The sequence below is a fragment of the Mesoplodon densirostris genome, chromosome 12, assembly GCF_025265405.1.
Source record: "Mesoplodon densirostris isolate mMesDen1 chromosome 12, mMesDen1 primary haplotype, whole genome shotgun sequence".
Classification (NCBI taxonomy): domain Eukaryota; kingdom Metazoa; phylum Chordata; class Mammalia; order Artiodactyla; family Ziphiidae; genus Mesoplodon; species Mesoplodon densirostris.
The window spans coordinates 101,263,822-101,335,910 of record NC_082672.1 but is presented as its reverse complement, the minus strand read 5'-3'; positions in this window follow the sequence as shown (position 1 = coordinate 101,335,910).

Genomic DNA, 72,089 nt, shown 5'->3' with positions numbered 1-72,089 from the left:
TCCATGGTTAAAACAGTACAAGCTGTCTTCCAAAATATAGCAGAGGGAGGAACACTCCCAAACTCATTCTACGAGGCCACCATCACCTTGATACGAAAACCAGACAAGAATGTCACAAAGAAAGAAAACTACAGGCCAATATCACTGATGAACATAGATGCAAAAATCCTCAACAAAATACTAGCAAACAGAATCCAACAGCACATTAAAAGGATCATACACCATGATCTAGTGGGGTTTATTCCAGGAATGCAAGGATTCTTCAATATACGCAAATCAATCAACGTGATACACCATATTAACAAACTGAAGGAGAAAAACCATATGATCATCTCAATAGATGCAGAGAAAGCTTTTGACAAAATTCAACACCCATTTATGATAAAAACCCTGCAGAAAGTAGGCATAGAGGGAACTTTCCTCAACATAATAAAGGCCATATATGACAAACCCACAGCCAGCATCGTCCTCAATGGTGAAAAATTGAAACCATTTCCACTAAGATCAGGAATAAGACAAGGTTGCCCACTCTCACCACTCTTACTCAACTTAGTTTTGGAAGTTTTAGCCACAGCAGTCAGAGAAGAAAAGGAAATAAAAGGAATCCAGATGGGAAAAGAAGAAGTAAAGCTGTCACTCTTTGCAGATGACATGATACTATACATAGAGAATCCTAAAGATGCTACCAGAAAACTACTAGAGCTAATCAATGAATTTGGTAAAGTTGCAGGATACAAAATTAATGCACAGAAATCTCTGGCATTCCTATATACTAATGATGAAAAATCTGAAAGTGAAATCAAGGAAACACTCCCATTTACCATTGCAACAAAAAGAATAAAATATCTAGGAATAAACCTACCTAAGGAGACAAAAGACCTGTATGCAGAAAATTATAAGACACTGATGAAAGAAATTAAAGATGATACAAATAGATGCAGAGATGTACCATGTTCTTGGATTGGAAGAATCAACATTGTGAAAATGACTCTACTACCCAAAGCAATCTACAGATTCAATGCAATCCCTATCAAACTACCAATGGCATTTTTCACAGAGCTAGAACAAAAAATTTCACAATTTGTATGGAAACACAAAAGACCCCGAATAGCCAAAGCAATCTTGAGAACGAAAAATGGAGCTGGAGGAATCAGGCTCCCTGACTTCAGACTATACTACAAAGCTACAGTAATCAAGACAGTATGGTACTGGAACAAAAACAGAAAGATAGATCAATGGAACAGGATAGAAAGCCCAGAGATAAACCCACGGACATGTGGTCACCTTATCTTTGATAAAGGAGGCAGGAATGTACAGTGGAGAAAGGACAGTCTCTTCAATAAGTGGTGCTGGGAAAACTGGACAGGGACATGTAAAAGTATGAGATTAGATCACTCCCTAACACCATACACAAAAATAAGCTCAAAATGGATTAAAGACTTTAATGTCAGGCCAGACACTATCAAACTCTTAGAGGAAAACATAGGCAGAACACTCTATGACATAAATCACAGCAAGATCCTTTTGGACCCAACTCCTAGAGAAATGGAAATAAAAACAAAGATAAACACATGGGACCTAATGAAACTTCAAAGCTTTTGCACAGCAAAGGAAACCATAAACAAGACCAAAAGACAACCCTCAGAATGGGAGAAAATATTTGCAAATGAAGCAACTGACAAAGGATTAATCTCCAAAATTTATAAACAGCTCATGCAGCTCAATAGCAAAAAAACAAACAACCCAATCCAAAAATGGGCAGAAGACTTAAATAGGCATTTCTCCAAAGAAGATATACAGACTGCCAACAAACACATGAAAGAATGCTCAACATCATTAATCATTAGAGAAATGCAAATCAAAACTACAATGAGATATCATCTCACACCAGTCAGAATGGCCATCATCAACAAATCTAGAAACAATAAATGCTGGAGAGGGTGTGGAGAAAAGGGAACACTCTTGCACTGCTGGTGGGAATGTGAATTGGTACAGCCACTATGGAGAACAGTATGGAGGTTCCTTAAAAAACTAAAAATAGAACTACCATATGATCCAGCAATCCCACTACTAGGCATATACCCTTAGAAAACCATAATTCAAAAAGAGACATGTACCAAAATGTTCATTGCAGCTCTATTCACAATAGCCCGGAGCTGGAAACAACCTAAGTGTCCATCATCGGATGAATGGATAAAGAAGATGTGGCACATATATACAATGGAATATTACTCAGCCATAAAAAGAAACAAAACTGAGCTATTTGTAATGAGGTGGATAGACCTAGAGTCTGTCATACAGAGTGAAGTAAGTCAGAAAGAGAAAGACAAATACCGTATACTAACACATATATATGCAATATAAGAAAAAAAATGTCATGAAGAACCTAGGGGTAAAACGGGAATAAAGACACAGACCTACTTGAGAATGGACTTGAGGATATGGGGAGGGGGAAGGGTAAGCTGTGACAAAGCGATAGAGAGGCATGGACATATATACACTACCAAACGTAGGGTAGATAGATAGTGGGAAGCAGCCGTAGAGCACAGGGAGATCAGCTCGGTGCTTTGTGACTGCCTGGAGGGGAGGGATGGGGAGGGTGGGAGGGAGGGAGATGCATGAGGGAGGGGATGTGGGAACAGATGTATATGTATGACTGATTCACTTTGTTATAAAGCAGAAACTAATAAAAAAATGGAAAAAAAAAGAATAAAATATCTAGGAATAAACCTACCTAAGGAGACAAAAGACCTGTATGCAGAAAATTATAAGACACTGATGAAAGAAATTAAAGATGATACAAATAGATGCAGAGATGTACCATGTTCTTGGATTGGAAGAATCAACATTGTGAAAATGACTCTACTACCCAAAGCAATCTACAGATTCAATGCAATCCCTATCAAACTACCACTGGCATTTTTCACAGAGCTAGAACAAAAAATTTCACAATTTGTATGGAAACACAAAAGACCCCGAATAGCCAAAGCAATCTTGAGAACGAAAAATGGAGCTGGAGGAATCAGGCTCCCTGACTTCAGACTATACTACAAAGCTACAGTAATCAAGACAGTATGGTACTGGAACAAAAACAGAAAGATAGATCAATGGAACAGGATAGAAAGCCCAGAGATAAACCCACGGACATGTGGTCACCTTATCTTTGATAAAGGAGGCAGGAATGTACAGTGGAGAAAGGACAGTCTCTTCAATAAGTGGTGCTGGGAAAACTGGACAGGGACATGTAAAAGTATGAGATTAGATCACTCCCTAACACCATACACAAAAATAAGCTCAAAATGGATTAAAGACCTAAATGTAAGGCCAGACACTATCAAACTCCTAGAGGAAAACATAGGCAGAACACTCTATGACATAAATCACAGCAAGATCCTTTTTGACCCACCTCCTAGAGAAATGGAAATAAAGACAAAAATAAACACATGGGACCTAATGAAACTTAAAAGCTTTTGCACAGCAAAGGAAACCATAAACAAGACCAAAAGACAACCCTCAGAATGGGTGAAAATATTTGCAAATGAAGCAACTAACAAAGGATTAATCTCCAAAATTTATAAGCAGGTCATGCAGCTCAATAGCAAAAAAACAAACAACCCAATCCAAAAATGGGCAGAAGACCTAAATAGACATTTCTCCACAGAAGATATACAGACAGCCAACAAACACATGAAAGGATGCTCAACATCTTTACTCATTAGAGAAATGCAAATCAAAACTACAATGAGATATCATCTCACACCAGTCAGAATGGCCATCATCAAAAAATCTAGAAACAATAAATGCTGGAGAGGGTGTGGAAAAAAGGGAACACTCTTGCACTGCTGGTGGGAATGTGAATTGGTACAGCCACTATGGAGAACGGTATGGAGGTTCCTTAAAAAACTACAAATAGAACTACCATATGACCCAGCAATCCCACTACTGGGCATATACCCTGAGAAAACCATAATTTAAAAAGAGACATGTACCAAAATGTTCATAGCAGCCCTATTTACAATAGCCCAGAGATGGAAACAACCTAAGTGTCCATCATCGGATGAATGGGTAAAGAAGATGTGGCACATATATACAATGGAATATTACTCAGCCATAAAAAGAAACGAAATTGAGCTATTTGTAATGAGGTGGATGGACCTAGAGTCTGTCATACAGAGTGAAGTAAGTCAGAAAGAGAAAGACAAATACTGTATGCTGACACATATATATGGAATTTAAGAAAAAAAATGTCATCAAGAACCTAGGAGTAAGACAGGAATAAAGACACAGACCTACTAGAGCATGGACTTGAGGATATGGGGAGGGGGAAGTGTAAGCTGTGACAAAGTGAAAGAGCGGCATGGACATATATACACTACCAAACGTAAGGTAGATAGCTAGTGGGAAGCAGCCCCATAGCACAGGGAGATCAGCTCGGTTCTTTGTGACTGCCTGGAGGGGTAGGATAGGGAGAGTGGGAGGGAGACGAAAAAGGGAGGGGATATGGGAACATATGTATATGTATAACTGATTAAATTTGTAAAATAAAAAAAAACAGTACCAGCTGGCTTAGTGAGTTTCAATTTGAACACATGAAATAAAAGAAGAATACTGCTTAATATTTCATAGCTTTTTCTTAAATATGAGGCACTGAACAAACTAGAATAATTATTCTTGAGTGAACCTAATGAGAAATTTTCCACAGTACCTTCAGCTGGGTCATTTTCAGGGTCCACTCTAAAACGTGGCCAGATGTGGATCCTTCTCATCCAGCCTGGGATTGGTATCCTTGACCTCCAATGAGTGATTCTTCTTCTCGCATTCTGGGAGCAGCCTCCTGGGAAATGCATTACAATAGAGACAACTATTGACATCTTGCTGGCAGAAGACCATGGGGAAATTAGCAATAATTTATTCACAGTTCAATCCTTTGGTCCCTTTCCTCACCAGCGGCCCAGAAGAGCCTCCTGAATCAAAGTTGGACTTAGGAAGATCTTGCAGTTTGGTGTGAAACAAACTGAAAACACCCAACAGACAGGTTTTGTGGGCAAATATCTTTATTTAACTGAGAATGTCTAGAAACTCAGCAAACCATTGGGACCATGACTGATGGACTGGATTCAAATCCCGTTTAGAAGAAGCATGTACTTGGGAAAGATATGTAGATCCCTCTTTGCCTCAGTTCCCTGTTCTGAGATGTAGGAATGTTAATATGGCCTACTTTTAGCATTATGTCATGTGGCCAAAAATGATTGAATACAGGTAAAATGTTTGAAAAATAAAGGACCGGTGCTTCACAAATGCTCTATAAGTGTTCAATCCTGAATGATGGCAAGAATAAGCTGGACATTTGGTAGCAGTTGAAAGCAGAGAAGGGATTTGACGGCTCCAAGTAAAATTGATCTGAGCACGCATTCGAGCAGCCTGGACCAAGAGCTTGCTAAGAATGGGCAAGCATTCAAGTCTTTCCTCACTAAAATTTTGGCTCTATAAACTCATCATTCTCTAGACCCTGTAGTGGAAGACGTTCTTTATGAAAGTCATCTCCATACTCAGAGGCTGGAGACCCCACCCCAGGATGCTCCTTGAGAATCACCAGACAGACCCTCCTTCCCTCAGTGACCAAATGTTCATTCCAGTAATGTGATGGCACTGGCCCTTCTCACCAAACTCCCTGGCAGCCGCCAAACAGCCAGTGATCTTGTCCACAGCAACCCATGGAAATCCAACCAGCGAATCCCAGGTTCTTTCCTTTATAAAACTTTCTGGATTTAGACCTTGAATATTTGGTTTCTGATTTTTTTGTGTGTGGTACACGGGCCTCTCACTGTTGTGGCCTCTCCCGTTGAGGAGCACGGGCTCCGGACACGCAGGCTCAACGGCCATGGCTCACGGGTGCAGCCGCTCCACGGCATGTGGGATCTTCCCAGACCGGGGCACGAACCCCTGTCCCCTGCATCGGCTGGCGGACTCTCAACCACTCTGCCACCAGGGAAGCCCTGGTTTCAGATTTTGACAGTTACATTTAGAAAGGCTGAGCTGTAATTCCCCTTTCCTCCTATAATGACCATTGCTGAGGAGATATGAAAATTCTCCTGCTTCAGTAAAAGCATAATGACTGAGTTCCCTTTATCTGTTCTCTGGTAGAGTGTGTACAAAATTGGCATTTGGAGATAGTATGTTTTCCTAAATTTAGGAAAATATTTAAGGCAGCTGGCTTGACAGAAGAATCAAAAATATAAATTAAGTAATACAACAAACTATAAAATATATTTATAACTGTAGATAAATGTGGTAGAAATGAGAAAAGAAAAAAAATGAGGAACATATATCAGTAAAAGTTAACCAGCCCATTTGAAGGAACAGCCTTCAGAGGATGAATATGAACCTACCTCCAGAACAATTCAGATTGCCCATTTTCAAACTCGCAAGGGCTGACAGTGAGAGCTTCTCACCTGCCACTGTATGTGAACGTTTCAGTTAACAGAGTGGCAGTTGGCAGTTGGCAGTTGGCAGTTGGCACAGAATGCCAAGATGGCTGTCATCATATTACCATAGTGACAGGTCACCATACTGGACTCTGCACAGGATGGGTCCAGCTGCTGCTGTATAGAAAGTGTGTTTCCAAGGACAAGTTTGGCTCTTCAGAGTAAACAGTTTATTTCCAAAATTGAATCCCAGGCGCACAATTTACTCTCTCATTAAGAAAATAATTTATATGGAAGAAAATGATCAGCCCCCCAAATACAGTTGATAGTGTGCATTTCAGGGTGAAGTTGGACAAAGGTAACACGTTGAGAATAAAAAGAGGTTCTATTCTTGACGGAAATATCATCCTGTTGCTGAACGCAAGTCCATGTGCCTGACAAACAGTGAGGCCAAACAATACCAACATGTCGTGTTTGGAGCATTGGATCAGAGAAAGGCTTACTGCAGGGCCATGTGAGGAGACGGGCGGCTCATGCCTTAGAAAACCCTGAACTCCCCAAAAGCTTTCAGCAAAGCCCTTTCATGGGAAAGGTAAGAGAGAGGTGTGGTTAGTTGCTTCAAACTTCTAAGGTCAGATCCTTTTTTCTTGAGGTCAGGTCATGGTCAGGTCACGATGTTCCTGTAAGCCTCCATCAAAACAAATGTTACTCTCTGTACTGACAAGAAAGGGCAAGGTCCCAAGGCTCAACTCTTGCTCTCCAGGGTCCAGGTCCTGGCCAAGAGGAAGGGGTCTGTGTGCAGGCTAGTTACCCTGCCCGGGAGTGTCCGTCCATCAACCAGTCTGGGTCCGCCCACCAGTGCCCAGGCCTGCTTGAAGAAGCAGATCTCAGGTGGTGGTGCCTTCCAGGCCAGGTCCCCAGACCCTGCCCAGCCTTCATCACTGAGGGAGCCAGGCGCCCAGGACCCTGCCGGCCCTCAGGCTTTTCCTTTAAAATGGAGAGAATCATTTGTGGCAAATACCAGTCAGGTGAATTCCCAGCTGCCAACAACTGCCCTTTTTCGAGAACAGACAAACCACAGAGGCGGACCTGAAGTAATGATGTGCAAAGTCCTTGCAACTGAACCCTGAACTCTGGCTTCCTCCTGGGGTGGACAACTGATCAAAGCTGGACCAAGGTTTTGGGGTTATTTTTGCATTTTTTTATTTTTTTTAATTTTTATTAGTTTCTGCTTTATAACAAAGTGAATCAGTCATACATATACAGCTGTTCCCACATCCCTTCCCTCTTGCGTTTCCCTCCCTCCCACCCTCCCCATCCCATGCCTCCAGGCGGTCACAAAGCACCGAGCTGATTTCCCTGTGCTCTGCGGCTGCTTCCCTCTAGCTATCTACCCTAAGTTTGGTAGTGTATATATGTCCATGCCTCTCTTTCCTTTTGTCACAGCTTACCCTTCCCCCTCCCCATATCCTCAAGTCCATTCTCAAGTAGGTCTGTGTCTTTATTCCTGTTTTACCCCTAGGTCCTTCATGACATTTTTTTTCTTAAATTCCATATATATGTGTTAGCATACGGTATTTGTCTTTCTCCTTCTGACTTACTTCACTCTGTATGACAGACTCTAGGTCTATCCACCTCATTACAAATAGCTTAGTTTTCTCTCTTTTTATGGCTGAATAATATTCCATTGAATATACGTGCCACATCTTCTTTATCCATTCATCCGATGATGGACACTTAGGTTGTTTCCATCTCCCGGCTATTGTAAAAAGGGCTGCTAGGAACATTTTGTTACATGTCTCTTTTTGAATTATGGTTTTCTCAGGGAATATGCCTAGTAGTGGGATTGCTGGATCATACGGTAGTTCTATTTTTAGTTTTTTAAGGAACCTCCGTAATGTGCTCCATAGTGGCTGTACCAATTCACATTCCCACCAGCAGTGCAAGAGTGTTCCCTTTTCTCCACACCCTCTCCAGCATTTATTGTTTCTATATTTCTTGATGATGGCCATTCTGACTGGTGTGAGATGATATCTCATTGTAGTTTTGATTTGCATTTCTCTAATGATTAATGATGTTGAGCATTCTTTCATTTGTTTGTTGGCAGTCTGTATATCTTCTTTGGAGAAATGCCTATTTAAGTCTTCTGCCCATTTTTGGATTGGGTTGTTTGTTTTTTTGCTATTGAGCTGCATGAGCTGCTTATAAATTTTGGAGATTAATCCTTTGTCAGTTGCTTCATTTGCAAATATTTTCTCCCATTCTGAGGGTTGTCTTTTGGTCTTGTTTATGGTTTCCTTTGCTGTGCAAAAGCTTTGAAGTTTCATTAGGTCCCATTTGTTTACTTTTTATTTATTTATTTATTTATTTATTTATTTATTTATTTATTTTTTATTAGTTTCTCCTCTATAACAAAGTGAATCAGTCATGCATATACATCTGTTCCCACATCCCTTCCCTCATGCATCTCCCTCCCTCCCACCCTCCGCATCCCACCCCTCCAGGCGGTCACAAAACACCGAGCTGATCTCCGGATGCTCTGCGGCTGCTTCCCAGTAGCTATCTGCCTTACGTTTGGTGCGGTATATATGTCCATGCCTCTCTTTTGCTTTGTCACAGCTTACCCTTCCCCCTGCCCATATCCTCAAGTCCATTCTCAAGTAGGTCTGTGTCGTTATTCCCGTTTTACACCTAGGTTTTTCATGACATTTTTTTTAAAATTCCATATATATCTGTTAGCATACGGTATTTGTCTTTCTCTTTCTGACTTACTTCACTCTGTATGACAGACTCTAGGTCTATCCACCTCATTACAAATAGCTCAGTTTCGTTTCTTTTTATGGCTCAGTAATATTCCACTGTATATATGTGCCACATCTTCTTTATCCATTCATCCGATGATGGACACTTAGGTTGTTTCCATCTCTGGGCTACTGTGAATAGACCTGCAATGAACATTTTGGTACATGTCTCTTTTTGAATTATGGTTTTCTCAGGGTATGTGCCTAGTAGTGGGATTGCTGGATCATATGGTAGTTATATTTGTAGTTTTTTTTATAATAAATTTAATCAGTTATACATATACATATGTTCCCATATCCCCTCCCTTTTGCATCTCCCTCCCACCCTCCCTATCCCACCCCTCCAGGCGGTCACAAAGCACCGAGCTGATCTCCCTGTGCTCTGCGGCTGCTTCCCACTAGCTATCTACCTTACGTTTGGTACTGTGTATATGTCCATGCCTCTCTTTCGCTTTGTCACAGCTTACCCTTCCCACTACCCATAACCTCAAGTCCATTCTCAAGTAGGTCTGTGTCTTTATTCCCGTTTTACCCATAGGTTCTTCATGACATTTTTTTTTAAGTTCCATATATATCTGTTAGCATAGGGTATTTGTCTTTCTCTTTCTGAGTTACTTCACTCTGTATGACAGACTCTAGGTCTATCCACCTCATTACAAATAGCTCAGTTTCGTTTCTTTTTATGGCTCAGTAATATTCCACTGTATATATGTGCCACATTATCTTTATCCACTCATCCGATGATGGACACTTACGTTGTTTCCATCTCCAGGCTATTGTGAATAGAGCTGCAAAGAACATTTTGGTACATGTCTCTTTTTGAATTATGGTTTTCTCAGGGTATATGCCTAGTAGTGGGATTGCTGGATCATATGTAGTTCTATTTTTAGTTTTTTTTTTTAATAACTAATTTAATCAGTTATACATATACATAAGTTCCCATATCCCCTCCCTTTTCCGTCTCCCTCCCACCCTCCCTATCCCAACAATCCAGGCGGTTACAAAGCACCGAGCTGATCTCCCTGTGCTATGCGGCTGCTTCCCTCTAGCTATCTACCTTACGTTTGGTAGTGTATATATGTCCATGCCGCTCTTTCACTTTGTCACAGCTTACCCTTCCCCCTCCCCATATCCTCAAGTCCAATCTCTAGTAGGTCTGTGTCTTTATTCCTGTCTTACCCCTAGGTTCTTCATGACATTTTTTTTCTTAAATTCCATATATATGTGTCAGAATACAGTATTTCTCTTTCTCTTTCTGACTTACTTCACTCTGTATGACAGACTCTAGGTCCATCCACCTCATTACAAAGAGCTCAATTTTGTTTCTTTTTATGCCTGAGTAATATTCCATTGTATATATGTGCCACATCTTCTTTATCCATTCATCCAATGATGGACACTTAGGTTGTTTCCATCTCCCGGCTATTGTAAAAAGGGCTGCTAGGAACATTTTGTTACATGTCTCTTTTTGAATTATGGTTTTCTCAGGGAATATGCCTAGTAGTGGGATTGCAGGATCATACGGTAGTTCCATTTTTAGTTTTGTAAGGAACTTCCGTACTGTTCTCCATAGTGGCTGTACCAATTCACATTCCCACCAGCAGTACAAGAGTGTTCCCTTTTCTCCACACCCTCTCCAGCATTTATTGTTTCTAGATTTCTTGATGATGGCCATTCTGACTGGTGTGAGATGATATCTCATTGTAGTTTTGATTTGCATTTCTCTAATGATTAATGATGTTGAGCATTCTTTCATGTGTTTGTTGGCAGTCTGTATATCTTCTTTGGAGAAATGCCTATTTAAGTCTTCTGCCCATTTTTGGATTGGGTTGTTTGGTTTTTTGCTATTGAGCTGCATGACCTGCTATAAATTTTGGAGATTAATCCTTTGTCAGTTGCTTCATTTGCAAATATTTTCTCCCATTCTGAGGGTAGTCTTTTCGTCTTGTTTATGGTTTCCTTTGCTGTGCAAAAGCTTTTTTTTTTTTTTTTTTTATTAGTTTCTGCTTTATAACAAAGTGAATCAGTCATACATATACATCTGTTCCCACATCCCCTCCCTCATGCATATCCCTCCCTCCCACCCTCCCCATTCCACACCTCCAGGCGGTCACAAAGCACCGAGTTGATCTCCCGATGCTCTGCGGCTGCTTCCCAATATCTATCTACCTTACGTTTGGTACTGTGTATATGTCCATGCCTCTCTTTCGCTTTGTCACAGCTTACCCTTCCCCCTCCCCATATCCTCTAGTCCATTCTCAAGTAGGTCTGTGTCTTTTTTATTTTTATTTTTTAATTTTTTTATTAGTTTCTGTTTATAACAAAGTGAATCAGTCATACATATACATCTCTTCCCACATCCCTTCCCTCATGCATCTCCCTCCCTCCCACCCTCCCCATCCCACCCTTCCAGGCGGTCACAAAGCACCGAGCTGATCTCCCTGTGCTCTGCGGCTGCTTCTCACTAGCTATCTACCTTACGTTTGGTACTGTGTATATGTCCATGCCTCTCTTTCGCTTTTTCACAGCTTACCCTTCCCCCTGCCCATATCCTCAAGTCCGTTCTCAAGTAGGGCTGTTTCTTTATTCCCGTTTTACCCCTAGGTTCTTCATGACTTTTTTTAAAAATTCCATATATATGTGTTAGCATACAGTATTTGTCTTTCTCTTTCTGACATACTTCACTCTGTATGACAGACTCTAGGTCCATCCACCTCATTACAAAGAGCTCAATTTCGTTTCTTTTTATGGCTGAGTAATATTCCACTGTATTTATGTGCCACATCTTCTTTATCCATTCATCCGATGATGGACACTTAGGTTGTTTCCATCTCCGGGCTATTGTGAATAGAGCTGCAATGAACATTTTGGTACATGTCTCTTTTTGAATTATGGTTTTCTTAGGGTATATGCCTAGTAGTGGGATTGCTGGATCATATGGTAGTTCTATTTTTAGTTTTTTAAGGAACCTCCGTAATGTGCTCCATAGTGGCTGTACCAATTCACATTCCCACCAGCAGTGCAAGAGTGTTCCCTTTTCTCCACACCCTCTCCAGCATTTATTGTTTCTAGATTTCTTGATGATGGCCATTCTGACTGGTGTGAGATGATATCTCATTGTAGTTTTGATTTGCATTTCTCTAATGATTAATGATGTTGAGCATTCTTTCATGAGTTTGTTGGCAGTCTGTATATCTTCTTTGGAGAAATGCCTATTTAAGTCTTCTGCCCATTTTTGGATTGGGTTGTTTGTTTTTTTGCTATTGAGCTGCATGAGCTGCGTATAAATTTTGGACACTAATCCTTTGTCACTTGCTTCATTTGCAAATATTTTCTCCCATTCTGAGGGTTGTCTTTTGGCCTTGTTTATGGTTTCCTTTGCTGTGCAAAAGCTTTGAAGTTTCATTAGGTCCCGTTTGTTTATTTATTTTGTTATTTTGTTATTTTGTTATTTATTTATTTATTTATTTATTTTTAGTTTCTGTTTATAACAAAGTGAATCACTCATACATATACATCTGTTCCCAAATCCCTTCCCTCATGCATCTCCCTCCCTCCCACCCTCCCCATCCCACCCCTCCAGGCGGTCACAGAGCACCGAGCTGATCTCCCTGTGCTCTGCGGCTGCTTCCCACTAGCTATCTACCTTACGTTTGGTACTGTGTATATGTCCATGCCTCTCTTTCGCTTTGTCACAGCTTAACCTTCTCCCTGCCCATATTCTCAAGTCCATTCTCAAGTAGGTCTGTGTGTTTTTTTTTTTTGCTTTATAAGAAATTTAATGAGTTACACATATACATATGTTCCCATATCCCCTCCCTTTTGCGTCTCCCTCCCACCCTCCCTATCCCACCCCTCCAGGCGGTCACAAAGCACCGAGCTGATCTCCCTGTGCTCTGCGGCTGCTTCCCACTAGCTATCTACCTTACGTTTGGTAGTGTATATATGTCCATGCCGCTCTTTCACTTTGTCACAGCTTACCCTTTCCCCTCCCCATATCCTCAAGTCCATTCTCTAGTAGGTCTGTGTCTTTATTCCTGTCTTACCCCTATGTTCTTTTTTTTTTTTTTTCTTTTTACGGTATGTGGGCCTCTCACTGTTGTGGCCTCTCCCGTTGCGGAGCACAGGCTCCGGATGTGCAGGCCCAGCGGCCATGGCTCACGGGCCCAGCCGCTCCGCGGCATATGGGATCCTCCCAGACCGGGGCACGAACCCGTATCCCCTGCATCGGCAGGCGGACTCTTAACCACTGCGCCACCAGGGAGGCCCACCCCTATGTTCTTCATGACATTTTTTTCCCTTAAATTCCATATATATGTGTCAGCACACAGTATTTGTCTTTCTCTTTCTGACTTACTTCACTCTGTATGACAGACTCTAGGTCTATCCACCTCATTACAAATAGCTCAGTTTCGTTTCTTTTTATGGCTCAGTAATATTCCACTGTATATATGTGCCACATCTTCTTTATCCGTTCATCCGATGATGGACACTTAGGTTGTTTCCATCTCCGGGCTATTGTGAATAGAGCTGCAATGAACATTTTGGTACATGTCTCTTTTTGAATTATGGTTTTCTCAGGGTATATTCCTAGTAGTGGGATTGCTGGATCAAATGGTAGTTCTATTATTAGTTTTTTTTATAACAAATTTAATCAGTTATACATATACATATGTTCCCATATCCCCTCCCTTTTGCGACTCCCTCCCACCCTCCCTATACCACCCCTCCACGCAGTCACAAAGCACCGAGTTGATCTCCCTGTGCTATGCGGCTGCTTCCCTCTAGCTATCTACCCTAAGTTTGGTAGTGTATATATGTCCATGCCCCTCTTTCACTTTGTCACAGCTTACCCTTCCCCCTGCCCATATCCTCAAGTCGATTCTCTAGTAAGTCTGTGTCTTTATTCATGTCTTACCCCTAGGTTCTTCATGACATTTTTTTTTCTAAAATTCCATATATATGTGTCATAATACAGTATTTGTCTTTCTCTTTCTGACTTACTTCACTCTGTATGACAGACTCTAGGTCCATCCACCTCATTACAAATAGCTCAATTTCGTTTCTTTTTATGGCTGAATAATATTCCATTGTATATATATGCCACATCTTCTTTATCCATTCATCCGATGATGGACACTTGGGTTGTTTCCATCTCTGGGCTATTGTGAATAGAGCTGCAATGAACATTTTGGTACATGTCTCTTTTTGAATTATGGTTTTCTCAGGGGATATGCGTAGTAGTGGGATTGCTGGATCATATGTTTGTTCTATTTTTGTTTTTTAAGGAACCTCCATACTGTTCTCCATAGTGGCTGTACCAATTCACATTCCCACCAGCAGTGCAAGAGTGTTCCCTTTTCTCCACACCCTCTCCAGCATTTATTGTTTCTATATTTCTTGATGATGGCCATTCTGACTGGTGTGAGATGATATTTCAGTGTAGTTTTGATTTGCATTTCTCTAATGATTAATGATGTTGAGCATTCTTTCATTTGTTTGTTGGCAGTCTGTATATCTTCTTTGGAGAAATGCCTGTTTAAGTCTTCTGTCCATTTTTGGATTGGGTTGTTTGTTTTTTTGCTATTGAGCTGCATGTGCTGCTTATAAATTTTGGAGATTAATCCTTTGTCAGGTGCTTCATTTGCAAATATTTTCTCCCATTCTGAGCGTTGTCTTTTGGTCTTGTTTATGGTTTCCTTTGCTGTGCAAAAGCTTTGAAGTTTCATTAGGTCCCATTTGTTTATTTATTTATTTATTTATTTATTTATTTAATTTTTTTATTAGTTCCTGCTCTATAACAAAGTGAATCAGTCATACATATACATCTGTTCCCACATCCCTTCCCTCATGCCTCTCCCTCCCTCCCACCCTCCCCATCCCACCCCTCCAGGCGGTCACAAAGCACCGAGCTCATTTCCCTGTGCTCTGCGGCTGCTTCCCACTATCTATCTACCTTACGTTTGGTAGTGTATATATGTCCATGCCTCTCTTTCGTTTTGTCACAGCTTACCCTTCCCCCTCCCCATATCCTCAAGTCCATTCTCAAGTAGGTCTGTGTCTTGTTTTTTTTTAGTTTCTGCTTTATAACAAAGTGAATCAGTCATACATATACATCTGTTCCCACATCCCTTCGCTCATACATCTCCCTCCCTCACACCCGCCCCATCCCACCCCTCCAGGCGGTCACAAAGCACTAAGCTGATCTCTCTGTGCTCTGCGGCTGCTTCCCACTATCTATCTACCTTATGTTTGGTACTGTATATAAGTCCAGGCCTGTCTTTCACTTTGTCACTGCTTACCCTTCCCCCTCCCCATATCCTCAAGTCCATTCTCAAGTAGGTCTGTTTTTTTTTTATTAGTTTCTGCTTTATAACAAAGTGAATCAGTCATACATATACATCTGTTCCCACATACCTTCCTTCATGAATCTCCCTCCCTCCCACCCTCCCCATCCCACCCCTCCAGGCGCTCACAAAGCACTAAGCTGATCTCCCTGTCCTCTGCGGCTGCTTCCCACTAGCTATCTACCTTACGTTTGGTACTGTATATATGTCCATCCGTCTCTTTCACTTTGTCACAGCTTACCCTTCCCCCTCCGCATATCCTCAAGTCCATTCTCAAGTAGGTCTGTGTCTTTATTCCCATTTTACCGCTAGGTTCTTCATGACATTTTTTTTTAATTCCATATATATGTGTTAGCATACTGTATTTGTCTTTCGCTTTCTGACTTACTTCACTCTGTATGACAGACTCTAGGTCTATCCACCTCCTTACAAATAGCTCAGTTTCGTTTCTTTTTATGGCTGAGTAATATTCCACTGTATATATGTGCCACATCTTCTCTATCCATTCATCCGATGATGGACACTTAGGTTGTTTCCATCTCCGGGCTGTTGTGAATAGAGCTGTAATGAACATTTTGGTACATGTCTCTTTTTGAATTATGATTTTCTCAGGGTATATGCCTAGTAGTGGGATTGCTGGATCATACGGTAGTTCTATTTTTAGTTTTTTAAGGAACCTCCATAATGTTCTCCATAGTGGCTGTACCAATTCACATTCCCACCAGCAGTGCAAGAGTGTTCCCTTTTCTCCACACCCTCCTGAGCATTCATTGTTTCTAGATTTCTTGATGATGGCCATTCTGACTGGTGTGATATGATATCTCATTGTCTTTTTTTTTCTTAGTTTCTGCTCTATAACAAAGTGAATCAGTCATACATATACATCTGTTCCCACATCCCTTCCCTCATGCCTCTCCCTCCCTCCCACCCTCCCCATCCCACCCCTCCAGGCGGTCACAAAGCACTGAGCTGATTTCCCTGTGCTTTGCGGCTGCTTCCCACTATCTATCTACCTTACGTGTTAGTGTATATATGTCCATGCCTCTCTTTCGTTTTGTCACAGCTTACCCTTCCCCCTCCCCATATCCTCAAGTCCATTCTCAAGTAGGTCTGTGTCTTTTTTTGTTTTAGTTTCTGCTTTATAACAAAGTGAATCAGTCATACATATACATCTGTTCCCACATCCCTTCCCTCATGCCTCTCCCTCCCTCCCACCCTCCCCATCCCACCCCTCCAGGCGGTCACAAAGCACTAAGCTGATCTCTGTGCTCTGCGGCTGCTTCCCACTATCTATCTACCTTATGTTTGGTACTGTATATAAGTCCATGCCTGTCTTTCACTTTTCACAGCTTACCCTTCCCCCTCCCCATATCCTCAAGTCCATTCTCAAGTAGGTCTGTGTCTTTTTTTTTATTAGTTTCTGCTTTATAACAAAGTGAATCAGTCATACATATTCATCTGTTCCCACATACCTTCCCTCATGAATCTCCCTCCCTCCCACCCTCCCCATCCCACCCCTCCAGGCGGTCACAAAGCACTAAGCTGATCTCTCTGTGCTCTGCGGCTGCTTCCCACTAGCTATCTACCTTACGTTTGGTACTGTATATATGTCCATGCCTCTCTTTCACTTTGTCACAGCTTACCCTTCCCCCTCCGCATATCCTCAAGTCCATTCTCAAGTAGGTCTGTGTCTTTATTCCCGTTTTACCGCTAGGTTCTTCATGACATTTTTTTTTAATTCCATATATATGTGTTAGCATACTGTATTTGTCTTTCGCTTTCTGACTTACTTCACTCTCTATGACAGACTCTAGGTCTATCCACCTCCTTACAAATAGCTCAGTTTCGTTTCTTTTTATGGCTGAGTAATATTCCACTGTATACATGTGCCACATCTTCTCTATCCATTCATCTGATGATGGACACTTAGGTTGTTTCCATCTCCGGGCTATTGTGAATAGAGCTGCAATGAACATTTTGATACATGTCTCTTTTTGAATTATGATTTTCTCAGGGTATATGCCTAGTAGTGGGATTGCTGGATCATACAGTAGTTCTACTTTTAGTTTTTTAAGGAACCTCCATAATGTTCTCCATAGTGGCTGTACCAATTCACATTCCCACCAGCAGTGCAAGAGTGTTCCCTTTTCTCCACACCCTCTCCAGCATTTATTGTTTCTAGATTTCTTGATGATGGCCATTCTGACTGGTGTGATATGATATCTCATTGTCTTTTTTTTTCTTAGTTTCTGCTCTATAACAAAGTGAATCAGTCATACATATACATCTGTTCCCACATCCCTTCCCTCATGCATCTCCCTCCCTCCCACACTCCCCATCCCACCCCTCCAGGCGGTCACAAAGCACCGAGCTGATTTCCTTGTGCTCTGCGGCTGCTTCCCACTATCTATCTACCTTATGTTTGGTAGTGTATATATGTCCATGCCTCTCTTTCGTTTTGTCACAGCTTACCCTTCCCCCTCCCCATATCCTCAAGTCCATTCTCAAGTAGGTCTGTGTCTTTTTTTTTTAGTTTCTGCTTTATAACAAAGTGAATCAGTCATACATATACATCTGTTCCCACATACCTTCGCTCATACATCTCCCTCCCTCCCACCCTCCCCATCCCACCCCTCCAGGTGGTCACAAAGCACTAAGCTGATCTCTCTGTGCTCTGCGGCTGCTTCCCACTATCTATCTACCTTATGTTTTGTACTGTATATATGTCCATGCCTCTCTTTCACTTTGTCACAGCTTACCCTTCCCCCTCCCCATATCCTCAACTCCGTTCTCAAGTAGGTCTGTGTCTTTATTCCCGTTTTACCGCTAGGTTCTTCATGACATTTTTTTTAATTCCATATATATGTGTTAGCATACAGTATTTGTCTTTCTCTTTCTGACTTACTTCACTCTGTATGACAGACTCTAGGTCTATCCACCTCATTATAAATAGCTCAGTTTCGTTTCTTTTTATGGCTGAGTAATATTTCACTGTATATATGTGCCACATCTTCTTTATCCATTCATCCGATGATGGACACTTAGGTTGTTTCCATCTCCGGGCTATTGTGAATAGAGCTGCAATGAACATTTTAGTGCATGTCTCTTTTGGAATTATGGTTTTCTCAGGGTATATGCCTAGTAGTGGGATTGCTGGATCATATGGTAGTTCTATTTTTAGTTTTTTAAGGAACCTCCATACTGTTCTCCATAGTGGCTGTACCAATTCACATTCCCACCAGCAGTACAAGAGTGTTCCCTTTTCTCCACACCCTCTCCAGCATTTATTGTTTCTAGATTTCTTGATGATGGCCATTCTGACTGGTGTGAGATGTTATCTCATTGTAGTTTTGATTTGCATTTCTCTAATGATTAATGATGTTGAGCATTCTTTCACGTGTTTGTTGGCAGTCTGTATATCTTCTTTGGAGAAATGCCTATTTAAGTCTTCTGCCCATTTTTGGATTGGGTTGTTTGTGTTTTTGCTATTGAGCTCCATGAGCTGCTTATAAATTTTGGAGATTAATCCTTTGTCAGTTGCTTCATTTGCAAATATTTTCACCCATTCTAAGGGTTGTCTTTTGGTCTTGTTTATGGTTTCCTTTGCTGCGCAAAAGTTTTAAGTTTCATTAGGTCCCATTTGTTTATCTTTGTTTTTGTTTCCATTTCTCTATGAGGTGGGTCCAAAGGGATCTTGCTGTGATTTATGTCATAGAGTGTTCCGCCTATGTTTTCCTCTAAGTGTTTGATAGTTTCTGGCCTTACATTTAGGTCTTTAATCCATTTGGAGCTTATTTTTGTGTATGCTGTTAGGGAATGATCTAATCTCATACTTTTACATGTCCCTGTCCAGTTATCCCTGCACCACTTATTGAGGAGGCTGTCCTTTCTCCACTGTACATTCCTGCCTCCTTTATCAAAGATAAGTTGACCATATGTGCATGGGTTTATCTCTGGGCTTTCTATCCTGTTCCATTGATCTATCTTTCTGTTTTTGTGCCAGTACCACACTGTCTTGATTACTGTAGCTTTGTAGTATAGTCTCGAGTCAGGGAGCCTGATTCCTCCAGCTCCGTTTTTCGTTCTCAAGATTGCTTTGGCTATTCGGCGTCTTTTGTTTCTCCAAACAAATTGTGAAATTTTTTGTTCTAGCTCTGTGAAAAATGCCAGTGGTAGTTTGATAGGGATTGCATTGAATCTGTAGATTGCTTTGGGTAGTAGAGTCATTTTCACAATATTGATTCTTCCAATCCAGGAGCATGGTATATCTCTCCATCTATTTGTATCATCTTTAATTTCTTTCATCAGTGTCTTATAATTTTCTGCATACAGGTCTTTTGTCTCCTTAGGTAGGTTTATTCCTAGATATTTTATTCTTTTTGTTGCAATGGTAAATGGGAGTGTTTTCTTGATTTCATTTTCAGATTTTTCATCATTAGTGTACAGGAATGCCAGAGATTTCTGTGCATTTATTTTGTATCCTGCTACTTTACCACATTCATTGATTAGCTCTACTAGTTGTCTGGTAGCATCTTTAGGATTCTCTAGGTATTTTATCATGTCATCTGCAAACAGTGACTGCTTTACTTCTTCTTTTCCAATTTGGATTCCTTTTATTTCCTTTTCTTCTCTGATTATTCTGGCTAAAACTTCCAAAACTAAGTTGAGTAAGAGTGGTGAGAGTGGGCAGCCTTGTCTTGTTCCTGATCTTAGTGGAAATGGTTTCAGTTTTTCACCATTGAGGACGATGTTGGCTGTGGGTTTGTCATATATGGCCTTTATTATGTTGAGGAAAGTTCCCTCTATGCCTACTTTCTGCAGGGTTTTTATCATAAATGGGTGTTGAATTTTTCGAACGCTTTCTCTGCATCTATTGAGATGATCGTATGGTTTTTCTTCTTCAGTTTGTTAATATGGCGTATCACATTGATTGATTTGCGTATATGGAAGAATCCTTGCATTCCTGGAATAAACCCCACTTGATCATGGTGTATGATCCTTTTAATGTGCTGTTGGATTCTGTTGGCTAGTATTTTGTTGAGGATTTTTGCATCTATGTTCATCAGTGAGATTGGCCTGTAGTTTTCTTTCTTTGTGACATCCTTGCCTGGTTTTGGTATCAAGGTGATAGTGGCCTCGTAGAATGAGTTTGGGAGTGTTCCTCCCTCTGCTATATTTTGGAAGAGTTTGAGAAGGATAGGTGTTAGCTCTTCTCTAAATGTTTGATAGAATTCGCCTGTGAAGCCATCTGGTCCTGGGCTTTTGTTTGTTGGAAGATTTTAATCACAGTTTCAATTTCAGTGCTTGTGATTGGTCTATTCATATTTTCTATTTCTTCCTGATTCAGTCTTGGCAGGTTGTGCATTTCTAAGAATTTGTCCATTTTGGACCAAGTTTTGAAACTTGAGCAGAGAGTCTGAAGCCGGTTGAAGCTCTTACCTGGTCCGTGTACTCCAGGTGCTGAGGCCTCTGTGCACCACGACCCATGGGGACCTCTGCTGCCATTAGGTCACCGAGGCAGGGACAGGGGTAGGTTCACGCCTCCCCCGCCCCTATTACAATCTCCACCCATTTCTACTCTTCCTCCCCACACTTTTCTAGATAAAATAATTTAAAATGTAGGATTTAATCTTGTTATAAACAAAGTTAAGTTTTCATGTCTAATGTCCAGTTGTATTCTTAGTGTCCTATAAATTCGGTTTTTCTCCTCACAGAAATTAATATTTTTGCTATGTATTGCAAGTATATTTCCAATTTGTCACTGTCTTTTTATCAGTTACTTTTACTTATATCATGAAGACATTTATTTTGTTTTCAGAAATCAGTAATTCAAATATTTTTATTTGTTATTTTTGGCTGTGAGAAAGGTACGGAGGAAGAATATTATGACTAATATTCATATTAAGGGCTAAATACTCCTGTAAGAAAATATTCTACTAATTAAGAAAATAACTACAGGTGCTTCAAGACAAAACTTTTCTATTGAACACTTTTGAATACTTCTAAAGGTATATGTCAAAATGGGCTAATTAATTTTTTAGGATAATGATACAGCTTTTTCCCCAGAAATAATACATAGTCATAATTATCCTGATATATTCATAAAGTGAGCTGAGTGTTTTGTAAAACACATGTGGTAATTTATATCTCAAATAAAAAGCTCAGATCATTTTGGAAATGATAATGATGGTACATCAATGATTCATTCATTTGAACAGATTAGATTCAGGATGTGTCTATTTATCCAATAATGAACTTGTAGGTGTTTGCTGAGAAAAAGGAGGCATATTCAATAAACGTTAGTTAAAGAGCATTAAATGAAGTTGTGATTAAAATAAATTTGTAATGTCCTATTCATGATTTCAATGGTGGAAAGTTAACTGAGTTTTAACATAGCTCCAATTTGCTAAGTAGATTTGTATTTCTTTGACCAAGCAACATATTGGTTTTTTGAAATTTTTCCTATAGCGGATTCAACAACTGTTTATAAAAGTTGGTGAATATTTATAAATATTAAATACATGTAAAAACAATGAAATAATGTATTAAGCTTACATTACATATAGTGTAATTTCAACCTCTAAAGTGTTAAGTGATTGACTTAATTGCTATGTTTATTTTATATCTTCTTTCTGTTTCCTCTAGAATGTAAGCTTCATAAGGTATAAGATTTTCCTCTCTTTAGTTCACTAATGTATTCCCAAAGCATGGAAAAATATAGCATACATAGTAGGCACCCAGTAATATTTTTCTTGAATGAATAATTGAGGAAAAACATTTAAAGAATATCACAATAAGTTAAAGATGCTGAGATCCTAAATCATATGAAAATGAATTGTAACTTTCAGCTCAAGGTGACACATCAAAACTTCTTGTGCTTTTATTATTATTATTTTTTTTTTTTTTTTTTTTTTTTTGCGGTATGCGGGCCTCTCACTGCTGTGGCCTCTCCCGCTGCGGAGCACAGGCTCCGGACGCGCAGGCCCAGCGGCCATGGCTCACGGGCCCAGCCGCTCCGCGGCACATGGGATCCTCCCAGACCGGGGCACGAACCCGCATCCCCTGCATCGGCAGGCGGACTCTCAACCACTGCGCCACCAGGAAGGCCCTGCTTTTATTATTTTAATATCTGTTCTATGCTAGCTAAAGGCTCAAACTTCATTTATAGGACCACAGAATTGGCAATAATTTATAGATATGCTGCTATATTCTTCTGTTTATCAGGCAGGATAATAGCTTTCTATTTACATAAGTTCTCAATGAGTCTCCACAAACATCTATCCCCTTGGGTAGGGGCAGAATTGCCAGGGACTGAGTTTCTGCATCAAGGTTGATCTTAAAACTACTGCAGGGCCTCCCTGGTGGTGCAGTGGTTGAGAGTCTGCCTGCCGATGCAGGGGACACGGGTTCGTGCCCCGGTCTGGGAGGATCCCGCACGCCGCAGAGCGGCTGGGCCCGTGAGCCTTGGCCGCTGAGCCTGTGCTCCGCAATGGGAGAGGCCACAACAGTGAGAGGCCCGCGTAACGCAAAGAAAAAAAAAAAAAAACTACTGCAGAGCCTGTCAGGTAATTCCCTAAAGAGGTAGAAACTCACATTGAATGGATGTAAAGAAATTTTAAAAAGTTTGAACATTTTCCAAATAAGATGGATAACACATGGAGAGAGGCAAATTTCTTTTGCAGACTACTTATTTAAGATCTTCCCTTATCTATTTTTTTAACATCTTTATTGGAGTATAATTGCTTTACAATGGTGTGTTAGTTTCTGCTTTATAACAAAGTGAATCAGCTATACATATAGAGAGGAATTTCCTATTTCCTTAGGCAGAGAGGCTGAAATAGTGAAAGCGTAAACCACTTCACATTTTTTAAAATTTATTTTTTGAAGTATAGGTGTTTTACAATGTTGCGTTAATTTCTGCTGTATAGCAAAGTGATTCGGTTATACATATATATGCATTTTTTTCATATTCTTTTCCATTATGGTTTATCACAGGATACTGAATATAGTTCCCTGTGCTATACAGTAGGATCTTGTTGTTTATCCATTCTATATATACTAGTTTGCATCTGCTAACCCCAAACTCCCAATCCATCACTCCCCCAACCCCCTCCCCCTTGTCAATCACAAGTCTGTTTTCTATGTCTGTGAGTCTGCTTTTGTTTTGTAAATAAGTTGATTTGTATTATTTTTTAGATTCCACATATAAGTGATATCATATGATATTTGTCTGAAAGAGTAAATCACTTTAGATAAAAACAATTTGCACTATGTTACAAAATGTGAAGCTTTACAAAAGAAATTCAGAGTGAGCCTGGGAAGGCCCATGCTCTAAAGTGAAGTAGAGTGGAATAAGCACTAGCAATCTTCAGAAAAGCAAGAATCAGTGCAGGATGCTGAGGCTACAGAACTTCAGTGATTGTCAAGTGGTAGACAAGCAACCCAGGGAACATGCTAGTGAAAGAGAACGTCCCAACCATTTGAATACTGAGGCCAGACAACAGGCAACTTTCAATACCTTTAGCTAATATCCATACTTCCTTGATTGCCTTTTCCAGTGTTATTGAAAACTAATCTTTCCATCTGATTCCAAAGTGCTTTGGTTTTGTCATCTGTGACACATTTTTCCCTTGTGTGCTTTAGATATGCATTTCAACAATAAGTAGGAATAAAGGGAATTTGTGTTCTACTTTTTTTTAAGGGGATGTATTTATTCAAATTAGAATTAACATTGTTAACAGGTTTTGAATATTCTTTTAAGAAGATGTGAGAAATTTATCACACAATTCTATTTCCAAAAGGTGTGTTTTAACTTACATATGTAGAATTTAATGATTAAAAAAGGTATCCTCAGGGAATGTTATGGATCACAGAATCCCAGAAGTAATAAACCACAGAACACTGGTAGTAAAAGAGGGGGGGGAAAGACTTAAAATGTGAAAAGACTTTAGTTCCAACTAATTTAAGAAATTTAAATAACCAGCCAGAAATAAAAGAAACTTGGAGACAAGTCCACAATAGATAATACGATATCTACCTAATTATGCAACACTAAAGACTAAAGAAATGGCAAGGTGGCATGTGGCATGATCATGGGAGAAATGTCTATTTGAAACAAATTATTTTAAGTATAATTGTACAGAATATTAATTCTACAAAGCATAATTACCAGATCATTGGTACAATCTAGAATTTGGGTAGGAAAGAAAAATAATAATTCAGATAAAGTGTTAATAAATCTGATGGATTTTATGCATTTGTTTTTACAACTAAAGGATGGTAAGTGTTTTATTTAGTATCATATGCTAAACTGCATTCATTCAGGGGTGCAGTCATTGAGTGAGGCTCCATAAATATAAACATGAGTGAAAACAATCCCTGTCCTAAGCTGCTCAGGGTTTTGTAGAAAAAAGGTACATGGATTGACCAACATCAGAATAAAATTCAAATTAAGAAAATCATGTTGACACATTGTTTTGGTCTTAGCTGTTTTATATAGTCGTGATTGATTTTGCTAATTCTCAAAAGTTTTTTGTTTTTTTAAACTTCCTTTATGTTAAAAAATAATCCTGTCCCACAAGGATGAGTGTTCTGCAAAAAGGCATCATTCCAGGCATAGGAATCAAACTATGGAAAGAAAAGCACAGGTGGAAATAGGGTTCAGAAGAAATTATTGCAGTAATCCAGGAAGGCAGTGAAGAGAACACAAAGTTGTATGTAGAAGCAATGAATCAATAGAAGTATTAAAGGAAGGATCACCAACCCTATCATATAATGCAGGGTCTATTTTGGTTCCAAGTACTGCGTGTGATACAGGATTCGTATGTTTGGAATGCAGAGTGGTAGGTGAATCTTAAACAAAATCCATATCTTTCAGGGTAAAATATGGACACGGAAGAGGGAAGACCCAGCTGCAGTCCAGAGAAGACCAGTTTTGAGATGTGGGGCATAGTACCCCCAGAATACAGGAGCAGGTAATAGGTTGCACACCAGGCAATGTGTGATAACAAAATTCACTAAGGAATTACAGTGACATATCCTATCAGACCTGTGAAAAACTGTGATGAAGTGTCTTGAAATAATGAATACATAAGGGTTTGAATTCAGCTAATAAAGAATATTAGAATAGATCATTAGTTAGAAAAAAACAATGAGTTATATTGAACTACAGTCGTGAGATTAGGGATTGCCACTTCTCCCAAAAAAGAATAAAAACAATAAGCCAGGAACTTGGTTACTGGGGGGTAAATCAAGGACCTACTTGAAAGAATTTGGATATAAGATATAGACCCAGTCAGAGGAATAATGTTGAATTTTCCACCTTGGTCAAAGAGTGTCCAAGGATTTTTCTAATGATACATAAAAATAGTCATTAGCCATGGACTTCTTACATTTCCACAAATTAGGTCTATCACTAGTCTCTATATTTTGATAGGCAGGCGATATCTGGACCAAATTATTGGAGCAGTTGTTTTTTTTAATTTTTATTATGCATAAGTACCACCAGAATGTTTATTTAAAATTCAGATTCCTGGCTCCATTTTTCAGAGCTCTAATTCACTACATTTGGAATAGGCTCCAGGAAATATCATTCTGGGCAAAAATTACAGGTGACTCTGATAAATGTTATCAAGGTGGACACACCTTGAGAAACAATTAGATTAAAGAAGAGTCAAGAAATAAAACTAATATTAGATTGTCTTGGTTTCCAGGACTGGAAAATTTCCAGGAGTGCACTACTTGGGAATATACAATATATTGGTGACCAACATCTGCTGATGTGCTTTTTTCTCCCAGTGACCAGATGGGGCGGCTTTCAAAGTTCATCCATGTAACCTAACCCACCATTTCCCCTCCTGGACCCACCTCTCTCTTTCCCCACTGAGCCCAGATATTGTCTGAGACGTGATCTATGTAGCCCCTACATGTCAGTCTCAGCAGCTAAAATGATTGTTGTTCTAATGCTAGATGATAAAATGGATCTCTACTCTGTTGGTAGGGGAAATAATGAATCAAATTGAATCACCACTTTACTTTTGCATAGTTCTTTTTAATCACAGACTCAAGTGTCCAGTAAATTATCTAGTCTAAATATGATTGTTAAAATGCTTTGAAACCACTTGACAACCACACGGATGAATGACATGACCAATAACCACACCGTGTCATTTGCCGATCTACCAAGTAATGCAGGCCAGAGTTGCCGTGGAATTTCATGCTTATAAGTGATATGAAATAATACTATGTTCTTAGTAAGTAATTTGGTGGTAAAAAATTGCATTTCTAATATTTCAGAGTTCTGAAGAAATCTTCAAGTGACCCTAAGAAATAGAAATAATAATTATGATACTCTACTACAGTCACAGTTAATAAATAATACACAATTTCAAACTTCTATACACAGTGGGGATCTAGGTAGGCACATGAGATGCAAGGAAAATTTTATACTTGAAAAGGTAATTTTAAACATAGCAATTTGCTTTCAAGAGGTACACCTTTAATATCATTGATATTTTTAACACAAATCAGATGCAAGTACTTTAAAGCTCATTTTTCTTAAATCATCATCTACCAAAAAAGCATGTGAAGTAAATGACAAGGAAAGGAATATGAAGTCAATGTCTAATTTGTATCCAAGACAATGAAGAAAGTAAAATCAAGTAATGATTCATACTTCAGAATAAGTATTACTTTCAGTACAATTATCCTTGAGCTGTTTTAGAGAATTAAATAAGAGATTTACATTCGATGTTTCTTTAGGGTTGCATACGAATGGGTTTCATCAGTGAGGATTAGTACAATACAGACAGGCATACCTCAGAGATATTGCAGATTTGGTTCCAGATCACCACAACAGCAAATATCAAAATAAAGTGAGTCACATTGTTTTTTTGTTTTCACAGTGCATATAAAAATTATGTTTACCCCATACTGTAGTCTATTAAGTGTGCAACAGTATTATGTCTAAAAAAATGTGCATGCCTTAATTTTAAAATACTCTATTGCTAAAAACACTAACCATCACTGTAGTCTTCAGTGAGTAGTAATCTTTTTTGCTGTTGGAGGGTTTGCTTCCATGTTGATGGCTGCTGACTGGTCAGGGAGGTGACTGCTGAAGACTGGGATGGCCGTGGCAGTTTCTTAAAATAAGACTACAATGAGGTTTGCCATATCGATTAACTCTTTGTTTTGTGAACAATTTCTCTGTAGTCAGCTGTGTTGTTTTTATCCACATTTTATCCACATTTATCCAGCATTTTATCCACAGTAGTACTTCTTCCAAAATTGGAATCAATCCTCTCAAACCCTGCTGCTGCTTTATCAACCAAGTATATGTAATATTCTAAATCCTTTGTTGTTATTTCAACAATCTTTATAGCATTTTCACTTACATTTTCACAGTAGATTCCATCTCAAGAAACCACTTTCTTTGCTCGTTATAAGAAGAAACTCCTCATCCTTCAAGTTTTATCATGAGATGGCAGCAATTCAGTCACATCTTCAGGCTCCACTTCCAAGTCTAGGTCTCTTGCTATTTCTACCACACCTGCAGTTTCTTCCTTCACTGAAGTCTTGAACACTTCAAAGACATCCATGAGGGCTGGAATCAACTTCTTCCAAACTCCTATTAATATTTTGACCACTTCCTCTGAATAACAGATATTCTTATTGTTCTTAATGGCATAGAGAATATTGAATCCTTTTCAGAACGTTTCCAATTGACTTTGCCCAGATCCATCAGAGGAATCACTATCTGTGACAGCTATGGCCTTATGAAATGTAGTTCTTAAATGATAAGACCTGAAAGTCAAAATTAAAATTAATCCTTGATCCATGGACTGCAGAATAGATGTAGTGTTTGCAGAAATGAAGATAACATGAATCTCATTGTCCATCTCCATAGACTGGATGTGACCAGGTACATTGTCAATGAGCAGTAATATTTTGAAAGGAATCTTTTTTCTGAGCAGTAAGTCTCAGCAATGGACTTAGAATAGTAAACAATGTTATAAACAGATGTGCTGTCATCCAGGCTTTTGCTCTTCCATTTATAGAGCACAGGCAGAGTAGATTTAGCATACTTCTTAAGGGCCCTAGGATTTCCAGAATGATAAATGAGAACTGGCTTCAACTTAAAGTCACCAACTACATTAGCCCCTAAGGGGAGAGTTGGCCTGTCCTTTAAAGCTTTGAAGCCAGGCACTGACTTCTCCCTTTTAGCTATGAAAGCTATGGCATCTTCTTTCAATATAAGCCTGTTTTGACTACAATGAAAAATGCTGTTTAGTGCAGCCACCTTCATTAATTATCTTAGCTAGATCCTCTGGATAAAACTTTGCAGCTTCTACATCAGCCCTTGCTGTTTCACCTTGCACTTTTATGTTGTGGGGAGAGCTTCTTTCCTTAAACCTCATGACCCACCTCTGCTGACTTCAAACTCTTCTTCTGCACCTTCCTCACCTCTATCAGCCTTCATAGAATTAAAGAGAGGTAGAGCCTTACTCTGGATGAAATTTTGACTTAAGGGAATGTTGTAGCTGCTTTGAGGTTCTATACAGACCTCTAAGACATTCTCCATATCAGTAATAAAGCTGTTTCAATTTGTTATCATTCCTTTCCTTCAAGAATTTTTCTTTTGTAATCACAACCTGGTTAACTGTTCGGTGCTAGAGGCCTATGTTTTGGCCTATTTCAGCTTCCGACATGCCTTCCTCACTAAGCTTAATCACGTCTAGTTTTTGATTTAGAGTGAGAGACATGTGAATCTTCTTTTTACTTGAACACTTATAGGTCATTGTAGGGTTATTAACTGGCCTAATTTCAATATTCTTGTGTCTCAGGGAATAGGAAGGCCCAAAGAGAGGGAGAGAGACAGGGGAATGAGTGGTCAGTGGAGCAATCAAAACACACAGAACACCTTTTGATTATGTTCACCATCTGATATGCCTGTGGTACTTTGTGGCACCCCACAACAATTACAGCAGTAACTTCAAAGGTCACTGATCACAGATCACCATAACAAATATAATAATAATGAAACATTTGAAATATTACAAGAATTACCAAAATATGACACAGAGACATGAAATGAGCAAATGCTGTTGGAAAAATGGGGCCAATAGACTTTCTTGATGCAGGGTTGCCATGACATTTCAATTTGTAAAAAAATGCAATATCTGCAAAGCACAGTAAATCAAGCACAATAAAATGAGCTAGCCTACAGATGAATGTTTCTGTCAACTCAAAATTTCACTGCCCTCGTATCTTAATATGCAGCCACAATCTAAATCCAGATGGGCCAAAGTATGCAATTTTTTTAAAGAGCTTGTGGGAAGTTTATAAAAGGCCTTGAATCTATCTAAAACATATTTACTCACATACCTGTTTCTGGCACATGATTTTTTTCACATAACCATGCTTAATGTAAAATGGGTGCCTAATTTATATTTGGATGTTGCTGTCTTCACCAAAAGAAGACAGATTCCCATCATTTTAGTTAGTATTATTTCTATATCTCAGGCAAATAAAAAAATAATAATGTTGAAGTCTATAAGAAGTCAGATGCAGTCTGAAGAGTCAGAGGCTGCACTTCATCTGATAGAGAGTAAATGCTTCCAGAACAAATGATATCCTCTAATGAAATTGGAGTTAATTTTTTAAACATGAATTTTTAAAATACTATTTAGGAGATGTCTTATTTAAATAATATTTATGCCTCATAAAAAATTGGTATTTAAGTTGAAACATTATCAGGCTGACCCATCACATTCTACAGCTTTTGGAAGAGTAGCTGGATAGAAGGTCCTAGTGAGAAAATAAAGAATGCAATTAGATAATGAGATTTAAAAGTCAACAAAGATCATAAAAAAGTATTGTCCCAAAAATGAGTGTTGCAGAGTTTCTTCTGCTAGTCAGATCTGAAGACCATGCATGTTTCACCTCATGCGCTAAGAAAAACCATGGCATCTGGCTGAGCATTATTGTGTAATGCAGATTAAATCAACTTGGATTTTTTAAATCACATTAAGCCAAAAAGCCATAAGTCGTAAGATGAAGATCCATAGCCTGCCGTGTTGCTTAAAGGAAATATACTAAGAAGATTTCAGTTTACAGCAATGAAAAGCTATATAGCAGAGGAATCCTTCCTCAGCCTCAAATTTCCCTAATGAGAAATTGCAATATACATGCATTTGCCCATGTATATATTTTCACAAATGAAAGAGTTTCTAATCAAGAACCTATTGGTTGCTACTTATTCTGAATCCTTCTAAGAGTGATTCTGAAATAAATATTTTTAAAACTTCAACATTAAAAATTAATTCAGGGGATACCGATGCAGGGGATACGGGTTCGTGCCCCGGTCTGGGAGGATCCCATATGCCGCGGAGCGGCTGGGCCCGTGAGCCATGGCCGCTGAGCCTGCGCGTCCGGAGCCTGCGCGTCCGGAGCCTGTGCTCCGCAACGGGGGAGGCCACAACAGTGAGAGGCCCGCATACCGCAAAAAAAAAAAAAAAAAAAAAAAAAAAAAAAATTAATTCAGAATTAAAACACCCTAGAAAAGAAAACATAAAAGAAGTTTAGCTGAATTGAAATGAGATGAAGTTCCTAAAGATTACATAGTCAAAATGAGACTATGGGGGCTTCCCTGGTGGTGCAGTGGTTGAGAGTCTGCCTGCCGATGCAGGGGACACGGGTTCGTGCCCCAGTCCGGGAAGATCCCACATGCCGTGGAGCGGCTGGGCCCGTGAGCCATGGCCGCTGAGCCTGCGCGTCCGGAGCCTGTGCTCCGCAACGGAAGAGGCCACAACAGTGAGAGGCCCACGTACCGCAAAAAAAAAAAAAAAAAAATTAGACTATGACAAATGAAAAATAATGGTATATTTCCACGAACTGTAATTCATAAGCCATAAACACAACTAATTATGCTTTTATTTGATATGTGATTTCATGGGTATATTTGATAAGCATTAAAAAGTTACTAAGGATTTTCATAGGTTTGCACTCATACTTAACCCCCCAATAGATTATCCACCATAATTATTTAATTACTTAATGTATTTTTCTAAAAAGAGGAACTTTAGTAAATGCAATCTTGCTATTAGCCGCCTCAAACCCTCTTTAGAGCCCAATGGGTTACAAGGAAATATTTAATGGCAGAAAAAAAGAATACCAGGAAGAAAGAAAGGAGGGAAGGAGGAAAAAGAAGAGGGAAGGAGAAAAAGAGGAAAAAGTCTCAAGATTGAGGAAGTTAAAACCTTATGTAATATGGTACAGAGGAAATCTCAGAAAATGAGGAAAATCACCAAAAACCAAACTTCATACTTCACATTTTAATTAAGGAATAACCTTGACTATATATATCATTCTAGATACACATACATTTTCTCTGTATGTTGGTATTTTTTATATTTTACATTTTTCCTGTGTGTATATTTTCATTTTTTAAACATAATTTTAGGTGCAATAGTTAATTTTCTATTTATGTCACCACATAAAAAGATAAAGATTCATAATGTTGGGGTAGAAATGGTTATACATTATAGACATTAATTAATAATAACTGATGGGATGAGTAATCATATTTCTGAAATGAGGTTGGAAGTGGCAAAATGAGAATTAGTTAAATAAATCATTCACTAATAAAATAAACTGATTCTCCCAACACATCACAGTTTGGACCCCAACTAATAAAGTATGTAGGAAGTAAAAATGAAAATTAGCATTTTAATGATAAGCATAAGAAAAACTGAATGAGTTCAAACCAAGAGCAGTCTACAAATATTTGAAAAATTATAAAATATATTAAGTAGGAGTTTATATTGCAGTTCACAGATTATCCAAATTATAGCTATATTTATTCCATTGTTCCCATCCTTAGATCCTTTTGGCAGTTCTACTTCTCTGGAGATATTATCTACATATTTAAATATATGTCTTAAATACAATTTATAAAGTCATTTAGGAATACCAGTTGCAAACCTATTATTAACATTAAATATGTTTTAATGTGATCCATTGCCAAAGCTCATGTGCCATATATCAAGTTATGAGTTATTAATATAACAGGAAAACTATCACTCCTTATTTCTCTCTTCAGAGCAATTATTCTTACAAAGTTGCCTTTATCTGTTGAAATAAGCTGAAAATATTAGATACAAAAAAGAAACTAATCCAAGCAAAATGGCAAGACACACTTATTAATTATAAATAAAATTGAAAGCTATTCTGTTTCATATTAAGAAATATCAGGCAAGACAGCATGACATTTATGTGGGGAGATAATGTTTGTAGAGAAAATAATTTATATGTATATTTATGTCAAGACAGAGAGTACGTTTCATTCACCAGAACTCCTCTTAGAAAAAGCACTGTATTATTGGAAGAAAGAGTGTGATAAGCTGCAATGATAAAGTTAGTGAGAAATTCATCACCAAGGGCCTACTATTAAAATGTTACATAAAACAAAAAAGAGGAATTATTATCTTTCTCCTGTGAGAAGTGAAGGGAAGGGAGGAGGCTGATGGGGGAAGCAGCCCAAATTACTGATACTAAATTTTTCATTGACCTTGAAACAAATTCAAGATATGTTGAATTTAAGAAAATAAATAAATATAATATTTCTAGGACATGGAGAGTCATGAACCTGACCATGCTTCTTATATTTATATAAGAAACTTTAGGTGATTCATTGCTTCTTTTCATTAATTATAAAAATGGTAAATGCCACTGTCTTTTCTATTTATTGTTTATTCATTCATTCATTTATATTCATCCTCTCAAGGACTTTTCTCTTAAAAAAATCAAGTATACTATAAAAATACTGCTTAATATTAAATATAAAGGAACCTTATTAAAAATATGTGTATGGAAACACTAGAAGACAAATACCATACTTACATTATCTCATAATATCGCTGAGCAATATTACAAAGAAGAAGACTTCAAATTCATTGACAACGCTCCCATTCAAAGGCAGGGTCTGTATGCATTGCTTTGATTCTGAGAAGACTGAAGAGCTTCAACCTAGAGCGTACAGAGGAAAGAAAGCTATGTGCCTTGCAAAGCTAGATCATAAAAACCACACATCTTCCACGTGGTTCTCCTGGAAAATTTGCTCTTTGGAACTCCCACCCCCCAATTTGTACACTCCTACTTAGAACCCAAATGACATGTTCAGAGAAACCCAAACTACGTGGAGAGGTCAGAGGCAGATACTCATATCAATACACTCAACTGAGCCAGTCCATCAGCCCAGCCCAGAGACTTGTGAGTAAAGAAGCTATCTTGGAAGTCTTTCCAGCCAAGGACCCAGATACTGTGGAGCAAAACAGAGCCATCCTCCCTATGTCATATCCTGACCATGACTCACAGACTCTATGAGCAAATAAACTGATTCTTTTTTAAACCTTAATTCTGCAGTGGTATATAACATAGCAGCATTCACTACTAAGGATAGGAATAAAAGAAATGGAACCAGTTCAAACCAAGAACAGGCTACAGATATTTGCAAAATAATAAAATATACTGATAGGCTTTTATATTGTAATTCATAAATTATCCAAATTATAGCCATATTTAACCCACTGTTCCCATATTCATCAACTGGGTAAACCCAGAGAGGCATGGAAATAAGGGCTACAAGTGAGAGCAAATTGAACAGCCCCTGTAAAGTTGAAAAACAGACAGTGTTTAGGGACCTTTCTTGTGACACGGTTCCAACATCATTTACGTTGCACCACATACAGTAATTCAATGAGCCTTTCCACCATCTGTACCTACTATCAGATATCAAACATGTATACAGAAAGACTTCAAAAATAGCACAATGTCTTAAGAATCTACATATTTAAACATCCATTTACTTACTACACTCAGGGTCATCTATAGATCAGTAAATCAGCAATTTATTTTCCCATTTTTCATACAGGTAACTCACTAGCAATACAAGCTGAACCAATTATATTTAAAAGTTATTCTGAATTTGGACTAAAAACATTTAGATTGTAAACCAAACATTAAAATGGACTTTACAAATAAAACTGTAAATGAAATAGATTCTAGCTACCTTCTCAGTAAAGTGGATCGATACAAGTTTAGTCTCTAAAAGTATCTTTTTAAAAATTATTCTTCTTTGTTATTCTTAATCTATTTACATAAACTCTGTCAAGGGACATTTATGATTTAATTGAAATCAAATTTTTTCAGCATATTTACATAAAACATATTTTTTCAACTGCTTCAACTGCATCTTAGAAACAAAAAATACAAAATATTTGTTAAATAATAATTTAACATCATTAACATCTAATAAGAGACTGCCTGGTTGTTTTCAAATGATAAGTCATTTGCACTTGATTGATTTTTCCATCATGGATTATGATTTCTTATATATACCACATTCAGAGATATAACACAGATACTTTGAAATATTGAGTTTCAAATTAGGAACTCTCAATACTTTCCTTAAAATATAATTTAATGTGGAATAAAAGTTTTAAAATTAAAACGTTATTAAATCATTAATAGTTATGCTTTTTCCCAGTGCCTCTGTCCTCAAAAATACCCTCCAATTATTTGTAGTTCTGTGATTGATGAAAGAAACAATGGGAAAGCAAGGTGAAAACTTTATAAGTTCTCTAAATGAAGTCATTATTCAACCATGAGGAATAGTAAATCTTGGTAAAGAGATCAATTACAAGTAGCTCTGTATGTTCACACAGAATTGTATGTTTCCAGTAGTGAACTCATATCACCATTAGAAAGGTTGGGTATAAATCACTGAGATTTGATCAAATAAAATCCAAGGAACAAATTATTATTATTATTTACTTTAGGTGTGCAAATAATGATTTCAATTTGTTCCAAGACACAATCATGAGTTTAAAGGAAGTTACTTTTTTGCTCATTTTTACCTTTAAATTTGGAGGCTTTTCTAGAAGCAGAAGACAATACAGTCCCATACAAATGGCACTATATTCTCTGACAAGTGAATCTAAATGTCTATCAATGTTTATTTTCATCAGGATGAAAGTACCCACCTTTCACAAAGAAGCCATCTAATATTTTAATCTAATTATTCTGTTTTATTCGATTATATGAAGATAAAACACTATGTGCTAAAGAAATATATTCAATCTGACATTTCTGCAAGTTAATTTCCCCCACCAAGGTTAGTGAATCGCCTCCCATTGACTTTCAATAACCTATACTCAGGCAATCTCCTGCAGAAATCTTCTTAACTCACAAGCCTTGGATTCATGGAGTCAAGTCATGTCAAATCATTGAGGGCATTGTGATTGGAGCCTTATAGAATACTGCTTCCTTTCAAAAAATAAGCAATCTACTTTTTTCTTTTTCTTTCTTTTTTTACTTCAATCCAAAATATCTTTTTATAGGAAAGTTTAGAATATTTTCAGGGGATTGCATGATACAATAGCTTGGCAGTGAGAAAACAGCTTAGAGAACAGGACATAAGAGTGTGATATTTTTTATCTAGTGACCAATTGGGGAATTGATGGGGAACAGTACAGTGAGCTGATATCCATATAGTATGTTCACAATACTTTTTGTTGGATGTACAGTGTATAGCTAAGCACTGCTCTGCTTATATACATTTATAATATGGTCATACACTTATTTGTAAACCTACTGGATTTGGGTTTAGCCACTGCATAAATATTGGGCAATACAAGCCATAGTTTATTCAAATTACTTATTAAAAAGGAAAATGAAAGTGATGAAATATTACATGTTCTAACAATGATCCACAAAACTTTTGTTATCTTCTTAAATATTTAAAGTAGCCTACTATGAGAATCTATACTGAATTTTTCTCGGTTATGTTAAAATCTTGTAAATTCAGATATATTAGTTATGTTAATGTATAAAATTCATCCCCCTCTCAAATTAGCATATTACAATGACTCAAGGTATGCTTCTGATGGAGCAATGGTCTTCTTATAGTCATCCTTGAAATGGATTTTTGCTGTAACCTATTTATCTTAAAAGTGAAAGAAAAACTAAAAACAAAACATTGCTTCTCAGCCACTATAATTTCATTTTTACAAGTCACATCATTCTCATTTTTTCTGTTTTTCTTTTGCAAATTATTGGGAATAATTGTTGGGCTTCAGTGATTGTGGCACACGGGCTCAGTAGTTGTGACTCACGGGCTGTAGAGCATAGGCTCAGTAGTTGTGGCACATGGGCTTAGTTGCCCGTGGGATCTTAGTGGGATCTTCCCGGACCAGGGCTCGGACCCGTTTCCCCTGCATTGGCAGGCAGATTCTTAACCATTGCACCACCAGGGAAGCCCAAATTTGGCATACATTTTTTAAAACTAAAAATACTATTTTTAGTTTTAGAGATCACTTTTAATAGATTTAAATGAATTAGAGACAGTACAATAGTATTTAACAATGTTGCAGAAAATTGTTGCATTAAACTGCATTCGGATTCATTGATTAGGACAAGACTCTCAGTGTGACTTTAACAAGGGTCTTAGGAAAAGGAAAGGAATAGAGGTTGTTCCTTTTTCTCATTTCACTTCAGTTCACCTTCCTTCAGGGGAAGATACTGACGCAGTTTTCAAAAATGAAGGTCCATGTCATATATTACATTAATGAAATAAACAACATTTAAAAGTGGACAGGGCTTCCCTGGTGGCACAGTGGTTGAGAGTCCGCCTGCCGATGCAGGGGACACGGGTTCGTGTCCCGGTCCGGGAAGATCCCACATGCCGCAGAGCGGCTGGGCCCGCGAGCCATGGCTGCTGAGCCTGCACGTCCGGAGCCTGTGCTCCGCAGCGGGAGAGGCCACAGCAGTGAGAGGCCTGTGTACCACAAAAAAAAAAAAAAAAAAAAAAAAAAAAAAAAGTGGACAGACTCTCCCATTATCAGAGTCACTGACAGGTATTGAAATATTATAGTAAACGTCATTCACTTGGAGAAAAAGCATAATGTAAACAGCCTGTGTTTGCCTTCAGCATTTGTTAGATCAAACTGGAATAATGTCTTAGAAAATTTAAAATCTTTTAATGCATAGAAATGACCACAGAGGAACTATTTTTCTTGCCATGAAAGCTAAGCTGTCTGTTGCCTTGAGGAGAAGAAAATAATGAATTTGGAAAGTGACATTCATATTTTAAATATTGCCAGACTTGGTGATTTGGGTTTTTTTATTTGCTATGTTCTAGTGTAACTTGGAAGAAACTGGAAATGAATACTGATTAGAAATTTAATCAAAGAGTAATGAAGGCTTTTTTGCTCTTTTTAAACCAATGTTATTACATTTTTTCCCAAAGTCCATGCCTCCTAACAAAAAAGTAATGAAATTAGGACTGCAATGCAAATTCACAAATGGCTATGGATTTGTAAATGTGCCTAAAATGTGCCAAGAGACTCTAATAAGATCACACTTCAAAATATATTTAGATTGTAAAATAGTTTGCAACCCAGAAGATTAAATGGTGAGCAAAAGTCAGTGATGTAATTCTAAGACCCAATGATTGAATTCATAGTTTTCTGTCTCTTCAACCTTCCCACTCTCCCTGACATTCAGCCTAGCGGCAGGCAGACAACAGACTAGTCACAATAGTATGTGTATTGACTATGATGAGAATGTTTCAGATGTTATAAGAACCATATAAGATGCACACTGAACCAACCCTTGTGGTTCACGGCAGTTATCCTAGAGAAAATTACATTTACGTCAGAGCCGTAACTTCTAACCTTAAATTCTTCCCCAAGGAAACCAGTCATCATTTGACTCTTTCTAATGTATAATCACATTTATTAAAATGAAACTTTGGTGTGTCAGAGTCTCAATAAATGCTTGGCAATGACGACGTTTCTTTTCTTCCAACAAATTTCAACGTATTTTATGCTGCTTTAGAAAACATTGCTTTTGTCAACTTAACACATTTACATAGTTTTAAAATCATGAATTATCACCATATGTACAATGAAAACTCTACCCCAAATACAAATAGCACTCTGCAAAAGCAATCACCTTAAATATTTTAGCCATTTCTTCACTTACCTATAAATTCTCAACATTACTTTTATCCTGCTCTGTCTTGATTATTCAGCTTCAGACACTATTGCTTTTTCTCCACAGAAGTTGAAAATTCAACACTCTTTACAACACTCACTTGACCACGAACATTCACATGTAAACAAAACACACTCTCCCACACAAACACACATATTCACAAAAGCATTTTCTTCCCTTATTTCCTTGGTATGGTTATATCACAATGTTGTCACTATTTATATTACAATGACAGAGATAAACTCTATACTAAAATTGCATTATTCACTGTATTATCATTTGTTACTCAGGATAATTTATTAAATATTAAGATTTGATTATTTGTTAATGTATCCATTACTAGTTCTTCCCAAACCAACCATTATATAAAACCTCTTTCAATATTATCACATACTTCTGGTAATCTCTCCAATTTTCATTTGTGGATTTCAGAGACCTATGCCCCCTGGACTTTTGCCTTGGTACCATCTGCTCCACCATCACCCGAGATATTCCTCCAGCTTTCTCAAGTGTTGACTACCTCTTGATGTTATCTCTTGTTTGGAGCTCACTTTCCAGGAACTTTTTGAGAAAGAATGAATAAAACGTACTTATTTTGATAACTTACATGTCGAAATATGTCTTTACTGTATATTCATAGTAGTTAAAATCTTTCTGAGTTTATCACTCAAAGTTGCCAAGTGTTTTTCCTCAAGATTCCAAAGGCAGATCTTGTGTCCTACAATCTAATGTAGTGGCTTCAAAGCCATTCTGATTTCTGACCACTAGTATGTGACTAGCTTTTTCTCTCTGGAAACTCTTCTGAAATAGCATGTTCTCTGGTTGTTTCTTTTCATAGCTTCCTGTCCCTGTTTACGGAGGTAGCATTTTCTCTTGTCTCTGAAGGATATTAATTTTACCTTGATTCTCCTGCTCCTTTCATGACTTGTTCCCTTTAAATTGCTTTTCTTTCTCTTTGTTTGTTTCAGGATCCTCTTTCGTGTTGAAGACTCTGTTTTAACAAAATATGAAGATCTCTGGCTCTTATTAGATATTTTAGAATAGAGAAAAGATGAGTAGATGTTCTGTATTTATGGGCAGGAAACAGAGACCTTGGACTTAAGAGTAAAATGATCTAGCAAGGACCAGTTAATTGCATTGTTAACCCCTGTAGTAAATGATGCCTCATTCACCTGTGCAGGCGTCAAAGGCAGTGGTAGGAAGAGCAGAAGCCTGGCTCCCAGAGTCCTGAGATTGGCGTACAGGACAGAGGTCGTAACTCTGGCCATTCTATGTGTAGACATTGTTATTCCCTTCCTGTTTTCAGTATAACTTCTAAACTCTATTCTCAACTGTGCTCAATATCCTGGAGCCCCTCTGTCAATTTCTGCATAGAATTATCCTTCTGTCTCCCTACTGTAAATACCAGGGGGAGGTAGGGGAGTGGGGTCTAACTGACCCTAAATGTGTTTAAGCACCAAATTCTCAGTCCCACTCCTCACTTCTGGAATCCCTGACCTTTCCAGATTTCTACAATATGAATTAACTTGCTTTTTGTCAATTTGTTAATCTTCAGGGACCTAGGTTTTAGTTTTCACTATTCTGATAAGTATCCATCAAGTGTTCATTTAACCAATTTTTTCTTTTTTTTTTTTTTTTAGCATTTCTCCTCCACTGTTGCCTTCCCTCCATTACTCTTTGCCTCCATAAGGTTGGATTCTTTTTCAACTTTATTACTTTCATTTTTTCTGAAAATTTAGGAAAAAATCATGGAGATAAACACATGTACTCAATTGTTACCTATTTATGGAATCTTTAGGTTGAATACATACATGTTGCATATACACATACCTACATACATACATCTGCTGATGGATTTCCTCACATAAAATATTCCAACATTGAGTCAGTCTTAAGTCATTACACCATTACCTATTACAAATCAACAATAGTATTGTCCTCACACCAATGCAACATTCATCTTGTGTTTCCCCAGGGTTTGACTCAAAGTAAGTATTTGTTGAATATAGATGCCTGACTGACTGATACACCACAAAGAAGTCTTGAGTCATTGAATTTAAAAATTTTTTTTGGAATATAGTTGATTTACAATGTTGTGTTCATTTCAGGTGTACAGCAAAGTGATTCAGTTATACATATACATACATATACTCTTTTTTAGATTCTTTCCTCATATAGGACGTTACAGAGTATTGAGTAGAGTTCCCTATGCTATACAGCAGGTCCTTATTAGTTACCTATTTTATATATAATAGCATGTATATGTCAATCCCAATCTCCCAATTTATCCCTCCTCACTTACCCCCTAGTAACCATAAGTTTGTTTTCTACATCTGTAACTCTACTTCTGTTTTGTAGATAAGTTCATTTGTACCCGTTTTTTAGATTCCACATATAAGCAATATCATATGATATTTCTCTGTCTGACTTACCGCAGTCAGTGTGACAATCTCTAGATCCATCCATATTGCTGCAAATGGCATTATTTCGTTCTTTTTTATGGCTGAGTAATATTCCATTTTATATAGAGTCATTGAATTTTGTAGTTTGTGTCCTTATAATTATTATGCTGTGATTTTTTTTCAGTAGAACAAGATTGCTATAAACCAATTCAGCAGAGTCTATTAGAAGACAGACATTCTCTTGATACTGCATGTATTTATTTTTTTAATTTTTAAAACTAACTAGACTTTATTTATAGCATATAGAATTGTACTCATTTACAAAAACTGAATGTTTATATTTGTTATAAAAGATCTTCATTTTAACAAAATATCAGCATTTAACTCTATGTAAACACACTGTTGATTCAGACCTTAAGATGAAGTTTATAAGGAAATTTAAAATTGAATTATCATATAATCCAGCAACTTCACTTCTGAGGATATACCCAAAAGAACTGAAAGGAGGTACTCGAACAGATATTTATATACTCATGTTTCTAGCCACACTGTTCACAATAGCCAAAATGTAGAAACAACCCAACACATTTATTTTAAAATTTAGTTTTAACTTATTATTGTACATACACCAAACATTGTTCCAGGCACTGTGGCACTGTGCTCTACTTTCAAGCTCAGATGACTAAGGCTTTATACGAACTGGAAAGTTTCATTGCTTTCAGCAGAGCTGGCACATAGTTTGTTTGAAACCCTGATTATGTAGAGAGACACTGCTGCACTCTCTAGACTTCCTGGTACATTGCGTATCAAGTCCTGTCTGACATTTCACCCTGTATACTGTGGACCTATTGCTGAGAACTGTGCTGACCAGGCTGCTATGAGTCTCATGACTTTTTGCCCAGTTTAAGACTAGATTCAGGCTAGCCATAATCTATCACGGTGACCTCACCTGAGTTGCTTTGCCAAGTCTGGACATCGCTTCATGCCTACCCAGTAATAAGGTAGCGTCCTCCAAATCTCTCCCATGTGAGTTCATATGCCTGCTCAAGACAGAAAGTGCTTCATCTAGAATAATGGTAAGCTTTTCCCTGCTGGGCTTTAGAGTCGACATATCACTTCATTTCTTTCATACCCGGCTTTGTGTATCCTGCACACATGCCTTAAACAGCTGTAGTCATCTTTAGTCAGATTTTGTTTACTTAAATCCTTGATTAGATTTCTGTGGATTACAGTGATATACAGAGGGCATAACTTTGTCTTTCTAGCAAAGCAACTACTATTTTTTGCAAGAAATTCTAAACTTTGGTATGAAAAATCAAATTTATATGAGGTATTTCTTTTCCTTTTAACTTTAAATTTTAATTTTTCCTGAAGAAATAGCATCAGCTCTCAATATATTCTGAAAGGCAATACAAAGGTAAAGTAAATGGAATTTGGAGTCAGCCTGAATATAACAGAATCCTAATTCTTCCTCTAACTGATGGTGTAACATTATTCAGGTTATTCCATATTCCATGAGCTTCTGCTTTCCCACCTGGCAAATAGAGATAATCATAGTAACTATCCCTTAGGGATTTTCAAAGTATTACATATATTAATATATATAAAGCATGTATAAGACGTCCAACACATAGTACACATTATAGAAGTATTTGTTGTCTTTATTTTTCAGGGTCCCTGCATTTGGAATGAGAGCAATTTTTATTAATATCTAGAAATTTTAATTGAATATCTAAAACATATCATTTACCAATGGAAGGAACCAACCTGTATAAAGTCAAAGTTCATTTAACTACATCTCTGACAAATGAATTTCTATCCAGCTCTTCAAATATGGCACAGGAATTCCATTTTATCCAACTCCTGATAAACTATGGTACAGTTTGATTTGTTGGAAAATTCTCTTATGCTGACATAAATGTGTTTCACTGTAATTTCCCCTCAATAATTGCTATCAACATTTAATTATAGATAGAGGGAGAAAGTACATACATTACCTCCCATCCATGAGTGTCTCAAGCCCAAATGAGTAGCTGTCTTTTGATACACTGGATGCACAGTATCCTTAAATTAGCAGGATTTGGTTCCTCTAGTTGGCAATAGAAAACTTTTCATCAATATAATGATATTTATCCTTTAACCAGCATGCTTCATATATTTTTCTAGACCAACCAGAAAAGTGTTCAGAGTATCATCCAATGCATGTTTCACCATTTTAATTCACAGGAAGCTGTGGTCAAAGTCCTGTTGAAACGAAAATATCAGCCTTATTTTCAACCTCCCATAATCTATCAGGCCAATGAGGCCATCGAAGAAGTGATCAATAACAGACATAGCTGTATTTAAAATCAAGTTCTGAATCAGTAAACGTATGGGCCACTTAAAGTAGAGGAATGTCTCAAGCAAAATCATCACACATTGTGATCACACAGGTAAAAATTCCTTTGGAAATCAAGAACAGATTGTGAGGGAAGGCGAGAAACAATGGTCCTATGAGAATTTACCCAAACCAGGTCCTTTATTACCTCAAAGAACCCATCTCATTTTATGTCTGATTAGGTCAATGTAAATTATGTTGCTATGAATTAACTGCAAAGAAAATCATTACTAAAGGAGACTAAAGACTTTCCTATTACCAGAACAGAATGCTTCAACTGAAGGGTATCTTAACACCATGCTTCTGAGAGCAAAGCTAATTTCCTTTGATTTACCCAATGACTCCTGCGCCACTGATAATATTGTGGGTTTTTTGTTTTATATATTATTGTTGCTCGAGACTTTCTTTTCTTAGATAAAGATGATTTAAAGGGCCCCAAAAGGCTTAAAGTGGAAAGTCAAGTCACATTTCATTTTGTTTTATAATTAGGCATTCAAAAACCAAACAGTTCTAATTAAAATTCAGAAAATAAATGCAAAAATTGTCAAACTCATCATTGCAACTATCGTTTACTTATTTCATTGTCTAAATTAGTTCCATTAAAACTTGGTCATCTCAGGGGATTATAAATAAACACTAAGTTATATGTTTATGTTTTACAAGGTCATAGCTCTGGCTCCATCTCAAAACATTTGGACATCATCCATTTACCAATTTGCAAACTGCTGTATAGTAATTCAGTAGGCATTTGAGTTTTTTTAAGAGTTTTTAACTTTAAAGCTCTAACCATGGCTAATTTGAATGCACGCATCTAACTGTGAAAACAACTCCAATAAAGATGTAAAAAAAAAAAAAAAGTCACATAAATTTCTACCAGGCAAGGAATGTATGGGTTACTCCAATTTTTATATCACCATCAGTATTTCATATCATTCATTAATATTCACTAATCTGGTGAAGAGATGATTTAAGTTGCAATTCTGGATCAACACTGAAGTTAACATTTTCGATAAACATATGGGAAAATGCACATAACCTCTATCTCCTACCATATACAAAAATCAATCCCAGAGGAATATAGATCAGAATGTAGAGGTGTAATAATAAACCTTCTATTAGACAATGTAAGGAAACATTTTCATGGCCTTGGGCTAGGCAAAGCGTTCTTTAAAAGGAAACAATTGAATTAATGGTAAAGAAATTATTGATTGATTACTAAGTTAAAATTAAGAATTCATGTTTATCAAAAAAATTAAAAACTGAAAATGCAAGCCACAAAATGGAAGGAGATATTTGCAGCAAATTTAGCTGACAGAAGACTTTTATTTGGACTATATAAAGAATTAGTCTAAAATAATAAGGAAAAGGCAGATGCCTTGATAGAAAAGAAAGGACATGAAAATCAAATAGAGATTTCTTTTGCAAGCTATCCAAATGCCTAATGAATATATGAAAATGCTAAACTTCATTAGTCAGTCATCAGGGAAATGCAAATTAATACAATGGTGAGCTACTCCTATAAGTTCACCAGAAAGGCTAAATTAAAAAGAACAATGCAAGATATTCCTGAGATGTGGGACAGTCAGAAACCTTATGCATTGCTACTGAGAGTATATATTTACAAAACCACTTTAGAAGACTATGCAGTTATCCAATTAATTTAAACATACACATCTGTGATCCAGCAATTCACTCTTAGATTTATGCAAAATAGAAGTGTTTATGTAAAAAACAACAAATTATATAGTATATATGTATTACATAATATATATATCCATTTTACATTATTTTCATAGTACTTTATATTATTTTTAATAGCCCAAAGTAGCAAACAATACAAATGTCCATCAACACTAATGTGAATAAATGAATGGGATTATTAATAAAATACTACAGCCATGCACAAGAAAATAGACTTCAAAAACATAAATTGGAGCAAAAACAGGCACAAAAAAATGCATATTTTATTATTTGAATTATATAAATTTCAAAAATAGATATATTATGGTGGGTTAAAAGTCAGAGCAATGTTTACTTTGGGGAATAAGTTAAAAGCTCGTAAGTTAACGGGGGCATGAGATTTGATTTTAAGTTTCTGGGAATATTCTATTTCTTGACCTGGTGGTATTTACATGGTTATGCTCTGTGTGTAAAAGTTTATTTAACTGTATACTCATGATTCATGCACTTTTTCTTTATGTAAATTATATTTCAATGATATATTTGAAAATTACAAATGCTGTCTAGGTAGATGGTTTTAAGAATATATCTTAAATTTTCAGAGAGCAATTGTATGTAAGTCCAATTTTTTTTTAAAGACAATTTTTTCTAGCCTCTTAAATTGTTTTGTGTCCTGGAACATGAGAAATATCAGTTTTACATTTTATAGACAGTTCATTAGACATTACTATGTGCACTATAAGTGAATGAGAAGTGTAGAACATCATTGTATTTGTGAAATACCACCTGGTGGCTAGCCCTATAGGCATCTCACATGACACAATCATATTTTATATTTTGGGAAGGATACAGAAGAGCTCAAATAGATAACAGAAATAGTTTCCCAATGAATACCTGACTGACTGAATCCATTAATCTGTCCCAGAATGTGGTTTTGAATATCACATTAAGTTGTAAGTTATTACTCCTATAAAACTATTTATAAGTTGCTAGAACACCAAAACTACTGGTGAGTAACAGATCAGGATGTAATAATTTACTTACAAATTTAAAAACTATTTTCTGTGCTATCATGCCTGCTGATACAGCATCTTCCATCTTAGCAAATTGTTTGGTAAAACATCTTCTAAGGATCTGAAATAAATTCTAAATATCATTGAAAAAAACGGCAAAATAGGAATTGAGCCAGGAAATTGCCCTTTAAAAAGAAAGATCAGGGGGCTTCCCTGGTGGCGCAGTGGTTGCGAGGCCGCCTGCCGATGCAGGGGACACGGATTCGTGCCCCGGTCCGGGAAGATCCCACATGCCGCGGAGCGGCTGGGCCCGTGAGCCATGGCCGCTGAGCCTGCACGTCCGGAGCCTGTGCTCCGCAACGGGAGAGGCCACAACAATGAGAGGTCACCGTACCGCAAAAAAAAAAAAAAAAAAAAAAGAAAGAAAGAAAGATCAGATTTAACGTTAGGATACTTAAAGTTCTTGTTAAATGTTAAAGCAGTCATTATCATATAACTCTGGATGCAATATGAAATGTAGGTAATAATTACCTGGTCACTGAATAATGCCATAGGCCTTGTATGAGTAGCAGCAGGAAAGCAAGGGGATGGGCCTGAGGTCAGTGTGTCACTTACCAGCTGTGTTGCCTTGAGACCATTTAGCCTATCAAAAAAAAAAAAAAGGGATAATATTGAACTCTAAGGTGTTTGATAAACATGCTTTAGAATTGTTGCTTTCTTTCTCTATGGCACTGTCACAAACAGGTAAAAATCTACGTGGCTTGGTTAAAGATGTCTAATAAATGTTTTTGAAATGTTCCTACATTTTTATTAACTAATAGTTTAAAATATGGTTATGTGTTTGATCCTTGAGTTATAATCAGAAATGCTCTTTTTTATCTCTGGTTACTCCAATGACATGTATTATTCTGCGCAAATAATACATGTTCCACACAAATGACACATTTTATTTTATTTTTTTACTTCCCCAATTTTCTTATTATTACTTTGGTTTAAGGGTATGTTGTCCAAATATATCTCCCTGCATAAATGATAATTTTTATGATCCAATTATTGTTCCCAAATATGATAACTGGTTTCAAATTTATTCATCCATAGAGACTTATTTTTACTACAAGTACATTAATCAGTATAATGAATGCAGGTGAGCAAAACTGTAAATATGCTAAAGAAAATGCAAGGAAAATGCATAATTAATTATCTTATTATACAGTATTAACTATTTTATCTTTTTTATATATTAACGAAGAATAACAATGAATGGAAAACCTCCTGGAAGGAAATATGAATTTCACTATATTTATTCCTTCAGTAAAACATGTGTAGTGAATACCTACTTTGTGCCAGTAACGGTAATCTATTAAGTAGGAATGTAAAAGGAACTAAAGATAAGAATCTCTGTTTTAACAGAACTTAACATTTGTGTGAAGGAGAGAGAGGATAAATGAGTGACCAAATGAATCCATGTTCAGAGAGTGATAAATGTCATCAAGAAAATGAAACTGATGTGAATGACTGAAGACGGTGATACCAAGCAGGACCCTCTGGGGCTCCTGAGCACAGATTTAAAATTATTTTGTACATAATTTATACAACTTTTGTTATATTTATATTTAAGCATTTAATAATTTTAAGGCTATTGAAAGTGATATATTTTATGATTTTATTTTTAATTGCCTGTTGCTTATATAGAGAAATACAATTGATTTTGTGTATATTGCTCTTATATTCCACAACACTGCTAAACTCATTTCTAAGATCTAGTAGGATTTTTGTACTTTCTATAGGATTTTCTATATAAATGACTATGTTACTTACAAATAAAGACAGATTTACTTCTTACTTTCAAATTTAGACGTATTTTATTGAACTTACATATATACTGTATTTTATGGTAAATTATGTTGGTTTTTCAAATGTTAAACTGATTTTGAACTACTGTGATAAACCTCGAAGGACCATATATTAAGCTTTTGATATATTTTTACTATGATTTGCTAAGATTTTGCTTTACAATTACATCTATAAACATGAAAAAAAAAAAAAGAAGAAGAAGGAAACTGTTTTCAATACTGAGGTCAGAAAATGACATTTAATGTGACCTCACTTTTACTTAACCAGAGCAATTCCAGGGGAAACGAGGGGTGGAAATCCAATTGGAGTGAATTGACCAGAGAACAGGTGGTGAGGAATAGAGTCAATATGTATAGAGTATACTTCCTAAATTGCTCACTGTGAGGGGACTTCCCTGGTGGTCCAGTGGTTAAGACTCCAAGCTTCCACTGCAGGGGGCGCAGGACCCTGCGTATCATGTGGTGTGGCCAAAATCAATCAATCAATCAAAAAATAAAATGCTCACTGTGAAAGGGAGGAAAAAAATAGGGTGAGAAACATGAGCAAAGGTAGATTCAAGGTATTTATAACTGCCTTTTTGTTTCATCTTTTTTAAGGAGAGATATTCCTTTTGTTTTCTTGATAATGAAAATGATCTAGTACAATAGGAGATATTTAGAATTCTGATTGGAGATATTTCAGGAATGAATTCTCTAAGGGGCCTAGAGGGTATGAGAATTAGAGAAAAATTGGAGAAGTTGTACAAAACTTTGACAGGAACAGGAAATACAATTTTCCTCGTAAGAGGCTTGAAGGCAGGAAATACTAGAGGCTGATAGTGTGGTATTGCAGATATGAAGTATTTTAGGAGTCTTGCTTAGATGAATTTTTAAAAATGAATTATGAGGTAAATCTCAGAGGAGAAGCAGAGAATTGAATTATTCCAAGTTTATAAAGAGGAAAGAACTATTCTCATTAGGTAGGAACAAAAATTTCCTAGAAAAATGTAGAAGGACTAAAAGTGACATGTTTTATTTATTTATTTGATTTTTTAATACCCCAACCGTATTCGAAGTATTTAACAATAAGCATTCAGGATTTCTGGAATTCTTAGAAATCAAAGGAATACTTCAGCATATAAAATAATGACTAACCTAAGATTTTGAAGTGAATTTACTTCTTTTTAAATATAGATATAAAGACTTAGACTGAGTTTGTCTAACAGCGATACTTAAAATGAGACATTTAAAATTTCTTCTAAAATTAATTAGAGACGTTTTAATTCAGCAATTTTCTCCCCTATGAAAGGAACAATGTGATTTTGTCTCTTTCTGGGTTCGTTTCATGCCTGAGATTGTTGAACATTTATTCCTTTAGCCCTACTGCATCTGCCTCCACGACAGGCATGTGCTCCCAGAGATTTTACCTATTTTAATCTAATATTTTGTCTTTTGCATGTACTTTAATTTTGAAAATATATAAATAGGTCTAATACTAAACTTTCCTCTTTCTTGCTTTTCAATACCTCCTACTCTGTTTTTCTAATACAAATCTGCCTAATCTGTGTTCTAGGCTTTGCACATAATGATGTTAATCACATAATGATTTTAATCACAGTGAATTGGAAATAAGTTCAATGAACTAGTAGTAAATGATAAAGTAAATCATGGAGGAATGCAATCTCTTGTAGTCATTGAAATAAAACAGTATTTTTGAAGAGCTCCAAAAACCGGAGATTTTTGTTACAATGCTAGATGAAAAAGCATGACACAAATTACATTGAAGTACTGTTTAATATTTCCTATTTTGCTCCAAAAAACTTAAGCTAGCTTACCAAATCTCATATTATTGAACACAGCAAAAATATATTAAACTTGGGAAATGATTAAAAAGGAAAAATTATTAGGGAAAATAAAGTGAAACATTAGCCAATTTTACTTCCAAAAATCTGTCAAAAGATGTTATATACATTTGCTGTATTTGGACACAGAATTTACCCTAAGCATCCTCAAAAACAGGTATGCCTAATAAAAACCAAGTTCAGTTACATAATTTAGAGCATCTGCTAGAGAAAGCAAACCAGCTGCTGCAGGGAAAGCCAGCTGAACTTGACACGTCACCTGCTAGACATTTCTGTGCTGTCTCAGACTCTTTTATCACTTGTCGTGCAAATTTAGTTCTCTTCAGTAGGAAGGGAGATGAAACGGAAGAGAAAAGTGTAACCAGCTTTCTGAAAAACACTATTGTCATAAATATACAACTGAAAAGAGACGAATTTTTCTCTGGTTCATCAAGAGACAATCCCAAAGATCTCGACTCATTTATTTGCATTCAAATGAAAATTACCTCTGCTGCTGCTGCTGGTGATGATGGTGATTAACTATTGTCTCCACAATATTGTTTAAACAGAAAGTACAAGCCACTGATATGTTGACCTACAATCATACTCTCACTAAATGAACTATAGTGACCTTGACATGGGAAGGATGCAGGTACAGCCCACAATTCCATGACCCCAAACCCTTGGGACCAGACATATATATATTTTTTAATTTTGGTAAGTAATACAATATATAAATTACATGCTATGTTACACTTCATAAACAAACCTATTAATATTTCTGCAAGGAAACAAGTGGATAGTCTCACTTGGTTGGTTGAAAAAAGACTACAAATAACATAATAGTGTCACAGTTTAAAGCATGATTTGCTACCAAATAAATTTAAAAATTCTACAAACAAACTTAGTTTTTGCCATTTTTACTTTTTATTTAGGAACAGTAGGTATGGGGTCTTGACCTGAGCATTCTGTGTAGGGTTGTTGTGAAAGTTAAGTGTGGGGTTTTAAGTCATTTGATTGACACTTGCTATGTGCTCATATACATTACGTATTTTGTCTGAGTTTCTGGCAGGCCCCAGGTCCCATCCAGCTTGCTATTTTTATTGCAAACAGGGAATGTAGAATATATATACATGTACGTGCAGCTGTTTTTCTATCTATTATTCATCTATCAGCTATCTACATACATTCATAAAATATAAACATTTGATAGAATCTATTCTTTCTCTCTCTCTCTCTGTCTTTCTGCATGTTTTAGATACCTTTAGAAACTCTACTTCAGAAATAACTGTTGATACTCTACTTGCAACACATTAGATTTCCCAACTCCCTATGATAGTATTTATTTCTTACTATTTTAACTTATTCACAAGATTTCCAACTGATCTGCACTAAAAACATAACTATAAAACTCTAAACAGTCACCATTATCAACCTCAAATAGTGCTCCTCATATTTTTATTAAAACTGATTTGACCTGATTAATTATACACATCAACTGAAGATTTATACACAGTTGAAGATCCACTGATAATGCTGAGTTTTTGTTGTGCTCCCCTGTCTGTGGTGAGAAATCTAATTGCATGTGTTTCTGCCTTGCTTAAGTCATTATTATTCTTGATAAATCCACAACAGTATGTACCAAGGTATATTTGCCAAGGAATAATGAGTCTTCTTTCACTATAATAGAACCCACTCCATTAAGGAAAATGCTCATTAGTAATGTGCTTTTTTGTGCCTTGAGTGAGGACTACATTATGAATCATTATTTCATTTTAGAGCAGATGATGTATGAAAAAATTCCAGGAAAACTTCAAGCCATCATCATTTGGGCTAATCCAAGTGATTCTAAAAAAGGATGTTAACGTCACAATTTTACATGTAATGGACCAAGAAGAGAGAAATCTTGTTTCTCATTTGCAAGCCTGCTGTGATCAGCCCCCTACAGTCCCAGGAACTAAGGAAAATTGGCCAGAAATATCCTTTGGAAGGGGGTGAAGTGAAGTTTGCTGTCACGAAGGACATTGCCTCATACAGGGCAATTATTATGAATGGCACTTGCAAAAATGAGCTCTGGTGCCACTAGCATAGATGGAGCTTTAGACCGACTAGATAATTTGTTTAGTGCACTTACTCTTACATAGTTTTAGAAAACAAACATATCTGAAAAATCATATGAATACAGCTGTCTCTAAATGTCATTGAAATCATTTTTAAATGATTTTATAAGTAATGCTAATTTTTTTTTCTGTTTTCGAAAACATTGCAATGTTGAGTAAATTGCGATTTACTCACCTGAGCTTCACACAACCCTAGGAAGTAAGCACAATGTATATCACTGTATTACTGTGGAGGAAAGAGAGTGTGGAAAAATGAAATACCTTGCTTAATATCTCAAGCCAGGATTAAAATTCTAAAGGTCATGATTATAACTACTAAGCAATAGGTATACTTGTTCATCTCGAAAAAAAATCAGATTTAAAAGTATGGAGCAGGGGCTTCCCTGGTGGCGCAGTGGTTGGGAGTCCGCCTGCCGATGCAGGGGACGCGGGTTCGTGCCCCGGTCTGGGAGGATCCCACATGCCGCGGAGTGGCTCGGCCCGTGAGCCATGGCCGCTGAGCCTGAGCGTCCGGAGCCTGTGCTCCGCAAGGGGAGAGGCCACAACAGTGAGAGGCCCGCATAGCACAAAAAAATAAAAAATAAAAAAATAAAAATAAAAAAATAAAAGTATGGAGCAGACCTTAAGCTAGAGACACTTTTTGATATTAAGGCAAAAGTCTGGGATTGTGGAATGGAGATCAAATCAGAGTTTTAAAATAAATCAGTAAATCAAGTCATTACCTTTTTTAATCTTAATATTACACATATTACCTGATTTTTTTTACTTCTTTTTATGTTTTCTACTCTTCCCAAAACCAATTTGGGCAAAAGAAATAGTGGAATAAGATAGACAGGAATAAGTAAGGGTTATGCTAAATTATAACACTACCTGAGTCAGCTTCCACTTCCAGCCCATATGGATGAACAGAGAACAGGTTTAACTAGTTGATCCTGCTAGAAAGTGAATAAGTAGTTGCCTGAGGGGAGAAGGGGCACAGGAAGGGGAGAAATAAATTTCAAAAGGGTATGAGGAAGCTCTTGGAGGTGATGACTTATTCAGACTCTTGATTGTGCTGATACTTTCACAGATGTAAAAGGGAAGAACTTAAGACATAAATTTGAGAGTTATCTTCATATAACTGGCATTTGACATATTGAAAGTGGATGGGATAACCAAGAAGCTGTGAGTCTTGGAATTTTCATCTCCCTGGATATTGAAATCACTAAGAGTTATAGAAGCAGAAATTATGAGAATTAGACATCTAATCAAGAATTATAGTCATAGAATGAGAAGCCAGCTTGGGTATCTGAAAACGTCTGCAATATGAAGAGATACAGGATGGTTTACTCTGATGACAGAAGATGCAGACCTGCATCCTGTTTTAAGGAAGAATAGAATAAGGAGGTTCTAGAAGTAGCATTGGGGAGCGAAGCACAGAGATTCAGAAACTAACAATTTAAAATCAATGAAGTGCACAGAAAAGGCACAGGTATATGAGCAGAGAAGTGCAGTGGGTACTGCAGAGTCATTGGATTTTACTGCATTTTTGCAGAAAGTTTTGTAGATTAAGATAGTTGAAGATTCTATTTGAGTAGCTTGGCTGTAAATTGTATTCCTTTAGACTCTATGTACCTGAAATTTACTCTCAGATTATGTCTGTTTTTCTTATTTTGAGGAAATAAAATTTTAACCCTACAGTTATGAAAAATCATTTTTCCAATATAAAAAGTTAACACAGGGCTTCCCTGGTGGCGCAGTGGTTGAGAGTCCGCCTGCCGATGCAGGAGACGCGGGTTCGTGCCCTGGTCCGGGAAGATCCCACATGCCGCGGAGCGGCTGGGCCTGTGAGCCATGGCCGCTGAGCCTGCGCGTCTGGAGCCTGTGCTCCACAACCGGAGAGGCCACAACAGTGAGAGGCCCACGTACCGCAAAAAAAAAAAAAAAGTTAACAGAACCCCGGGCAATAGTTAGTGTGTTGATTACTAATAACCACAGAGAATTTAGATTACATTAGAGTTAACATCTGCATCAATCAAAGTTTGGTTAGCCAGAAGCAATAATATCTACTACTATACTGAAAAGTACTGGTTTCTGGTTCACTACTGTATTGTAAAGAGAGTAAATAAAGAACAGGAGAAGACATCACATTTTAATCCCACTAATCCAAGTTGACAGTTTTATTGATTAAAGATCAAGAATTACCTATTTAGTAATATTTTCTAAATGACTATGTATTTTAGTCATTTAGTCTACAGAGCACAAATGCAAATGAAACCAAAGTATTAGTTGAACTAGAAAAATGAAAGTGAGCTCCACAGATAGCACATGAAAAAAAGGTGAAAATAATTCATTCCAATGACTGATTCCTAATATTTGAAACTTCCACCAATAACTAGCCCAAAATGCACACATAGAAATATATGTGTTACTTTTATACATAATTAGCAACACCATAACATTATATAGACAAAGGATGAATATTTGTCTTATTACATAAGTGTCACACTATTGAATGAATGCTAGTATGATAACAGTTTCCACCTTAGGGCTCTTGTAGCTGGGATGTTATTCGCCAGTCTCTGGGCATGATGGGTTTCTTCTTGTCTTTCACCCTAGTTGTATGTCTATTACCTTAGTACAAATACTACTTATGTGAGTTACAGAGATTATTCAAACCATATAATAAATTCCATCATCAAATACCAGGATTCAAATTGATTCTTAAATTATAAGCATTGAAGGGATTTTCTTTGTCTTCTGTATAATTTTCCTTTCTGTCACAAAGTGCAGCAATACCAATATTTAGAGGCCTCCACTGGATCTAATGGTTAGCTGTAGATGGTCTACTTCGTGGATCATTTTGGCAGTATTTTAATTCCATTCAGATTTTCCTCTCCAACCTAGCACCATTTTGAACTTCCTCTGACATTCCTTTAATTGTTTTTTGTCAAAGAATTTGCTGACAAGTTCTGAAATAAATTTTTATTATCCTGAGAAAAAGTTGATTACAAACGTAAGCCACTGCCATAAATAAACCAAACATTTTACCAGCTCAAGTTTCAATAAAATGTCTATTTTCTTATTCTCCTTTTAATTTGTTTCATGATTGCTAATGCTTAATCTAAACAAATCAATTTAGAGAATGTTCCAATAATGTTACCCGCTGATCTTAACTCTAAAATAAGCCAGAAATACAATGTTTCTGGTATGGAAGTATGAGATAGGAAAATACATTAAAATATTCCTTTGACTTAATGAGGATTTTTATGTGGAACTACATGTTGTTGATTGTTGTTTATTAAGTGTTAATGCAGAAATAACTTATATTTCTTTAAATTCAGGTGAATGCGGTAGAAAAAGGTAATATTTTATTTGCTTCGCTTCTGAGAATGCTTTACATGTGAATTTAGTGTATTTAGATAATTTCTAAGTTAAAGAGACAATGAACGTGCTACTTCCAAGTAAAACTACAAAGATCACTTTGGATGGGTAATTTTAAGTATTCACTTTGCTTCAAAAATTGCGAGTAATAACTTAAAAATCAGACTCTCAAAACATAGGATGTCACAGGCAGGCGGCATTCCACATTCAGTGTTGTGTAGAAAAAGAAATGCTAGCCTGACAGAAAGGAAATGCTATGAGGTCACTATAAGAAAGAAAGAAAAATAAGGATGCATTGTTTAAAAGAATGAAAAAGTTACAAAAGTTCAATGTTTCATATATTTAGAAATCATATTCCAAAACCTATTTTTATTTTGGTATTTTTATTGCAGTCTTCCGTTGCAAATAGGTAGATCATTAGAAGAATATAAAGCTAGGTCACAATGAAAGATGGATTATGTTTATAGATTCAGTTTTGAGCTGAGCTACCTAGTATTGAAGATGAAAGAATAATGATTACTAATTTCAGCATATCACTTTAGAGTTAAGAGATCTTCTTAAGCGGTCTTATTTGACATTCAAAATAACCTTGTCTGATGGTCATTGATTTCATCCTTTTACTAATGAAAAATTTGGAAGAAATATTGAGTAAATCATCTGAAATCATGCAGCCAATGATTACTAGAGTTTGGACTTGATACCAGGTCTCCTGAATTTGGACCCAAGGACTGTCATATATGCAGTGGAGAGAACGACCACTAGAGATATGAAAGTCTAAATAAATACCACTGCAGTTTTCAATGTTATGTATTCAAGTTATGAGTGAAGTCTAGATTTTGTTGTTGTTCTTGCTTGGTGTTTTTTGTTTGTTTGTTTCTTGTCTATTCCAGTGGCAGGATCTCTTGCAATATATATAGTTTGGCCGCCATGATTCTTGTAGCATTCAGAAGGCAGCCTTACTGTTACTAATAATTTCACTGTGATTATACAAATTACAATTTCTCTGTGTTTACACTCTGATTTGAAAACAATTAGGAGGCAGTTAAATGATTTTTCGGTACCTGTAAAATTTAAGGGCCACTCTTTCGGATTCTGCACCCAATTTTACCATGGGGAGGGGAGCTTCCCCCATACCACCAAGCAATTCTCCAGACACTAGCTGGGCATTCTACAATTCAATTCAGTTCAACTCAATTCATACACCATTTACCTGATCTACCCAGAGACAGCATCAGATTCCATAAGTTAAGAGTTCAGCCCTACCAGACTGCCCCACCCCACATACCTGAGACACCAGGCACAAGCCCAGGTGTCACCTGTGCTTCTGACTGACTGACTGTAGATCAGAGTTTCCCACAACCTCCTCCTTGGGTTCTATTATTTGCTAGAGTGGTTCACAGAACTCAGGAAACACATTTATTCACCAGATTACCAGTTTTTTTATAAAAAGATATAACTCAGGAACTGCCAGATATGTAGGGCAAGGCATGGGGAAAGGGTGGGAGCTTCCCTTCGCTCTGAGAGCACCATTCTCCCCAAACCTTCACATGTTCACCAGCCCAGAAGCTCTCCCACACCCAGTCCTTCTGGATGTTCGTGGAGGCTTCATGACTTAGGCAAGATTGAATAACTCATTGGCCATTGGTGACTTCAATTTCTAGCCCCTCTCCCTTCTCTAGATGTCCTGGGGTGGGACTGAATGCTCCAACCCTCTAACCACAATGTTGGTTCTCCTGACAACCAGCCCCCATCCTTAGGTGCTTCCAAATGTCACCCAGTTGTGTTAACATAAACCCAGTTGTGGCACAAGAGAGCTTGTTATGAATAACAAGACGCTTTATGGCTCTGAAGAGTTTTTTAGGAATTGAGGACAAAAGACTAAATATTATCACAAAAATGCTACCATTGTTCTTATTTATCAAGAAATTCCTCTTGTCCCATTATCTCTACGTGGCATGACAAACATTTGTTTACCAAGCATTGGTTCTTCCCATCTCCCTATAATTTGTCTTCCTCCCCTTTGGAATCCCAGACCCCTACCTCTTCTCCTTAGCTCAGGATGGCACACAAGCCTTAACTGCCTGTCTTGAATCCTCTCAATTCTATGTGAGGCTCCATATACACAAAATTTCATTTTTTTCTCCTGTTAATGTCTTATGTCAACTTAATTAGTAGACCAGGCGAAAGAACCTACAAGAATAGAGGAAAAATGTTTCCTCTTCAACAGTACTAATATCAATTTTTTAGTTATGGACATTGTACTATAGTTTTATAAGTGGTTATCACTAGCCGAAGTTTGGTAAATGTTACAATGTAATCGATGTAGTACTTTTGGAACTTGCCATAATTACATAATTATTTCAAAATACAAAATTGAAAAAAAATTCTCAAATGCAAAACAATGTTTCTTCTTATGAGGTAGCTTTTTTACATAGTACAGAAGCCTGCTAAAATGATGTAATCTGAAATATAACAAATACATCAGCTTAGATAATTATAAAATCCAAACATTATGTAGAAAATAAGATATATATTTTAAAATTTCTTAAGTATTCTTTTATCCATGGATGAATAAAATATTTATTCAAAAGTTAAGTCTGAAATAGAATCATTTATTCAGTCTTTCTTCAATGAACATTAGTTGAAAGCTCACTAAGTGCTTAGAGTTTATTGGATAACCATTGCTTGGATTGCTTTTTGGAATGATGAAATAGCTATATACGAAAACTATGGCAGGGGAATTAGCAAAATGGGGTACTGGGAGGAGTAGCCCTAAAATTTCACTATAAGTAACTATCATAGAGGCCAAATGAAACCTGAACTACTATATGTCAACAAGATCATAAAGAAGGTTCAGACTCTGCTCACTCATAAGTTATAGCCTGTAACTTTATGGCCTCATTGTAAATGATACTGCAGTTTTATGCTTGAATTTTTCATATTAACTTAATACAAAGTAGCAACATAATAAATATTTTATAACAAATTGTCTCCTTATTCCTTTAATAAGAAGAATCAAATGGCCCCAGCTACTAGTAAAATCTTAATGGAAACTTTATAACTATTTGGGAATGTAATTCTTTTCCCTTTGTTTTCTGTATCAACTATTTACATTTCTAGATTCTTTGATTTTGTAGACCTTTCTCCCATCACTTTTGAGATGAAGCTCCTCTATCTCAGAAGAACTTTTCTTGAAATAGATTATCTATTTTAAAAATACAATCATAATAACTAATAAATTATAGAAAGTTGTTTTTGTCATTTATTCATACTAGTTTAACAGAAGTGGGCTTCTCCTACATAACAGGATTTGATTCTCAAGAGTAGTATTTTCCAGTAACTATGAATAATATTAAACATGCAAAATAAGTACTATTGAAAACATATGCGATATTTAGGGGAAATGAAACATTTTTGCAAGTGTAATTATAGAGAGTGCTTTGTTCCTTTTATATTTTAGTTTTCCTCCACTTGTTTTGCCTTGAGATGGAAAAAAATGCTTTTGATCATATTCCCTTTGTAGTGTTTTGGAAGACTTTGGAGAGAGAGGAGTGTTGCACTTGTGAAATCATTTTTAGGGAAACTAGTATGTGAATCGTAAGAGCACTGCACCCGTTCCCATTTTATTTTTCTGGCTAGTGTTCCTGAATTCAGCACTATGCAATTATAGTAACTGCCAAAATGAACACTAACTCAATAGAAATAAGAAAACGGGCCCACTGTTCTTGCTTTTGAAAAGTAATTACTTACTGGCATCAAGAAAATAAGAATCATCATGTAAAAAATACTAAATAGGAATACTGGAAAATTTTATGGCAGCACATGAAGCTATTTTGACTATCTTGTGTAAAACAGGTCAACAGGAACCATTCAACATAACGTGTCTGAAATATCTAAATATCTCTGAATTGCTTTTTTCCGTTGTATTTCAGCTTTCTTAGAAAGTCAATTTTGGTCTTATATGAAGAGACAGAGGAAACATTTTTTAAAGTGTTTTTTAGTTTAGAAACCCTGCCTTACATTCATCATCTCCATAACTAAACCTAGGATTATGTTTACTGCCCCTCGAAAATTAGTCTTCTCCAGCTTGTGTAGTTTTGCAGTTTCCAGCGCATAACTAGGTCCTTCTAGCAGTGATTTAAAAAACAAACAAAAAAAAAACCACTCTAGGGTTCCCAGGGACAGTTTAAATATTCATGGGAAAGGACCAGCTCTTATTCTAGCAATTTATGGGTGAGGTCCAGCCCACAATTTTATGATGTGCCCCCTCAAAGGATCAGACAATCTCCCTGCTGTGTTTCTTCCTCTTCCTCAAGAGAGACAGCCCTCAAGAGAACGCTCCACTCATGAAGCAACACTAGTCTGATAGATCAGATTTATCATTGTTTACAATTAATTTTAAGTGTTTACAAGAATAGTTTACTTCAAAAATTAAAGAAAAATATTAATGTAGATATTTCCATACTTTCATAAAGCATTCTGAACAACATAGTAGAAATCACGTCTTGTTGGGAATTAGACTGAGGTTCTCATTGGTCTTTTTTTTTTTTGCGGCACTCGGGCCTCTCACCGTTGTGGCCTCTCCCGTTGCGGAGCGCAGGCTCCAGACGCGCAGGCTCAGCGGCCATGGCTCACGGGCCCAGCCGCTCCGCGGCACATGTGGGATCTTCCCGGACCGGGACACGAACCGGTGTCCCCTGCATCGGCAGGCGGACTCTCAACCACTGCGCCACCAGGGAAGCCCCTCATTTATGCTTTTTACCTTGTCGGTTCTTCCCCCAGGTATGTTTGTGACTCATACTCTCATCCTCTACATCTTTACTCAAAGATTGCCTTCTCAGTACCATTAAAACGGGTCACTCTTTTTAAAATCACGCATCATCCCCTTTTCCAATTCTCCTGATGGCCTTTATGACACTCATTTACTTTCATGTATTTATGTTATAAAAATTCTTAAAATGTGGTCTGCAGCATTCAATGAGTCCTCAAGGCCTTTATAGGTTATCCGGAACACACAGACTATTTTCATAATAATGTGTTGGCATTATTTGTTTGTTTCTCCACTGTGTTGCCATGTGCATTGATGACACAAGAGCAATGGTGGGTAAAGCTGCTGGCCTTTTGGCACAAATCCAGGGATGGCACTGAACTGCAGTGGTCGACTAGTATACTACATTCATGAATGGTCACTTTATTCTTCATCGTCATGTACCTACACATTTTTAAAGGCAATCCTATTTAAGAAATCTCTTGAAAAATCGATAGCAATTACTCATTTTCATATATCTGGATCTTCAAGTGGACCTAATTTTAATCTTCTGTAGATGAAATGGGACGTGTGTATAAGTACTTCTATTACACAAAGGTCATCTCGAGGAAACACACTTGTGCAATTATTTGAGATGCAAGCCAAGCCAGCTGATTTTTTTAAAAACATTTATTTTTACTTGAAAGAACAAGTGACAGACAAACTATGGTTGTTCAGACTTGGGTATTTCCAGATATTTCTTGAAAATGAACCAAGTGAGCCTGTCCCTTGAAGGAAAACCCCTGACAGAATTCCTTGCCTCTTGTGTGGGTCTCAGCCTACTGATGGTTATGTTCTCTGCTACCAATGCCTGAGGGACCCACCTGGTCTGGTGCCAACAGACATCCCCTCTCACCACCACCAGGGCCCTTGTTGTGACTGGGCAGACTTCCCAGTTCTTATTAGGATTACAGGACGTACCTCAGCAAAACCATCAGGAAGCTTCGAATAAGACAATTTATTACTCAAAGTCCTGGAAGGTACCTGGTACACCTGAGGCTCACACAGCAAGTGTCGTGGGTAGAGAGAAAGAGAGGGAGTGTGGACTTGGACTCTGTCTTTTATAGGTGGGGTGCCTAGGATTTTGTGAGCTAACTCTTTACTGGTGCATAAAGATAAGGAGTTGGAATTAGGGTGAGGGTAGGGAAAAGCTGTCGGTTATCTAGGTCACTCGGGGCTTGCTTTCTTTTTTCTTTTTTTAATTGTTATTGGAGTATAGTTGACTTGCAATGTTGTGTTAGTTTCATGAGTACAGCATAGTGAACCAGTTGTATATATACTTATATCCACTCTTTTTTAGATTCTTTTCCCATATAGGTCATTACAGAGTATTTCCCCCATGATAACCATAAGTTTGTCTTCATCTGTTACTCTATTTCTATTTTGTAAATAAGTCCATTTGTACCTTTTTTTTTTTTTTAGATTCCACATATAAGTGATATCATATGGTATTTGTCTTTGTCTGACTTACTTCACTCAGTATGACAATCTCTAGGTCCAGGGCTTTCTAAAAGGGGGCCTTCTTGGGTAGAGCAGTCTGGTTCCTTATCTAGTTATTTTGACAGTAGCTGTGTCACACAGCTGGCAATATGTTTATTCAAGATAAATACCTTTAAAATGGATGCCTTGGTAATCAAAAGCTTAATGTTAGGCATTTACATTACAATTATAAAGGTTAATGCTAGGCACTACATTGCCAATATACAATTAAATTTTTAAGCAAAATTTAGCATTTTAGAAAACTTGTATCAGTGTCCCAGTATTAATGGCTTTTCTGATGAAATTGGTAGTGACTTTTTATATTGTATAATGAAATATGTCAACGTAAGACATAATCACCATTTTCTTAATGGCTAATATATGAAGTTACAAAATCATGCATATGTGAGAGACCCATTCAAAGTGAAAGAATCACCAGTGGATTTTTTTTTTTTTTTTTTTTTTTTTTTGCGGTATGCGGGCCTCTCACTGTTGTGGCCTCCCCCGTTGCGGAGCACAGGCTCCGGACGCGCAGGCTCCGGACGCGCAGGCTCAGCGGCCATGGCTCACGGGCCCAGCCGCTCCGCGGCATATGGGATCCTCCCAGACCGGGGCACGAACCCGTATCCCCTGCATCGGCAGGCGGACTCTCAACCACTTGCGCCACCAGGGAGGCCCACCAGTGGATTTTAATGTAAGAGAAAATGAAGAATTCATTGCCATAGTTACAGATTCCACTTTGCAAACAAACTCTAAGAAATTAATAGTTATTTAGTGTTGATGTCATATCAGAGAAATATATCCAGCATCATCTTTAAAGGTTGGTAAAATACCCTTCTCTTCCAACTACATAACTGTATGAGGTGAGCTTGTCTTCATTTTCTTCAAGGAAAACAACATATCTCAATAGACTGAATGAAGAACGCAATACATAAATCCAGTTATTATCTAATTAGTAAGATATGCAAAAAAATAGATTTGCAAAAATATAAAACAATGCCACTCTTCTATTTTTATATTTTGGATTTGAAAAGTATAGGTTTTTTATAAAAGTAGGTTAACCTGTAATAGGTTAATTATTGTCACTTTTAAACAAATATATTTATTCTAAAAGTTTATTTGAATATCTAATATGGTAAATATCAACAGATATCAACATAGACAGAAGCTTTTTGTGATCTGCAACCATTTGTAAGAGAGCACAGAAATCCTGACTCCAAACTATTTGAGAAAAACTCTTCTAATATTTTATTATTCATTTGTATATTATGCTTATTGTGTCTTGGCCTATATCAATTACTTGTTACTGTAGAACAAACCACTCAAAATCTCAGTGGCTTAAACCAACAATGCTCAAGCCACTGAATCAGTGGGGTATTTCTGCTGGGTGATCTGAGCTGGACTCAGGCACACAGAGCTCTGCTTTGATAGTGAGCTTGGCATTAGAAAAATAAACTCAAAAAAGGAAAATTTTTGACAGTTTTGGCTTCCAGTGTATCCCCATTGCCTAGAAGTGCCCTTGTCATCCTGCATGATCAATAAACAGTTGCAAGGTAACAAAGAAATTGCAAGAGGTGCTAATCTGACAGAAATTAAGTATCATATCATTGTTTGTTCTCTTGGACATTGAAACATACTAGTATTTGCCAGGTGAAGATTGCTAACATAATTTAAGCTCCTTGAGAATGAGAACTAAACTCAGCACCTTATAAGCCCTCAATAAATATTTGGTATATTAAGAAACATCTCCTTAATGAATGAAAAAAAATTAAAATATTAAAAGAAATAGAAAAATTATTATATTTGAAAAATTAATAATTTATTTATCTGCTTACCTAATGTTAGTTAATACTTCTAAGAGAGGTAATTATGTAGACATATATTTTACATAGAAAAAACTAATCATGAGTTATATAAAACAAAACCATAGATAGGAACATGAAAAAGGAAGACTCAAGTTAATGCTGGCATTAACTTCCTTTTTTCCATATTTGCTCTTTTACTCTCTGTCATTTGTTATACACCAAGGAGATAACAGTGTTTCTAAAGATTCTCCCCAAAAATTAAATCACCAATTTTTAATAGTGCTATTATTTATAATTTTGGAAAACACAAACAATAAAAAATCAGAGCAAAATCAGTAAGTCAAATGATGCTATTAAAATAATAACTATGCAATTATGTTATTGTAATTTTTTAAAAACCAAAGTACAAAATGCCAAATTGAAATTATATAGAATATATGTAAATAAATTTCTTTTCAGAGATAGTACTGCCACTTCTGAATGTGCATTGACTTTTGTAGCTATTCTTTCTTCAGTTACTGAATGAAAATAATATTTGCAAGAGCGATTTTTATCTTCACCTCAAAAAAAGGTATGCTTAATACATCCACGTGTGGTAGGAAAAGTATATGTGCCCTTTATTAGAAAAGCTTCATAAATAATTAATGTTCTCTAAATCATCATGCATGCCTGAGGACTAGTAGAAATACAGTTACACACTATTTTTTAAAGATCAGAGTTCTAAAACATTCTTCTTGCCCAAAGTTTCACAATGGGCAATGATAAAATATGCTTGGCCTACTGGCCCCTCTGTTGGACCTTGCTAATTGTCTAGGGCAGACAAAATTTTCAGAGGGCCACAAATGGTGTGGACTTTTAAAAAGTATTCTCCGCTGAAATATGATGGTTACAAAATGCACTCAGTTCTTTAGTTTGACTAAAATATCTTTCAGATAGAAGAGCAATGAAATCGACCTTTCTAGGTCTTTTGGCTAAGTTCTGAGTAAAAAGCCACATAAAATTCAGGTCGTAAATTACAGTTAAAAGCTTGAAAATGTGTAGGCAAACTAAAACCATTAAAATTTCATTTGTAAGCTAAGCTATTCAATCTAATAGGTACTCTTCACATTTATCCAATCAATATGGATAAAATGCAAAATTAAAAATCAGATATAGTCTATAGATCATAGAAAGCTATCTCACTCATAATTGTGTTCTTTTGATACTGGCTACTGCCTAATACAAGCAATTTTGTGTAATATTATAGGAAAAGAATCAGAAGATTATTCAACCCCCTAGTGAGAAACAGCAGGAATCTTATCTGTGCTATTCTTGATTGCTCCATAGTCTTTTGAAATTTTGATCTTGAAGAAAAAGAATACTAGAATATTTTGCAATCTCACGTTAGTTTTTCAGTGAACCAACTTACAGCTAATAAGCATAGACTCTTTTTACATATTATTTTTCAGGCTACATTACATCTTACTGCAATTAACAGAACCCACAGAAAATAAAATAGCATGTGATTACTTATAGGACGTGTCTGAACCCAGGAAATTAAAAAAGAAATAAAAAAAACTCACTCTTCTAAAAAACTTTGAAGTAAGAAAAATATATAGACTATAGTAATTGGAGGAAAAATGCCTTTGCCAGTATGTCAGTTTGGGAAAAATTTAGGCAATAATTCATTTGTAATTTTTGGAAGTAAGTAGATAAGAAAAAAGACTTTTAAAATATGATTTATATGTTTTTTAATAAACATGTACTATTTAAATATTATTTCTTTGTAGGGAGGGTTATACATACACACTTGCATGTGCATGTGTGTGTAGACACACACACACACACACACACACACACACACCACCATGTATTCTTCTCCAGAACATAGAAGTTTATAAAGGTACACATTAAAGTCAGTAACTTCTAATCATTTTGCTGGGAAAATAAATTAAAAAATTAAATGTGTGATTTTAATCTCCCACATATTTTATGATGATTCTTTACACTACAGCAATAAAAAAGAAGTTCATGTAATGTCAATGCTAATAAATATCACAGACCCCAAAATCCCTCGTGATTTTTTTCAGTTTTGCTTCTGGTCATGGTCTTCTCACCATCTTACTTAGAACAATTGTATTCTTTATAGTCCAGCTCAAATTGTATCTCCTTGAAGCCTAGAGAGCAGCAGTCTCTTCCATCAAGGAAGTGATATGACACTTTATATATTTGTCTTGTTTTTGAATTCATTTATTCATTCACTCAACAATGCCTACTTCATTCAGGTTACTGTTATAGATACTGAGGAAACATCTTGGATCCTGTACTCAAGGATTTTTTTTTTGTAATTTAGGTAAATCATAAATGAGTAACTATTTGTGTCAGCCTGTAAGTGGTATAAGAGGAAAACAAGCATTGGGTAAGTGGGTAAGGATGCTATTTTCTATTGGGTAGCCTAGGAAGGCCTTTCTCATTCTGTTGTCTTCCCTCATCTGTTTATAGACTTGTCACTTACTTGTCACGTAGTGTTTATGGCTTTTATTTCTTTATACAACCTCCAGAGTTCCAGCTGTTATGGGGATTGCCTGTACCCATTCACACCCATCTATGATGTTTCCTTCCACAGAGAAGAAACATAGCACTGCTGGGTTCTCTTCATTCCTCTCACATCCTCTCATAATGGCATGTATTCAGTTGCATAATGATCGTGCTTAAGCCTAGCTCTGTTTTTTCCTCTCCTCTTTTTCTAGGGAGCCAACTTTGACAAAGTGTGTGTAGGTAGGATGGTTCTAAACTGTGATTGTCTGAGTGACTCTGTCTATATCCAGGGTCTGTTATTAGGAAGACTCTTAGTCCACATGTATAAGCCACAGTCTTAAATGTTGACGTCATCATTTACAAATACTGTATTTTGCTCCCATATGCTTAACCTACTTCTTTTATTTCTTAACTCATTTGAAATCCAATGAGGAAGAGGGAGGTTATTCAAAGCACCATATTTAGGAATTATGTAGAAAGGGCAGGTCTAGAAAAAAAATGGTCTAGAAAAGAAGAAACAGAGATGAATGAGGAAATCCAGGAGTGCCTCTTAGGAAGGAATCTAAACGATAGTAGCTCATTTGACAAAGGGAGAATTAACCATTGAATTAAATGTCTCTCGACTATTGAATACAGTGAAGAGATTAAAAGTATGTACCTGTGGGGCTTCCCTGGTGGCGCAGTGGTTGAGAGTCCACCTGCCGAGGCAGGGGACACGGGTTCATGCCCCGGTCTGGGAAGATCCCACATGCCGCGGAGCGGCTGGGCCCGTGAGCCATGGCCGCTGAGCCTGCGCGTCCGGAGCCTGTGCTCCGCAACGGGAGAGGCCACAACAGTGAGAGGCCCGCGTACTGCAAAAAAAAAAAAAAAAAAAAAAGTATGTACCTGTGGAGTGGCCAACACAGAGTTCATTAGTGACGGTGGAAAGGATGGTTCCAGCGGATGGAGAAACACGAAGCCGTGTTGGTATGAGATGAAGAGTGAAAGTGTGTGGAGCCAGTGCCAGCAACACTAGAGGATGAGGGTCTGGCAACGCGCAGATGCTGCAGGCTTCTGGGAAATGAAAATGTAATGGCGGAGGGGCGGGCGCGCAGCCCTTAGCTGCGCTTAAAGGTACAGCTCCTTCAGCAACCAGCCTGGCCGTGGTCCTCACGGCAGAGAGTGCAGTGAAAGACGGATCTCGGCCTTCTCCCAGGGCCCTCCAGTTCCTCTGGCCCCGGGGCGGGCGGGTGAGCTGGGGGCCGGAGACAGGCTGAGGGCCGTGTCCCGCGGAGCTCCAGAGCCCTCGGCACGGCCTCCCACCCGCCTGGCCCAGGCCTCGAAGCAGTCGTGAACCTACCCCGGTCCCTGCCTCGGCGACCTAATGGCAGCAGCGGTCCCCATGGGTCATGGTGCACAGAGGTCTCAGCACCTGGAGTACACGGACACTGTCATCCAGGTAAGAGCTTCAACCGGCTTCAGTCTCTCTGCTCAAGTTTCAAAACTTGGTCCAGCTTTGATCAGTTGTCCACCCCAGGAGGTGGCCAGAGGTCAGGGTTCAGTTGCCAGGACTTTGCACATCATTACTTCAGGTCCGCCTCTGTGGTTGGGCTGTTCTCGTCAAAGGGCAGTTGTTGGCAGCTGGGAATTCACCTGACTGGTATTTGCTACAAATGATTCTCTCCAGTTTAAAGGAAAAGCCTGAGGGCCGGCGGGGTCCTGGGCGCCTGGCTCCCTCAGTGATGAAGGCTGGGCAGGGTCTGGGGACCTTGAGAGTCATTGTGTTCTGATGAGATTACCTTTTAGAGAGAATTACTTTGATGATATATGAGAGAGGGGTGCACACTTATGGAGTGAAGTTTCTGAGAATAGAAGGGTCTGCGATGAGAGAAAATATGGAGGCACTGGCATTTGCTGGAAGAGATGCTTTCTCCTAAATAGGAGCGAGAGGCTGGTTTCAGTCACATCAGAAATATGAAGCTCCTATCTTATAGTATAATCACAACAAAATATAAACTGAGACTATGAGTTGGAAGGAAGTAGGGGTGGAATTAGAAAGCCAGGCACATTAGAAAATGTGTGTAAGACCCCTTGCTGAAAATAGGAAAACAAGCTTAAAAGAGCTAACTGGAAAAACAAAGTAGAATTACTGGGTGTGGTTGAGGGCCTATTGGAGTTACTTGTGATTTTACTGTAATTTTCTTCTCAGCTCTGTGATTTTTGCCGAGGATTCTCCTTAACTCGGTGGCCTGTCTTCCTGGACTCATATCCTCCATGTTTTATCCTCCCCTTCTCCCTAATTTTACATCCTACCCTATTCCCTCTTTAATTTCTCCTTTATCCAACCCTTTCTTAGAGAAACAGCTTTACTGCCAATGACATTGTTAAATTAGCTACTATATGGGGAAATATTTGGCAGTGTTCCTGACAAACAGTGGTTTAATTCTAGTCAAATATTATGGTTTTTTTTCTTTTTCCTAGAGACATAGTTACCTTTGAGAGCATACTATTCACCTAATAAAGGATAAATTCTTAGATAAGTGTTATGTTCCTTCTTAGACATTACAGAGAGACAGCTGCTAATCAATTATATAGAAATTTATTTAGACTGGCATCTGCCATATTCCCAATAAAAGCAAAGCACTTACCTAAATCTATGCGATTTAGTAAATGCTTTCTAATGCTTTAGTAAATGCTTTCTTTAACATTCTAGAGTACTAAATCAGAAGACTTTTACTAAATTATTAACAGCTTGTTGAATACAAAGTAAGACTCCATAGAGCCCTCTTGGCTAATGTTAAGATTGAGAGATGAAACATCTAACACTAGATGAAAAGGAAAAGCAAAAATGTTTACATTGTGATTTTATTTCTTCAGAAAACTTGGCTAAATGAAAATTATCTGTATGTTAATGCTATCCCCAGGATACATATTCAACATTCATTAAACAAATATATTTGAGGACTTCATGTGTGAAAAGTTGTGGCAGAAGCTGCTAAATTGTTCTGGGTCCTTGAAGATCCTCTTAGAAGAGATCTACCCAGTGGACAGGACCACCTGTTTGGGACTTCATGTGATTAATAAACACACTTCAAGTGGTAAATCCACCGAAAACTGGGGGTTTATCTTTGGAGCTGTAAGCATCTCCTTCACCAATAGTTCCATACCTTGTCTTTCCCACTTTCTCAGGCTGAACTATACACTTAGAATGACAGCAACTGGGTCCCTGTAACAAAGTCACCTAGGACAGTGGCACCATGGACTAACAAGAATTGCCCTCCTGCATCTAGATTCCTATTTGAAGGAAAATCAAATATCTATCATCTTTGAGCCACTGTTATGGGAGCCCTTTGTTCCAAAGGTTCACCCTACACCCTAAATTAGTGGTGCTCATGACTTAGATTGCATCAGCATCACCTGTAGGGCCTGTTAAAACCTAGATTTCTGTTAAACATAGATGTAAACCCCCAAGTTGAAACAATAGATGCAAAGATAGCGTTATTTTTTTCATAATTATTGAAATAGATTTATGCATAAGAAATGAGCCATGAAAGAATTATAAAGCTAAACCTTAACCTACTGTCGTGATGCTAAACATGCTACTTGTCAACTACTCTTTGATGAAATAGGGCTTGTGCACTGTTATTGAAACACACTCTACCCTGCAAAATGGCACATCTGGCCTTTCCCTCAACTGTTCTACCTTTTCAGTCTAGATAAATGTCACCAAGGGGAATTCCCTGGTGGTCCAGTAGTTATGACTCTGTGCTCCTACTGCTGAGGGCCCGGGTTCAATCCCTATTGGGGGAACTAAAATCCCACAGGCTGTGTGGTGTAACCAAATAAATAAATAAATAAATTTTAAAATGAAAAAAAAAAATTCACCAGGTATGACAATGACATTAAAATCATGGCTTAATATTTGAATGTAGTTACCTTCATTCCACTCCTTGGTCACCTGTGTTTGCTTTAAAGCAGTATGGATTTTAAGGAAGTCTGAAAGCCAAGTGTAAACATATTTTCATGTCAGCGAAGACAAAGCCAAGTTCATGACCTACTGATAATTGGTGTAGACTAACATACGGAATAGAAAAAGTATTGAACTAGAACAAAATGAATCAGGGCATTATTCTTGACCCTGGAATTAAGGGGCAAGTCAATTCATAATGTTTGGTTTTCTCCCCTGCGTTTACAAAACAGCAGCAATGCTCCTTGTCACTAACTCATTAAGTTTGTTTGTCTGTTTTTAAAGATTTATTTTAATGTGGACCATTTTTAAAATCTTTACTGAGTTTGTTACAATATTGCTTCTACTTTATGCTTTTCGGTGTTTTGGCCCTGAGGCATGTGGGATCTTAGCTCCCCGACCATGGATCGAACCCGCACCCCCTGCGTTGGAAGGTGAAGTCTTAACCACTGGACCGCCAGGGAAGTTTTCAAGTTTGCATTAAGTATATTAGGTAGGTGGAAATGTAAAGTTCTAAGCAAACGTGTTTATTTGGATAACTGTGTCATAATTTAAATAGGTTAAGCCAAATGTGCACGTGCTCCTTTTTATTGAATATTCTGGCCATTAATTTTTTTTGAATATTATTTATTTATCTAGAATAAGAAGCCAGCTAATGGGGAAAGAAGTTACTTAAGGTGTATTTGTATGTGTTCAGATTTACTCCCTTATTACACTTTTCTTTGCCCATAGTGTGAGAAAAATACTGTTTGCAAACATGACAAATTGATGTATCCAAATGAAAGCATTTACTCCAAAGGGAATGGTTTCGCTTTACAGGCAAATTAAAAACCAGCTGTGCCAGACTTCATGGAAAACATTACACAGCAACTGATTTGTCCACAAATGAATCATTTCAATGAACACAATACATAAGGCTGCAGGTGGCATTTATTTTGACAAACTAGGTTTATTAAGGTAGTTGAATTAAAAAAAAAGTTATCTGTAAAATAATAGAAAATTGCTCTAAAAGCTACCTTTTAAGTTTAAAAGGAAGGGTTCTTCCTACACTTAATTGAGTTTCTTGGATTTTCTATTGCTGTAACACAGAGATACCAGATAGATAATACAGAACAATGCATAGTAATTTAGGTAAGAGTTTTATAGTTCAAAGCAGAAAATCCAACAACAGGAGTCCAACTGGCAACAAGGTATCATTATATAAGATAGATAGATGATAGAATATAGTCATATACTCAGCAGGACTCACTGAGCTCCAATGATGAGCAAGGCAGTGTGCAAACTGCTAATATTTCAGTACCGAATAATGCAGAAAAGTCATTACTCCCTAGAGCTCACAATCTAATAATGGAAAAACAGATATTAAACAACAAATTTTGTTACTGATATTCAATCATAATTTTAATAATTTCAGTTATGTATTTCCTTAGGTGACTCAAATTACTGCATTGTAATTTGATTCCATTAAAAATACACATTTTCAATGGCGAGTCATACATGACTGTAGAAGTTGGGGATATAACAATAAATTTTTTTAAAAAATTAAATCTCTGCTCTAATAGAGTTTAAATTTTCATGAGAGACAGATCGTAAAATCTTACGTTATGTAGAATATTACTAGGTGATTAGTGCTATGAAAGAAAATAAACTAGGTAGGAGAATAAGAGTGTTATAATATTCAAGAGTAGAGTTAGGAAATTATTTACTGAGGTGAGCCAAATATTGAAGCTGAGGGAGTGGAATGTGGGATGATATTTGCAATATATTTCCAGGCAGATGAAACAAGAAGCATGAAAGGCCATGGGGCAGGAGTGTGTCCAGTGAAAAGCAAGTTCAATAGTGTGAAAAGAGGTAATCGGAGGAAGATGAATAGAAAATATGGAGATACATGTTATGAATGTGTTCCCCCCAAATCCATATGTTGAATCCCTAACCCCCAGTGTAATGGTACTTGGATATGGGACTTAGGGGAAGTAATTAGGGTTAGATGAGGTTATTAGGATGGAAAATTCAGGAGTTCAGCATAAGATGGTGTCCTGGTCTAGGCCCACTGGAAAGATGTCATCTATATGATGGAAAGTGCTCCCTCCAAGATTGGGACTTGTTCCAAGTCATGGCCAACCCATTGATGGCAAAGACCCCAGGAATTTGGGCAGGCTTGTGGAAGGACATTAAAGGTGTAACCCATTCCATGTGAAGGCAAGCTATCCTGATCATCCTTGTAGAAAGGAATGCTTAAAAGTGTCTTTGCAATATCAATTACCAAGTACCCTCAGTTTGGG